A 72,089-nucleotide genomic window follows, 5' to 3' on the forward strand; every position below is an offset into this window, starting at 1 on the left:
GGCATGAATGGCTGGATTTGTGTTTGTGTGGAATATATGAATTGTTTTGTTTTACCTTGATAGACTAGGTAATATCATATTAGCCATGTCATGCTGCTGAAATTTTTATTGATTTGGTGGGGCAAGTGATTAGCTTACTACAGTGGGCGGGTTTACGTGGACCAGCCTATTAGAGGGGCATGATAAACCCCGCTATATTTTACCTTAGTATGAGAGGCACAGAGGGTATCTCCTAAGGTAGTTTAGAGTTCACTTCATGCCAAGCCACCACGTGAGGGTGAAACTCAGCCAACGCCAAGGAACAACTACGTTTTTAAACATAAAAGCATGTTTTATGTGTATATGTTAATTTAACAGCCTTGACGGACTCGGTTGGATGCCCGATGCAAGGTGTCACCCAGTACAAGTTTTGGAACGAGCCAAGTTTTAAGAGTCATAAGCCTTACTGATTATTTTTGTTGAAATGTAATTGTTTTATATGGTTGAAATGACTTTTAATGTTATAAATCATATTATGAAGAGATGTTTTAATTGTCTCCATTTACTCGGCTTTAGATGTTATAGATGAACTTTGCTTACTCACTGGGTTTATAAAAAATCACCCCCTTCTTCACCTATTTTAGGTTCAGAGCAGTTTGTAGACAGTCGATTTTGTCGAGGGTTTGCTTTTAGATTTGCACCCTTAGAAATCGTAGGTCTACAATCCTTTTTATTTTTGTTATTTTGGGGGTCACATGTCATTATAAAATATTTTTGTATACCTTGGCGCTGTGTGCTATTATGTATATGAATTTATTTTGTTATTACGCGACAGTAACTGTTTACGTTGAATTTTATAAATATTGTTTTATATGAAATGGAATATTTTATCCAATATTTTTATTTAGTTCTATTAGATAAAAATTCACTTTAAATGGATGATTTAGATACCTAAATTTATTTTTAGATATGAAATGTATATTTTTCATTTATAAATTATATTTTTAGCAGCTTTCAAAATTTTCGAGTAAAAATAACCAAAATACCCCTGTGCGGTAGAAATTACTTTTTGATTTTCTTTGATTTGAAAATAGTCTATATTCCTTTAAAACATGATATTTAGTAACTGTTGCTCATAGGGGAGGCGAAAAACTGATGCTAGAGCCTTGCAAAGTTTCGGTTGACATCGCAGCAGTTGTCACGGGCTCAAAGAGAGTACCAGGTCATGACAATTCGATTGGTATCGGAGCCATTGATTTTAAAGTTATTTTAAAAGTTACAATGTTAGCTTGACCCCAAGTTAAGTTAGATTGAGGTGAATGCATGCATCTGCATATAGAACCTGAAGTTGTCTAAACTCGTTTTATTTCTTCTTATAGATCATTATGTCTCTTCGACGTGGAACCCCACCTTTCGCTAGATCAGCTGGGAGGGGAAGAGGTCGTTCTCGACATCATCAGCCAGATCCTGTAGAGGGTGAATCGGCTGCATTTACTTTTTGGGCAACACTTGCCACTGAGCAGACTGAGACTCCTCCACCTCCTCCACCACCTATTAGTATTCCTGGTATTCCTGCCCTGTCTCTTGAGGTAGTGCAGGCATTGACAACTTTTTTCACTACAATTACTGGCCAGGCTCAAGCTGGTTAAGCTCCTCCTGCTGTTCCTCCAGCCGCACCTCTAGTGCCACCACCACCACCTCTTGTTCCACCACAAGTACCTAATGTATCCATTTATAAGAAACTTAAAGAGGCTAGACAGCTCGGTTGCATTTCTTTTAAGGGTGATTTGGACATAACCGCAGCTAAGGACTGGATCATTCAGGTTTCTGAGAGACTTAATGATATGAGACTAGATGATGATATGAAACTGATGGTGGCTACTAGATTGCTTGAAAAGAGGGCCTGTACTTGGTGGAACTCAATGAAATCTTGTTCTACAGTTCCTTTGACCTGGTCAGATTTTCTGTGAAAGTTTGACAGCCAGTATTATACTTATTTTCATAACAAGGAAAAGAAAAGGGAATTCTTGAGTCTAAAACAGGGGAGTTTGACAGTAGAGCAGTATGAAGCTCGTTTTAACGAGTTAATGTCTTATGTGCCCGAACTGGTGAAGACTGAGCAGGATCAAGCTAATTACTTTGAGAAAGGGCTTCGAAATGAAATAAGAGATCGTATGACAGTGACAGGTAGAGAGCCATATAAAGAGGTTGTGCAAATGGCTCTGCGAGATGAGAAACTTGCAACTGAGAACAAGAGAATTCGGGCCGAGTTTGCTAAAAGGAGGAATCCGAATATATCTTCTAGCCAACCCTCGAAAAAGGGCAAAGATTCATCTGCTTCAAGGAGTGTTACCACTGCTTCAGTAGCATCTACCAAACCCCTATCTCAACAGCCACAACAGAAGTTTTCTAGATTCAGTAGATCAGCAGTGAGTGCTCTTGGGAAGAGTTTTGAGAGTTTTGACAAATGCCAGAACTATGGAAGATCTCATGTTGGGCCGTGTAGGGAGCCCGTGAGGTTTTTTTAGTGTGGTCAACAAGGCCATATGAGGAGTGCTTGCCCGTAGTTAGGACGAGCTATTGTAGCTGCTTCATCTCCTTAGGCTCACATAAATATTCAGAGAAGAAATTATTCTGGGTCACAACCGAGACAGGGTGTAGCGATGCGGTCGGGTGTGGGAAGTAATACCCCGGTACATCCACCCTCTAGACCGCAGACTCATACCTTGAAGAGAGTTTTTGCTATGACAGAGGAAGAGGCACGAGTCCTACCTAGTGCAGTGACAAGTACCATGTTTGTATTTGACAGAGATGCTTATGTCTTCATTGATTCTACTTTGGATAGATCTTATGCCAGCACGACATTCGCATCCTTTTTCTGATTGAAACCTATCACCTTTAGAGGAGGAAATTGTAGTTCATACCTCTCTAGGAAAGCAGTTGGTTAGAAACAACTGATATAGAGACTGTGGAATAAGGGTTGGTGAGGAAGAATTCAGGGCTAACTTAATTCCCCTAGAAATTCAAGATTTTGATTTGATATTGGGTATGGATTGGTTGACTACACATCGGGTGAATGAGAATTGTTTCAAGAAGGAAGTTGTACTTTAGAATTCTGAAGGAGTAGAAGTTGTATTTGCAAGGGAACGTCGAGTATTACCATCTTGTGTAATCTTGGCTATCAAAGCTTTGAAACTAGTGCAGAAAGGGTATTTGGCTTATTTAGCACATGTGATTGATACCTTAAAGAGGGAACCTAAGTTAGAGGATGTCCTAATAGTAAATGAGTTCTCTGATGTGTTTTCGGGTGAATTACCAGGATTACCTCCTGATCGAGAGCTTGAGTTCTCTATAGATCTACTTTCGAGTACCACACCTATTTCCATTCCTTCGTATCGGATGGATCTGATGAAATTAAAGGAGTTGAAAGTCCAGCTGCAAGAATTGGTAGATAAGGGTTTTATTCACCCTAGTACTTCTCCTTGGGGTGCGCTAGTCCTATTTGTAAAGAAGAATGATGGCACTCTTTGGCTGTGCATTGACTACCGTCAGTTGAACCGAGTGACCATCAAGAATAAATATCCTCTACCACAGATTAATGATATTTTTGATCAGCTACAGGGTGCTACGGTGTTTTTGAAGATTGATATGAGGTTTGGGTATCATCAATTGAAAATCAAGGAACAGGATGTACCCAAGACTGCTTTCAGAACTCGTTATGGGCATTACGAGTTTCTGGTTTTGTCTTTTGGTCTGACTGATGCCCCGACAGTTTTTGTGGACCTCATGAACAGGGTGTTCCACTCTTACTTGGATAAGTTCGTGATAGTGTTTATAGATGACATCGTGGTGTATTCGAAGGATGATGATGAACATGTTGTCCATTTGCGCATTGTACTGCAAACCTTGCGCCAGAGACAACTCTATACCAAGTTTTTCAAATGTGAGTTTTGGTTGAAGGAAGTGGTTTTCTTGGGACATGTTGTGTCTGGAGCTGAAATTTATGTCGATCCCAAGAAGATTGAGGCAATCTTATAGTGGGAGCAACCAAAAACGGTGACAAAAATTCAAAGTTTCCTTGGTTTAGCCGATTATTGTAGGAGGTTCGTTCAAGGGTTCTCATTGATAGCTACTCCTCTGACTCGTCTGACTTGTAAAGGAATCAAGTTTGAGTGGGATGATGTCTGCGAGAGTCAGTTTCAGGAGCTAAAGAACCAGTTGACCTCCGCTCTAGTTTTGACACTTCTTGTTAGTGGGAAAGAATTTGTGGTATACAGTGATGCCTCTAAATTGGGATTAGGGTGCGTGTTAATGCAGGATGAGAAAGTAGTAGCTTATACTTCTTGGCAATTAAAGAAACATGAGATGAATTACCCTGCCCATGATTTGAAGTTGGCAATAGTAGTCTTTGCATTGAAGATTTGGAGGCATTACTTATACGGTGAGCGTCGTCGGATCTTTACCGACCATAAAAACTTGAAATACTTGCTCACCCAAAAAGAACTCAACCTAAGACAGAGACGCTAGTTAGAGTTGATTAAGGATTACGACTTAGTGATTGATTATCATCCTGGGAAGGCAAACGTTGTAGCAGATGCCTTGAGTTGTAAATCCTCATCTTCATTAGCATCACTTCGAAATTCTTATCTTCCAATGCTACTTGAGATGAAATCTCTAGGGATCCAGTATAGTAATGGCGAGGATGGAACCCTACTTGCTAGTTTTGTTGTGAGACCCTCACTGTTGAATTAAATCAGAGAATTGCAGAAGTCTGATGATGAGTTGAAGCGAAAAGTTCAAAAGTTACGAGATAGAGAAACTAGTGAGGTTAGACTTAGTGATGATGGTATTTTAATGCTTGGGAATCGAGTTTGTGTCCCTAAGGATGATCAATTGAGACGGGCTATTTTGGAGGTAACTCATTCTTCCGCCTATACTTTACATCCTGAAAGTACAAAAATTTATAGGACTATCAAGGAAAGTTATTGGTGACCGGGTATGAAATGAGACATAGCAGAGTCTGTGACGAAATGTCTCACATGCTAGCAAATCAAGGCAGAACATCAGAAACCATCGGGTACTCTTCAACCCCTACCTATCCCTGAATGGAAGTGGGAGCACGTGACTATGGACTTTGTATTGGGTTTACCGCGGACGCAAAGTGGGAAAGATGCTATTTGGGTGATTGTGGATCGATTGAATAAGTCCGCCCATTTCTTGGCTATCCATAGCACGTATTCCATTGAGAAACTGGCTAAGCTTTATATAGATGAGATAATGAGATTACATGGAGTCCCAGTTTTGATCATGTCAAATCGAGACCCCCGTTTCACTTCTCGATTTTGGCTAAAATCCCAAGAAGCTCTTGAAACTAATTTGAAATTTTACACTACCTTTCATCCACAAACAAATGGTCAATCTGAAAGGACCATTCAGACTTTGGAGGATATGCTACGGGCTTATGTCATTGACTTTACTGGGAGTTAGGACAAACACTTGCCATTGGTGGAGTTCGCGTATAACAACAGTTTTTAGTCTAGTATTGGGATGGCACCATACGAGGCTCTATATGGGAGAAAGTGTCGAACTCCACTCTGCTAGAATGAAATGGGTGAGAGGAAATTGTTTAATGTAGAGCTTATTGATCTGACTAATGAAAAGATCAAGGTTATTTGAGAATGATTAAAGATAGCTCAAGATAGGTAAAAAAGTTACTTTGATAGACGGAGAAAAGACTTGGAATTTGAAGTTGATGATAGAGTTTTTCTTAAGGTTTTTCTTTGGAAAGGTAATGATTTGAATACTTTGAGGTATTAAGTCTTATTTGATTATACTATTGTAGTAAATTATGGTATCTTGTTGGATAATAAAAAGTGTGATTCGGTTTGCAAAGCGGGGACCACTCAATTCAAGATATATTGGACCTTTTCGTGTCATTGAAAGGATTGGACCAGTGGCATATAGACTAGAATTACCCCCAGAGTTAGATCGGATTCACAATGTCTTCCACATATAAATGTTGAAAAAGTATGTACCTGATCCCTCCCTTATCCTCATGACACCTCCGATTGAGTTGCAGGAAGATTTGAAGTTCGAGGTACAGCCTGTATGTATTCTAGATCGAAAGGATCGAGTGTTGAGGAATAAGAGGATCCCAATGGTTAAGGTGTTGTGGAAGAATGCTCGGATGGAGGAGATGACGTGGGAAGTTGAGCACTAGATAAGAAGCTAATATCCCCATATTTTCTCCGAGTCCGATAAGTGAAATTTTGAGGTCAAAAATTTTATTTTAAGGGGGGTAGTGCTGTCAAGCCTAACTTTATAATATACTTGCCATGTCATTCATGTACTTGATAGCATGTCAGCATACTTAGATGCCTCAAAAAATCGTTAAAAGTCGGTATTATACTTAGTGGTACAATTAAGTCGATTAAAGCCTCGAGCTAGTCCAAATAGAGATTTTGGGATGTATTTGAGAGTTATTGAACCTTAGAATGTCTTAAAATGGTGATTTGGAGTTCGAGGATTAATTTGGTATCCAATTGGGAATTTTCACAACTTAGGGGCAAAATGGTCATTTTGCCACTCGAGGGCAAAAAATTGGAATGTTGGACTAGATTTTTGACCAAATTTGACTAGTTGGAACATAATTTGAATTTGAGGAGTGAAAAATTTCAATTACGAGCATAAGGGCAAAACGGTCATTTCACGTGTCCACAAGAACATAATTGAAATTTTTGAAATTTTACACCATCATGACACTTGTCAAGCCCATGAATTTCACCTATTATCATTTCATATTTTGGATAATTATGGGATTATATGTGGTGGAAAAGAAAAGCCTTATTAGTTAAATTCTAAATGTGAACCAATTATATGTTGCCATGTGTCAAGTTTTTATTATTTTATAATTTCCTTTATAAACTCAACATAAACTCTCACATTCACTCTCTCATTGTCGTCAAGCCAAAGAACAAAGGGGGAAAGAATAGAAAAACCCTAAGGAGGAAAAATTCAAGAGAAATTCATTGGATTTTCGAAAAACGAAGTAATCGGAGCTAAAATTTCACGATTTAGCTTAAGATCTACCTTACCCATGCTTTCCTTTTCATTTTATATGGTTGAAACTCAAGTTTTCATGATGGAAGCATGCTGGCCGAATCAAGGGCGAAAGGTTTTGATGATGGTTTTTGATATATTTCAGGCTATCTAGGTGTTTTTAGTGTTTTGTGATATTCAGTATGAAGAACAAGCAAGAAAATAGCATGTTCTTCATCAAACCCTAATTGGCCGAATTCTATAGGGAATATTTTGAATATGAATTTTGTCATATTTCATGTTATCTAGCTTGTATTTGATGATTCGTGATGTCGGATATCAAAAACGGTTATCGAAATGTATAATTCTTTTAGTAAACGACTTGAACGATAATGAGAAAATTATAGTAAATGGACTTAGAATTGATTTCTAATCAGGTATACGAACTTATTGGAGTACCGAAAGTGCAATGAATCTATTTGGAGTTGAATTGGATGTTTTGGCTAATTAAACAATGTATAGTGCGAGTTAGGTCGAATACCATTTCAGTCCAACAACAATTGAAACTACATAGAACACCATCTTTAAGTGATTATTCGAACACTTCTCATTCAATTTCATACATTTATAAAGAGCCTGAAATAGTTTTATAACAGTTTGGCACAAATATATTGAATTACTTGTCATGTATTATGCATAGGTGGTGAGCCCTCTGGTAAAGGTAAGGATATCGTACCCGAGGACCAGGAGTAGAAGTACTCCTATTATAGTGAGTAAACAGACGATCATCTTAACTATCTAAAGTAGTTTATACTCGTTTTTATGATTTTAAAGAATAATAAATTTAAATTGTAAACTATTATGTTTTATAACTAAAGTGTTGGTTAAATGAAATGAGATTCATAATTTGGTTTGAAATTGAATCCTTGTTTTGGAAATTGAGTAAGCGGAGACTATATACTTGTATTATATATATGTTTTGACATATGGTTTGAATTGATGGCTTATGACAATGTGATGGCATGAATGGCTGGATTTGTGTTTGTGTGGAATATATGAATTGTTTTGTTTTACCTTGACAGGCTGGGTAATATCATATTAGCCATGTCATGCTGCTGAAATTTTTATTTATTTGGTGTGGTAAGTGATTAGCTTACTGCAGTGGGTGGGTTTTTGTGGACCAACCTAATAGAGGGGCACGGTAAACCTCGTTATATTTTACCTTAGTATGAGAGGTGCGGAGGGTATCTCCTAAGGTAGTTTAGAGTTCACTTCACGCCAAACCACCAAGTGAGGGTGAAACTCAGCCAACGCCAAGGAACTACTACGTTTTTAAATGTAAAAACATGTTTTATGTGTATATGTTAATTTAACAGCCTTGGCAGACTCGGTTGGATGCCCAGCGTAAGGTGTCACCGAGTACGAGTTTTGGCTCGAGCCAAGTTTTAAGAGAGTCATAAGCCTTACTGATTATTTTTGATGAAATGTAATTGTTTTATATGGTTGAAATAAGCTTTAATGTTATGAATCATATTATGAAGAGATGTTTTAATTGTCTGTATTTACTCGGCTTTAGATGTTATAGATGAACTTTGCTTACTCACTGGGTTTATAAAAACTCACCCCCTTCTTTTCACCCATTTCAGGTTCAAAGCAGTCTGTAGACAGTCGATTTTGTCGAGGGTTTATTTTTGGATTTGCCTCCTTAGAAATCGTAGGTCTACAGTTTTTTTTATTTTTGTTATTTTGGGGGTCACATGTCATTGTAAAATATTTTTGTATACCCTGGCGCTATGTGGTATTATGTATATGAATTTATTTTGTTATTACGCTGTAGTAATTGTTTACGTAGAATTTTATAAATATTGTTTTATATGAAAATGAAATATTTTATCCAATATTTTTATTTAGTTCTATTAGATAAAAATTTACTTTAAATGGATGATTTAGATACCGAAATTTTTTTTTATATATGAAATGTATATTTTTCATTTATATATTATATTTTTAGCAGGTTTCGAAATTTTTGGATAAAAATGACCAAAATACCCCTATGCGGTAGAAATTACTTTTTGATTGTCTTTGATTTGAAAATAGTCTATACTCCTTTAAAACATGATATTTAGTAACTGTTGCTCACAAGGGAGGTGAAAAACTAATGTTAGAGTCTTGCGAGGTTTCGGTTGACATTCTGTGTAAGGTATGTCTATCGGAACATCACGGTGGTTGTCAAGGGCTTGAAGAGAGTACTGGGTCGTGATAGTTATTGACTTGGGCTTACCAAGAAAAGATAAGCTCTAGGCCTAAATTCATCCAAATTATATATCACTTTCCAAATTAGGCTTCATAAGGATTTGTGAGATTGGCACTAAATTAAGGCAAAGCTACTCAAGAAAAATGCACCTAATTATCTAGTAAAGGGGTTTTAAATTGATTCAAGTATTCCATCCGCTTAAGGGGTTTTGTGTTGTGAAGTGTGATCGATCTTGTAATGGCTTCCCATTATTAGTTTTTGGGACTAAAAAATTTTGAAAAGCATTCAAAATAGAATTATTGGAGGTCCTTTTCATAAATTTTGAGAAGGTAAACACAAAGTCAAAGTTTAAGTTTGTGCGAAATAAATTTTTTTTTCATAAGTTTTATGTGATCATATTTTCTCAACATGCTCCATTCTAGATTGAACAACTAAAAGATTAGTGTCATACAAAATATTAGCAAGCATGAGGAATATTAACAAAACTAAACAAGATTATTGTGTAAATTTAAGAAATTTACGATGTGAGATCAAGGGTATCAATACAGATAAAATGGGTGAAGTTACTCAATAAAATCATTTATATCACATTAAAACTAAACATTCAAGTCCATAAATTCATAGAGTTCAATAAAAAGGTTAATACTATGTACAGAACTGACTAAAAATAATATCTCTATGAAAAGTTTTGTTCGAATGGTAAAAATTTTTTCATAATAACTTAATAAATTATTTAAATGTCTTAGACAGTCACCAGGAGCCTTTCAACAAAAAAGAAGAAAAAAAAACCAAACTCATGGCTTAGACAGTCATCAAGAGCTTCAGAAATAAAAAAAAAAAACTGTACCCTATACAACAGAAAACCTATAAAAAATGCGCCTCACTTGCTCAAAAAACCCCCCAAGAACTTATCAACAAAAAATCATAAAGGTATGCTTGGTTCGCAAGAATAGAATAACAGATAAATAATTATTATATAGTTTGGTTCATTGGAATCAAATAGAACGAGAATTGCTATTATAAATTATTCTAATGTTTGGTTGGTAGGAATAATTTTAAAAATAATTAAGAAATAAATAATAAATGATAAAAATAACATTTTATTATAATAATTAATTTTTTAATTAAAATATTTATTACTTTAATAATTTATAAATAAATATTAATAAATTATTATTTAAATGTTAATATGATTATTTTTTAATTTACAAAATATTAATAATTTATAATTAAAATATTAATTTAATTTTTAAGTTTAAAATATTAACTTTTTATAATTTATAATTAAGACTTAAACCTTTTTATTTTAAATTCATTTTCATTTTTCTTTTTCTTTTAACTTTAAATTCCTTTTAATTTAGTGAGGGAAGGGCAATTGGGTAGAGAGAGAAAGAAATGTCCAAAAATGAATAAATTGTTGTAAAATATAACTTTGAAAGTGTTGTGAAATATAACTTTGAAAGAGAATATTAGAGAGAAGCAGTAAGAATGTAAAAAGATCTTCTATTTCATTTCTTATTCTAGTGTGTCAACCATCAACTATAATGCCTTTATTTATAGGTTCATGTTGTTGAATTTTCTACTCACGCAAGTGTACGTATCGTAAAAATAATATAGAGATGAGTAGAGTGTTGATCCCACAGAGAATTGTTTAATTCTTACTGTTAACTACTAAAATTTTAACACCCTAATTTTACCCAAACAATTAAAATAAAAAAAAATTAAAACTAATAAACTAAAACTAAAACTAATAAACTAAAACTAAAATTAAATAGTAAATAAAACTCACTTAACTACCAAACCTAAGATTATAATATCCCTCAATATTTCATCTGATTATTGTCTCTCTCTCTTAACTTAGTTTAATGGATTAAGTTGCTAACCTAGAATCTTAAATTATTTACAAGTCTCTATCAAGTTTTTTATAAAAATACATATCCCAATTAATTTACTATATGTCAAGCCCAACCTTAAATTATCTACCATGTTACACATGAGACTGATAGAGTGATTGTATATTTGAACAGCCTTAGAAGAATATTTAAAAGCCGGTATTGTGCTTAGAAGTACAAGTCGATTAAGCCTCGAACTAGTTCAAATAGAAATTTTAAGGCTAAATTAAAAGTTTCACAATCCAGTGATGACTCAAAATGGTAATTCGGAGTTCGAGGATCAATTTGGAGTCAAAACGGAATTTTCACTATCTAGGGGCAAAATGGTCATTTGCCACCTGAGGACAAAATGAGAATTTGTAAAAAAGACTTTTTTGGCCCCATTTGACTTATTGGAGTATGATTTGAGTATTGGAGTATGATTTGAGGTTTAGAAGTGAAAATTTTTTATTTTCGGTATAATTTAAAGTATAAGGGTGAAATGGTAATTTTACCACCTCGGGGGCAAATCGGTAAATTTTCACCCCCGACACTTGTCAAGACCAAGGGATTTTATTCATCATGGAAATGGATAAACATGAGAAATGTGTGGTGGAGAATTAAAGAATTAAAAGTCAAATATTTAAAATTTGAACTAATAAGGAAATGCCATGTGTCATGCTTTTATTATTTTATTGTTTCTTTATAAAAAGGCATAAAAATCAGCCCACTTCTTTCATATGGCCGGCCAAACCAAGAGCAAAGAAGAACAAAGGGAGAAAAGAAAAACAAAAACCCTAGGTGGAGAAATTCAAAGGAAATTTGGTGAAAATTCAAGGAAACAAGTGACAAAAGGTAAAATTTCTTGATTTTGACTTGTGATCTACCTTTCCCATGCATTTCTCCTCATTTTTCATGGTTAAATTACATGTTTTCATGATGAATTCATGGCTGGTTAGAACGGGTATGGAGAGAGAATGATGTTAGATTGATTTGATTCTAAGTTATGTTAGTGTTTTTAGTTAGTTAAGCATGTTTAGAAACAAAACAACAAGAAAAGAATTCATTTTCCCCATGAACCTTCAATGGTCGAACCCTATGTGAAGTGTAGAAGTAATGAATTGATTTTGTGATCAAGTGAATTGGTTGAAAAATTGATGAAATGATGATTTATGGTGAGAAAATGGAATGGGAAAATTTTTAGTGATAGTGCACCACAATGTCCGAAATTTTCAAGAAGGATTGTGAGGGTTGTTAGGCTAAATTTTAGATTATTGAAATTGTATTTAGTGACTTGAAATATTAAAAATGAAATGGGGCAATTTGGAGCCAAAACGGACAGAATTATCATTTAATCGGGTAATAGGCCGAATTAGGTCAACACTGCATTTAAGCGGTAGTCGGATAAGTTGCATATCATATCATGCATATACACCGAGCCTGAATTTATTTTATAATGGTCAAGCATTAATGTGGTGAATTATGTATTGTACATTGTGGATAGGTGGTGAGCAAATTACACTGGTAAAACTACAGAGATTGTGCTTGAAGACTGGGAACTTCCTTCCATACAAAGCCTCGTATGGTGCCATCCCAATACTATATTGAAAACTGTTATTATACGCGAACTCTACCAATGGCAAGTGTTTGTCCCAACTCCCAATAAAGTCAATGACACAAGCTCTTAACATATCCTGTAAAGTCTGAATAATTCTCTCAGATTGACCATCTATTTACGAATGAAAGGCAGTACTAAATCTTAATTTAGTTTCGAGAGCTTCCTGAAATTTTGGCCAAAATCAAGAAGTAAACTGAGGGTCTCGATCTGACACAATAGAAACTGGAACTCCGTGTAATCTCACAATCTCATCTATATAAAGTTTTGTCAGTTTCTCAATAGAATACGTGCTATGGATAGCCAAAAAAGGGGTGGACTTAGTCAATCTATCCACAATCACCCAAATAGCATCCTTCCCACTTTGTATCCGCGGCAAACCTAATACAAAGTTCATAGTCACGTGTTCCCACTTCTATTTAGGAATCGGTAAAGGCTGAAGAGTACCTGACGATTTTTAATGCTCCGCCTTGATTTGTTGGCATGTGAGACATTTTGCTACAAACTCTGCTATGTCTTGTTTCATACCCGGCCACCAATAACTTTCCTTAATAGTCCGATACATTTTGGTGCTTCTGGGATGTAAAGCATAGGCGGAAGAATGAACTTCTTCTAAAATCGCTTGTCTCAATTGGTTATCCTTAGGGATGCAAACTTGGTCTCTAAACATCAAAGTACCATCATCACTGAGTCTAAACTCACTAGTTTCTCCATCTTGCAGCTTTTGAACTTCCTGTCTCAACTCATCATCAGATTTCTATAATTCTCTAATTTGATCCAACAATGAAGGTCTCACAACAAAACTAGCAAGTAAGGTTCTATCCTCACCATTATTCAACTCTCACGCGGTGGTCCACGTGAAGTGCACTCAAATCTTTACCTCTAGAGATACCCTTCCCATGGCTTTTCGATCGAGGTAAGGTATATCTAATTATGTGCCCCGTTTCTTAGGCTAGTCCATAGAACCTCCACTCCAGGGATTATGGATTATTTTATCTACCACCTGATTTATAAAATCTTTTTCTACATGACATGGTAATTTATCGCAACCTAACCTCTCAAAGCTGAATACACAGTACAAATAATTCTAACACCATAAATCAGTTTAGCCATTCATGCTCATTTATTATCATAAGCCATTCAATTTAAAATCATAAATTTACAACACAAGTAAGTAGTCTCCAATTACTCTATTTTCAAAACTAGAATTCAATTTTTCAGAAAATTTATAAAATTATTTTATAAAATCACAATTTCTCCTAAAACATAGCAATTTACCATTTAAACTCATTTTCCATAAAATCACACAATTGTATAAAACTACTCTAGATAATTAAGATGATAATAAGTTTACTCACAGTTCTAGGAGTCGATGTACTCCTAGAAACTTCATCTCAAGTAACATCGGAAAATAAGAACTCCAAAGTGTTGCTAACGACGATGAGAATTTACGACTTAAGGCATCCGCTACAACATTTGCCTTTCTAGGGTGATAATCAATCGCCAAGTCATAATCCTTAATCAACTCTAACCATCGTCTTTGTCTCAAGTTAAGCTCTTTCTGGGTGAGCAAATATTTTAAACTTTTATGATCAGTAAAAATCCGACAACACTCACCATATAAATAATGTCTCCAAATCTTCAATGCGAAGACTACTGCTGCTAACTCCAAGTCATGAGTAGGGTAATTCATCTCATGCTTCTTCAACTGCCGGGAAGCATAAGCTATTACTTTCTCATCCTGCATCAATACACACCCTAATCCCAACTTAGATGCATCATTGTACACCACAAATTCTTTTCCATTAACAGGAAGTGTTAAAATAGGAGCGGAGGTTAACCGATTCTTTAGCTCCTGAAATCGATTCTCACAAACATCATCCCACTCAAACTTAATTCCTTTACGAGTTAAACGAATCAGAGGAGCTGCTATCAATGAAAATCCCTGAACAAATCTCCGATAATAACCGGCTAAGCCAAGGAAACTACGAATCTCAATTACCGTTCTCGGTTGCTCCCATTGTAAGATTGCCTTAATCTTCTTGGGATCGACATAAATTCCAGCTCCAAACACAACATGTCCCAAGAAAACCACTTCCTTCAACCAGAACTCACATTTAGAGAACTTAGCATAGAGTTGCCTCTCACGCAAAGTTTGCAACACAATGGGCAAGTGGATAGCATGTTCATCATCATTCTTCAAATAAACCAGGATGTCATCTATTAATACTATCACGAACTTATCTAAGTATGGATGGAACACTTTGTTCATAAGATCCATAAAAACTGTCGGGGCATTAGTCAAACCAAACGGCATCACCAAAAACTCATAATGCCCATAACACGTCTTGAAAGCAGTCTTGGGTACATCCTGCTCCTTAATCTTCAATTGATAACACCCAGACCTCAAATCAATCGTAGAGAACACAATAGCGCCTCGTAATTGATCAAAAAGATCATCAATCCAAGATAAAGGATATTTATTTTTGATGGTCACTCAGTTAAGCTGACGATAATCGATATACAATCGAAGAGTGCCATCCTTCTTCTTTACAAATAGAACTAGTGCTCCCCAAGGAGAAATGATAGGGCGAATGAAACCCTTATCCACCTAATCTTGCAATTAGACTTTCAGTTCCTTCAACTCTGTTGGAGCCGTTCTATATGGAGGGATAGAAATAGGTGCAGTAACCCGGAAGTAAGTCAATAGGGAACTCAAGCTCTCGATCAAGAGGTAGTCTCGATAACTCATCAAGAAATACATCAGGAAACTCACTTACTATTGGGACATCCTCTAACTTAGGTTCCCCCTTTGAAGTATCAATCACTTGAGCCAAATAAGTCGAATACCCTTTCTGCACTAATTTTAAAGCTTTGATGGCCGAGATTACACAGGACGATAATACTCGACGTTCCCCTACAAATACAATCTCTACTCCTTCCGAATTTCGAAGAACAACTTCTTTTCAGAAACAATCTACGTTCGCTCGATGTGCAGTTAACCAGTCCATACCCAATATTAGATCAAAATCCAAGATCTCTAGAGGAATTAAGTCACCCCTAAATTCTTCCTCACCTACCCTTACCTCATAGTCTCTATAACAAGTATTTCTAATCAACTGTTCTCCTAGAGGGGTATGCACTACAATTTCTCCCTCTAATGGTGATAGGTTTCTATAAGCAATTGATGCAAATGTCATACTCACATAAGATCTATCTGAGTCAGAATCTATCAAAACATAAGCATCTTTATCAAATAAAGACATAGTACCTATCATTGCTCCAGGTCGGACTCGTGCCTCATCTTCCGTCACTACGAAAACTCTTGTCGAAGTACGAGTTTGTGCTCTCGAAGGTGGATGTGCCGGGGTATTACTCTCCACACCGGACTGTATGGCTACTCCCTATCTTGGTGGTAACCCAGAAGAATCTCTCCTCTGTATATCAGTGCGAGCTGGTGGAGATGATGCAGCTACAGTGGCTCATCATAATCGTGGGCAATTACTCCTAATATGACCCGGCTGACCACAATGAAAACATAGTGTAGGCCCCTTACACAGCCCAACATGATAATTCTCACAATTTTTGCATCTGTCAGAACCTCCGGAACTCTTCCCAAAACCAGTCATAGCAGATCTGCTAAACCTCGAAGGTTTCTATTGTGATGGTGGAAATGGAGGTCGAGGAGATGTCACTGAAACAGAAGTAGTGCTCCTTGAAGTCGCTGAGTCCTTGCCTCTCTTTGGTGGTTGACTAGAAGATACACAAGGATTTCTTCTTTTTGCAAACTCGGTCCAAATCCTCATATTCTCAGTCGCGAGCTTCTCAGCCCATAAAGCCATCTGTACCACCTCCTTATGTGGCTCCCTACCAGTCACTGTCATCCGTTCTTTAATCTCATTATGGAGCCCTTCCTTGAAATAACTGGCCTGATCTTGCTCAGATTTCACCAGATTCGGCACATATAATATCAACTCATTAAAACAAGTCTTGTACTCCTCTACAGTTAGATTTCCTTGTTTCAATTGTTTCAAGCTCAGAAATTCTCTTTTCTTTTCTTTCTGATGAAAGTAAGTGAAATATTGACCATCAAATTTTCTAAGGAAGTCAGACATGTCTGAGGAGTAGTGGAACGGGACTTCACTGAATTTCACCAAGTACGAGCCCTCTTCTCTAATAATCTCGTAGCCACCATTAGCTTCATTTTGTCGTCTAATCTCATATCAAAGAGAGTCTTTGAAACTTGATTAATCTAGTCCTTTGCCACAATGGCATCCAACTCACCCGTGAAAGACACACAACCCAATTGCCTAGTTTCCTTCAGCTTCTTGGAAAATGGATACATCTTGTATAGGCAGAACTGAAGGAGTAGCTGGAGGCACTATAGGTGGAACCTGACCAATTTGAGCTTGACCAGCCATTTCGGTAAAGAAAGCTGCCAATGCTTGTGCTACCTCAGTAGGCATGGCGGGAATACTAGTAGATGGCGGAGGATGTGGAGAATGTGCAGGAGTCCTAGCTTGCTCAACAGTAGGTGCTGCCCGAATGGTGGATGCAATCAATTCCTCCTTTACTGCATCTAGCTGACGACATTGGGAACAACCTCTTTCCCTCCCAACCGATCTAGTGAGAGGTGGGAGTCCACGTCGAGGAGGCATTATAATCTATAAAAGAATGTGAGCAAGTTTAGGCAACCTTAGGCTCTATATGCAAATGCATGCATTTTATTCGACCTAACCTAACTTCATCTAGGGCCACACTGATATTGTAAATTTTTAAAATCACTTTAAAACCAAAAGCTTTGATCTTTAAAACCAAAAGCTCTTATACCAATCGAATTGTCACGACCCGGTATTCTCCTCGAGCCCATGACAATCGTCGCGGTATCCCGATAGACATTCATTACCTTGAATGTCGATTAAGACCCCGCAAGGCTTAATATCAGTATCTCATTTCCCTCGTGAGTAACCGTTGTCGAAAATCATGTTCTAAAAGATTTTTAAGTTGTTTCCAACTCAAAACAAATAAAATAATAATTTTCGTCTCATAGGGGTATTTTAGTCATTTTCCCCCAATAAGTTCAAAACTGGCTAAAATGTAATATACAAGTACAAAACACATAATTCATAATCAAAAATGAGTTTTAAAGTCTAAAATCTTCATTTAAAACAAAATTATGGTTATTTGAATATAATATGAAAATAAAGGAAATATTAAGTAAAATATTTTATTTTCTCATGAAATAATATTTTTAGAGTTATACGTAAATAAATAATTTTTTTGAAGCGTAAAAGCTAAATAAATTTATACATACTGTAATACAGTAAGCCAAAATATTTAATTTAATTTACAATAACAAGATGGCCCCCAAATAAACAAAAGTAAATAGGACTGTGAACCTACAGTTTTGAAAATGCAGATCCAACGGTAGTCCTCGATGAGATCAGCTATCTACAATCTATACTGAACCTGAAATGGATGGAAAGGAGGGTGGTGAGATTATAAAATCTCAATGAGTAAACAGACATCATCATAAACATCTAGAGTTGAGTACATGGAGACAATAAAGTAAATCATCGTAAACTGGGTCACAGCATTAGAGTACTTTTCATTCAAAATATGTGAAGAGGCTTATGAATATCATAAAAACTAGGCTTGTGCCATAAATCCATTCTTCGGGACACCTTGGCCGAGGCATCCTACCGAGATCGCCAAGGCTATTAAAAATTCACATTTCGCATAAAACACATTTTTTTTTGTTTAAAAGTATAGTCGTTCCTTGACGTTGGCTGAGTTCTCCCTCACGTGGTGGTTTAGCGTGAAGTGAACCCTAAACTTTACCCCAGGAGATACCCTACGCGCCTCTCTGATCGAGGTAAGAATATAATGGGGTTTACTGTGGCCCTCTAAAAGGCTAGTCCACAGAAACCCCCTACTGCAGTGATTAATTAATATATAATCTACTATATAATAAAATTTTGACAACATGACAGGGCTAATGAAATACTACCCAGCCTGCAAGGGTAAAATAAAACAATTCATACGATTCATAAAACACAGCCCAGCCAGTCATGCCAACACAATAACAATATAACATAAGCCATCAATTTAAACAATCAAATTGCCACAATTAACAGTCTCCGTGTATTCTATTTTTCAAAATCATTATTAATTTCAAAAGAATTTATAAATTAATTTCATTATAACACCTTTATTCATAAAACATGAAAATTTACCTTTTCAAATCCATTTTTCCATAGAATTCATGAAATCATCTAAACAGCACCCTAGATAATTAAAATGACAGTAAGTTTACTCACAATGTCTAAAGTGCAGATTTCAAAATACTCAGACTACTAGTCCTCGGGTGCAATGCCCTTGCCTTTATCGGAGGACTCACCACCTTGACATAGTACAAAATCGAGAAACTTACTACATTGGTACAAAATTGAAATTAAACTAATTTAAACTACTAATGCATGATATGGAATGCAAAAATGCGCTAGTAACTATCTAAATTCGGTATCGGCCTAATTCGTCTTATCACTCGATTAAATTACTAATGCGTCCAATTTAATCCAAAATTACTCTATTTCTTTTCTAATACCTCAATTCACCAAACATTATTCAAATAACATCAATTTCAGCATCAAAACCCTCCCATTACTTCATGGAAAAATTTGGCCATTACAGTGCACTAACATCGTGATTTTTCCTGCTTAATTTTCTCACCATTATTCATCATTTTCTAAGCCATTTCTCTTGAAATTATAACAATCCATCACCCACACACATCAAGGAAGATTCAGCCAATGAAGATTCATGGGGAAAATGGATTATTTTCTTGTTGTTTTGCTTCTAAATATGCTAAACTAACTAAAAACACTAACATAACTTAAAATCAAATCAATCCAACATCTTTCTCTCTCCATGCCCATTTTCACTAGCCATGAATTCATCATGAAAACATGTAATTTAACCATGAAAAATAAGGAGAAATGCTTAAGGAAAATAGATTTCAAGTTTAAATTGAAAAATCCTACCTTTTTCACTTGTTTTCCTTGATTTTCCACACTTTTTCTCTTGAAATCCTCCACCTAGGTTTTGTTCTTGTTTTTCCTTTCTTTCCTTTTGTCTTGGCCGAATATGGAGAAGAAGAATGGGATAAATATGGGCTGAGTTTAATAGAAAATAATAAAATATCCTTACTTGACGCATGGCATGTTTCCATTGGTCCATTTTTAAAACTTTTAAAATTTTAAACCTTTTATCTCCACCACATGATTAGTCAAAGGTCAAAATGAGGATAAAGGAAGACCATGTGCCGGACAAGTGTCCTGGTGGTGAAAAATTACTGTTTTGCCCCTGGAGTGGCAAAATTACCATTTTGCCCCTACGCTCCAAAAATACCGAAATTACAACTTTTTCACTTATCAACCTCAAATTATACTCCAATGAGTCAAATGTGATCAATTTTGATCAAAAACTTCTTCCAATATTCTAATTATATCCTTAGGTGGCAAAATTACCATTTTACCCCTAGATAGTGAAAATTTCGATTTGACTCCAAATTAATCCTCGAACTTCGAATCACCATTTTAAGTCATTCCTTAACTGTAAAATTTTCAATTTCATCCTAAAATCTCTATTGGATCTAGTTCGAGCTTTAAATCAATTTTGCTGTTCCTTTAGGTACAATACCAACTTTTGTAAATTTTTCGGAACTCTCCTAGCATGCAAACATGCTATCCATTACATGTATGTCATGACAAGTATTTTATAAGGTCGGGCTTTACAAACATTCACTGTCACCTTTCATCATTTTCTTTGCGCCCTTTTATCCTCCTACTATGAACTGGTAAGTTTTTTTTGTCATTGATCTCGAATTCGTTGTTAAAAAATTTTTCATGGATAGTGTTCTTAATTTCTCATGCAAGTACAGGTATCATTAACAAGTAATATAGTAATAAAGTAGAGTATCATTCTCATAGAGAATTGTTTTAATTCCTAATTGCTAACTACTAAAATTATAACACCTTAATTTTATCCAAACAACTAAAAATTAAATTGAAAAGGAAAAATAATTTTAAAAAACTAATGACTAAAACTAATTTAAATTAACTAGCAAAATTATTTTATTAAATCTAATTGACTTTAGACCAAGATTATGATGTCCCTCAATACTTCATCTGATTATTGCGTCTCTTTTTTAACTTAGCTTAATGGATTAAGTTGCTAACCTAGAGTCCTAAATTATTTACAAGTCTCTGTCTAGTTTCTCATAAAAATGTCTCTTCCAATTAATTTACTATATATTTATGCAAATTAAATTAAAGGCAAATTTATTAAGTTTAGGCTCTAATCCTAGCTACGTATGTCGACCTTATATGCAAATCAAATCACCTAATCAAATAAAAGCATTTGATCATACGATATTCTATTTAAGGTCTACCTAAATCTCCTTCGTCAAGGTTTAACTTTAGTTTTCAACTCAATCTAATTGGTGATCAGGCAACTAGAAGCATGAAGAACAGAATAAAGTAAACAACTTAAATCTATCAAACATAAGCAAAAGAGAGATAATAAATCAGACTACATATTGAGTTCAATCATAATCTTAGATAAATAATTTAGTTCCCCATCAAGTCACATTATCATCGAATTAAGTTTGAACATTCAAATCAAACTAAGAAAAATACGAGAATAACAAAAAGATAAAACTCAAGAAATGTAATCTTGATCTTCTAAATCTTTTTGACTCCTTCAACTTTTTCTCAGCTTCAATGACTTTGTGGCTTGATTCTTAGTTGTCAATTTGGTGTTTCATTCTCTCCCTAAAAGTCCTCTGAAATGTTGTTTATATAGTGCTTTGAAGTTGGGCCAAGTTGGGTGAAGAAAACACTCAATTCAAATTAGGATTTCCTCATCAGACTATGTGAGCCACAATTTACCTCCTCTAATGCCACGGCCTTTACCATTTAAATAGCAGAAATCGTAATTGCTCTAGGATTGCTACAGTACTTCAACTTCAACATGATGTTTGACCATCTTTTAGGCCGAACTGGGTGAAGTGGTAAACATAAAAGTTGTATCTTTTTCTCTTATCTTTCCAATGGTTAAAGAATCATCTCATTTAGAGTTTTATAGAGAGAGTTATGGGTAAAATCCCAGAACATATGCAGTGAAAGTATGCACCACAAAATTGCTCTCCTTCTTTTATTAATAGTTTTCCTTCATTAAACACCTACAAGAAAACAACTAATTCAATAACAACCTATCTTAATCACATAAACACCAAATTAAGTATAAAATTAACTAAGATTAGATTGACTCTAAAATGGCCCATACTTTGAAATAGTGATAAATAAAGTTGGTCGGATGCGAATTGAGCCATAATAAGGAACTCTGGGAACCAAAGAGACAAGATAAAATTTTTAGAATAAAATAATATTTTATTAATAAAATAATATTAAAATATTAATATTTAACCGGATGTCGAAATCAATAATGAAGAAGGATCATATGGTTGATCCAAGTAAGGGAAAAGATGTCAAGCCTGACTCTATAAAATACCTGTCATGACATACATGTGATGGACAGCATGTTTGCAAGCTAAGAGAGTCCCAAAAAATTCACAAAAGTCGGTATTGTACCTAGAGTTACAAAAAGGTTGATTTAAGCCTCGAATTAGATCAAATAGAGAATTTAAGATGAAATTAAGAATATTAAAGTCTCAGAATGGTTTAATATGGTGATTTGGAGTTCGATGATCAATTTGGAGTCAAACCAGAATTTTCACTATCTAATGGCAAAATGGTCATTTGCCACTTGGGGACAAAATGAGAATTTTTAGAAAAGATTTTTTTTGACCCCATTTGACTTATTGGAGTATGATTTGAGGTTAAGAAGTGAAAAAAAATTCATTCTAGGTATTTTCAGAGCATAGGGGTAAAATGGTAATTTTGCCACCCTAGGGGCAAAACAGTAATTTTCCACCACCAGGACATTTGTACAGCACATGGTCTTCCCTTATCCTCATTTTGACCATTGACTAATTGTGTGGTGGAGATAAAAAGGATTAAAATTTTTAAAGTTTTAAAAATAGACCAATGGAAACATGCCACGTGTCAAGTAAGAATATTTTATTATTTTCCATTAAAATCAGCCCATATTTATCCCATTTTCTCTTCATGTGGCCGGCCATGGTAAGACAAAGAGAGGAAGGAAAAACAAGAAACCTAGGTGGGAAAATTAAAGGAAAATTGGTGGATTTCAAAGAATCAAGCAATCAAAGGTAAAATTTCTTGATTTTGACTTGTGATCTACCTTTCCCATTCATTTCTCCTTATTTTCCATGGTTAAATCTCATGTTTTCATGGTGAATTCATGGCTGCCCAAATGGGTATGGAGAGAGAATGAAGTTAGATTGATTTGATTTTAAGTTATGTTAGTGTTTTTAGTTAGTTTAGCATATTTAGAAACAAAACAACAAGAAAAGAATTCATTTTCCCCTATTACCATTATTGGCCAAATTTTCTAGGGAGGATATTGTAGTTGAAATTGATGATATTTCATAATATTTGGGTGATATTTGATGTTTGGTGAGGCTAGAAATTAAATGGAAAATTTTGGTGTGAAAATCTGAATTTTTACCTAATGTGTAGACATGTGTGATTATTGACCCGGGACTGATAAATTGAATCTCATTCACAATTACTGAGGTAATTTAGGTATAATTGGAGTGTAGAAAGTGAGAAGAATTGATTCGGAGTTAAATTGGAGATTTTAGCCGACTATACCGAGTATAGTGTGACTTAGGTCGAATATCACATTTAAGTGATTAATCAGACATTTTGCATCTCATCGCATGCATTCATTTAGATTTAGAGAGCCTGAAATAGTTTATGATAAATTGACACAATTTATTGAAATTCGTGTCACGTATGATGTATAGGTGGTGAGCCCTCTAACAAGGGTAGAGAGATTATGCCCGAAGATCGAGAATAAGAGTATATCGAACTCCTAGTACTGTTAGTAACCTTACCATCATTTTTATTATCTAAAGTGTGTTTTTAATTGGTTTTGGTGAAATTTTATGAAAATGAGTTTAAATGGTAAATCTTGAGTTTTACAAATAAAATGTGTCTACATGAAAAGATTTTATAAATTGTTTTAAAATTGAATGATGATTTTGAAAAATAGAGTAATTGGAGACCATTTGTTATGAATTAAATTTATGATTTGAATCGAATGGCTTATGATAGTATTTGCATGAATGGCTAAATTTGTGTTTGTGTTGAAATATATGAAATGTGTATTTAGCCTTAAAAGGTTGTGAATTACAATAATTGCCATATCATGTTTTTGAACTTTATTGTATGGTGGATTATATATATTAATGAATCATTGCAGTAGGGGGTTTCTGTGGACTAGCCTTTTAGAGGGGCAAGGTAAACCCCATTATATTCTTACCTCGAACGGAGAGGCACGTAGGGTATCTCCTGGGGTAAAGCTTAGGGTTCACTTCATGCCAAACCACCACATGAAGGGGAACTCAGCCAACGTCAAGGAACGACTGTGTTTTTCTCAAACTAAAAATATGTTTTAAGTGTATACGAAATTTTAACAGCCTTGGCGGGCTCGAGTGTACGCCTCTGATCAAGGTGTCATCGAGTACTATTTGATGGCATGAGCCAATTGTTTATGGAAGTCATAAGCCTTAATGAGAAATTAAATGAAATACAACCGTTTGCATGGGTTGGGATGAATTTTCAAATTGTGAAATACGTGTTGTGATGGGATATTTTAATTGTCTGTTTTAAATGATGTTTGCTTACTCACTGGGATTTTATAATCTCACCACCCTCCTTTCCACCCATTTCAGGCTCAGAGTAGGCTGTAGATAGCTGATTCCATCAAGGGCTTTTATTGGATTAGCGTCCTCCATACAGTAGGTTCACAGTTTCTTTAATTCTAGTTGTCGTGGGCCCACTTGATATTGTAAATTTAATAGTTTATTACGTTACAATATGAATGAATTTATTTTGTTTTTACATTACAAAAAGTATTTACACAACTCCAAAATTTCTGTTTATAAGAAAGTAAAATATTTTATTGAATATTTTGTTTTATCTTCTTATTAGATTCAAGTAATTATAATTTCATTTTAAATAAAGATTTTAGATACCTAAACTTATTTTTAATTGTAAATTATGCGATTGGTACTTGTTTACTACATTTTTAATTGGTTTCGAAATTTTTAGTGAAAAATGACCAAAATGCCCCTGTGAGACAAAAATTTTTATTTTATCAGTTTAAAGTTGGAAATAGCTTAAAATCCTTTAGAACATAAAAGTTGGCAACGGTTACTCGTCAGGGGAAATGAGAAATTGATATTAAACCTTGTGGGGTTCAGTTGGCATTCCAAAAGATGAGTGCCCATCAGGGCACAGCGGCAGTTGTCACGGGCTCGAGGGGAGTTCCAGGTCATGACAATTACATTGGTATCAGAGCTTTTGGTTTTAAAGATCAGAACTTTTGGGTTTAAAGTTGGTTTAAAACTGTTTTAAAGTTGTTTTAAAATTTATAGTGTCAGTGTGGCCCCAAGTCCAGTTAAGTTAAGTTGAGTTAGGTTAGATTGAATAGAACGCATACATCTATATATAGAAACCTATCTACTCTTGCGATGCGTAAAGAATTAAGTAATTACTACTTGGTCATGTATAGATTGTGAGGTGCACGGGTGACATACACACTATGTCTAGAAGAGGCAGTAGACCCGATACCCTTCATAATGCTAGCGAGGGATCTCTAGATTCTACGGCTAGAAGCAAATGGCGCCCTGATCCAAGTGATTCAGAAGGTGGTCCATCTCGATTTCCTGATAATAGAATTCCTAAGAACTTATCAGAATGGGTTCATAATAAGGGGAGCTTCAAGAGTAGTGAGAATTTTGAAAGTGAAAGTAGCTCCAATACATCGAAAACTGAACAAGATTTCCTTTCTGAATAACCTAGAGAGCACCATAGAGAATGGACGAGGGAACAAATTGCAAAGGGATATATTCGTTCTAGGAAGAGCGTGATAGTTGTCTGACACTTTCCACCAGGCTGTGGGAGAAATTTAAGGGGACAACTAGAAAAGAATGAGGAGAAAGAAACAGTTACAAGTAAACCTCTTAGAAAGGTGTCAAGTGTACAACATTTTCCTCTCGAATGTGGAAGAGATGCTGCACTGGTGAGTGCTGAGGAATTTTAGAGAAGACAACAAGCCTGGATTGAAGAGCAAAGGAGGAGATCTCAAGAGGAGGAGAACCCGGAAGAAGATCTTAAGAAGGACTCGGAGTAGATCTTCTGATAAGATCAGATTAAGATAATGATCCCAATGACATGTAAAATTTCTATAGGATTTTGCACTACCTTAACTCTAAGTAGATGTAGTGTAAAGGAGATAATAATTATCTGTACAAAGAAGTAAAAATAGTCTGGCTTTAAGAGTGTATGACTAGAATGTAATATAAAGTAGCTATTTAAATGACGGGATGGATATGAAATTTTCTTTATGACAGAGATAAATTGGTAATATAATTATTGAGGAAGGGTATAAGAGGAAGCAATAAGGTTATAAGTGACATTCGAAAAGGATAACGTGATTAAGTTGATGATTGCAATTTAAGTATGAAGAGGATTACTTAGTAATGTTATGACACTATGAGGTAATAATTAGGCATAAATATAACCCAATGAAGTTAAATTATGGAATATGGGGAATATAAAATTTTGATTTAGTAAGGATTGCGAGAATAAAGTGAGGAGGAAGCTGAGTTGTTTTCGTAGTTAATTATTTCGAAAGTCAATAAGATTAATGGAGTACAAGACAAGGAGGATAATTAGATAGATATGACAATAAATTTGAGAAAAGTTGTAGATAGTAAGCAACTTATGTGTGGAGTGGTATATGTATCATGAATTTATTACATCGAATGGAAAGGATGTTTTGAGGTAGAATTTTATGAATGATGATGAAAGTCAAAAGATGACATGAGTTAAAAGTATTAACTTGGCTTAGTGCGTATGACAAGAAAATAGAAGGTACCTATACTTATGGAACTCATGATATATGTTTAGAAAGGAAACCCACTAGTTGAGAATGATTGATGTGGTGACTTTGAATGTAGACAAATAGTTTTGATGAAGAAAATTTCTAATAGTTACAGTACTTCAACATTGACTTTTCAACGTTGTAATGCTTCGAATACCTCACGCCTATAATGCATGAGTAAGATGGGAGTGACACGATAATGAGCTTACAAATTAAATTTTGGTTAGTGGTCATTACGTTTTGTTATCTAGGAGTCTTAAATATTCTGGAGAATGTCTACCTAATGAATTGAAAAGCTTCTTTATTGCCTTGTATATGGGCATATAATTAAAAAAATTTTTGAAAGATTCTTGAGATGACTATATTGAGATGAGATACTAAATGATAAAAGTGTGAATGAAGAATTACGAGACTAGTATAGAAAACCAGCTTATATAGAGTATCATTACAAGAATTTACTAATCTTGTTTTGACCTTGTTGAAAGGAAAGGATTAGTGACAACACAAGTAAATTACTGGGTATGATAGAAACTTTTGGAGATAAGTTGCAGCATGCGTAGTTGAGCATGCATGTAGATATTTTGGTGAGCAAGTGCATGTGTCACGACCCGGAACCTCCCTCAGGCCCATGACAATCGCCGCGACGTCCCGATTGACACTCATTATCCGGAATGCCAACCGGAACCCCGCAAGGTTTACATATCAGTTTCTTTCCTTTCTTGTGAGCAATCATTGTTAGATATCGAGTCTTTAGAGAATATATACTATTTTAGATCAAAAACAATCAAAATAAAATTTTCGCCACATAGGGGTATTTTGGTCATTTTTTCTCAAAAATTTCAAAATTGGCTAAAACGTAATATACAAGTACAAAATACATAATTCATATTCAAAATGAGTTCAAAAGTCTAAACTCTTCATTTAAAACGAAATTACGATTATTTGAATAAAATAAGAAAATAAAAGAAATATTAAGGGAAATATTCTATTTTCTTATAAAACAATATTTATAAAGTTATACGTGAATAATTTTTTTAGCGTAAAAGCTAAATAAATTTATACATACTGAAATACAGTAAGCCAAAATATTTAATTTAATTTACAATAACCAGAGGGCCCCCGAATAAACAAAAGTAAAGAGGACTGTGAACCTACGGTTTGGAAAATGCAGATCCAATAGTAGTCCTCGATGAGATCAGCTATCTACAGTCTATACTGAACCTGAAATGGGTGGAAAGGAGTTGGGTGAGATTTTGCAATCCCAATGAGTAAACAGACATTATCATAAATATCTAAAGGCGAGTAAAATGGAGGCAAGTTTAAACAACAAATTTCAACTCATTTCATAATGTTTTCAATTTATTTCTTAAACCACAAAGTATTTGTAATTTACCAAAACAATTGTTAAGGCTTATGGCTTTTATTAAAACAAGGCTCAAGCCAAAACTAATCCTCGGGGATACCTTGGCCGAGGTATCTAACCGAGTCCGCCAAGGGTGTTAAAATATTCACACGTGAAACACATTTTTATTTTTAAAACAAGCCGTCCCTTGGCGTTGGCCGAGTTACACATTCACGTGGGGGTTCGACGTGAAGTGAGCTCTAATACTACCCCAGGAGTTACCCTCCTCGCCTCTACAACCGGAGTAACTATATAACTGGGTTTACCGTGCCCCTCTAATAGGCAGTCCACGGAAACCCGTCACTGCAGTGACTAACCCACCAATTTTAATAAAATTTCGACAGTATAACGTGGCTTTTATTTATTTATCCAGCCTGCATAGTAAAACAACTTACATAAATTTCCCAATGCATTCACAAAATATAGCCACATATACTCATTTCTCATAAGCCATTCCTAGGAAAATATATATTTTTCAAGTCAATTTGTAGCCTCCAATTACTCAATTTCATAATCAATACAATATATTTTTATTTGTCACATTTATTCCTAAAACATCAAAAATCCCGTTTTAATCTCGTTCTCATTTCATAAAATACATAAAGGGCATTTAAAATAAACTCTAGATAATTTACAATAATAATAAGTTTACTCACCGTTTGTACAAACTAAAAGCTTTCTAAGCGCCCCGATCACTACTCGTCGGGTACGACTTCTTTGCCTTTTCCGGAAGGCTCTCCTCCTAGACACATTACAAAAATTTACACAATTCATCACATTGATGCTAAATCACTATATAATTAACTTAAATCCTATACTAATGCATGGTATGAAATGCAATAGCCTAAAACGGCTTAAATGCGGTATTAACCTATTTTTGGCACTTTGCCCGATAAATTGCTAACGCGCTCCATTTTAGCTCTAAATCATCCCATTCTCTCTCCAACATTTCTAACCATCAAATATCAGCCAATAACCTTCTAAAAACAACAAAAATCAGCTCACTCCCTTCCTTGGAAAATTCGGCCAAAAATGGGACATTAACTCGGTAAATTTTCTACTTTGTTTTTCTATCACGTTTAATCGTTTTTCATCATTTTCTCTTCATTTCCCTTAGAATAAAATCAATTCATCATCATTGTACAGCATTGAGCATCCAGCCAAGAGTGGGTATTGTGAAAATTTAATGATTTCTTGCCCAATTTAATTTCTAAACACATTTAACTAACTAAAACTATCAATTTAACTAAAAATCAAAACCTAAAAATTTCAATTTCTCTCTCCTAGAATTTCGTCCAGCCCTTGATATCACTTTTTGATCTCTCTCCTCAAGCATGCTAAATGGAAATAAAGGCATAGGAAAGGTAGAAATCAAGCTAAAATCGAAAAATCTTACCGTTAGACGCGTAAACGGTCGAAAACCGCGAATTTCTCTTTGAATTTTCTTGTTTCTCTTTGGTTTTTCTTTTCTTCTTCCTTTCCTCTCTATTTCCTCTGTTTTTCTTCCTTATGGCCGGCCAGCACTCAAAATTTGGGTTTAAATGGCTGACTTTTCATTAAAATAATATTATTTCATTAAAAAAATGCCATGTGTCACTTTCCCATTGGCCCATTTTTAAAATTTCATCCATTTGTTTCCAAATTTTCACCATACACTTGTCTCATATATTCATAGCTTAGATAAAATTCTCAGACTCATCCAAAGTCTCGGTGGAGTAATTTTTGCAATTTACACTTTTGCCCCCGTAAAAGTCAAAAATTACATTTTTGCCCCAAAAATTGAAAAATTGCCCATAGACATATTTTTCATCCCTTATACTCATACCATTCTCCAATTTGTCAAATTTGATCAAAATTCTCTCAAAATCTCAAATTTTGTCCATGGGTGGCAAAATTACGATTTTGCCCCTACACTCCAAAAATCACCAGAATTAAACTTTTTCACTTCCTATCATTAAATTATACTCCAAATAGTTAATCTTGGTCAAAAATTTCACTCCATGATCAAATTATTATCTTAGGTGGCAAAATGACGATTTTGCCCTTGAATATCAAAATTTCTAATTTTACCCCAAATGAACCCTCGAACTCCGAACAATCATTTTTAGTCATTCCTGAACTATAAAATATTAAATTTCATCCTACAATTCCTATTTGAACTAGTTCGAGGTTAAATCAACTCAAGTGTACCGTTAGGTACGATATCGGGTTTCGTCTTTTCTTATGTGCTTTCCTAGCATAATAACATGCTACTCAGTGCATGTATGTCATGACATGTATTTATAGGGTTGGGTTTTACAGCATGCCTTTATGGAAATGATATACTTGGAGTATGAAAGAGCAACTAAGTGATTAGGTGTTTCAAGAATATTTAAATACCTTTGAGGAAGAATTATAAATTATACGAGATGAGTATAAGATGTGTGATTTTGAAACTTGTTGAGGAGTCAAATGGCTAAGTCACGAGTTAAGTAATCATCTGTTGTGAGACATAAGTTTAAGATAGATATTCCCAAGGAAATACTCAAGTGAAGCTTTGCTCTGGATCTCGTTAAAGCAAGCACTAAGTTATGTGATTATAAAAAGGAAGCTGTAAGCTGAGAGTGATATTAGTATTAATATTGAAAAATACTTGAGGAGAATCTAGTTTTAAGTTTTACAATTTCAAGTACAATTTATAAATTGGTTAAGGAAGAATGATGTTATGTTCATATGAAAGAGTGGAACAAAGGATGATAGAAGTTAACCTTGAAAATGAAGTCAGATAATGAAATTTTCCTAATACATTATGGAAATTGGAATTCGAAAATGCTTGAGGCATACATGATTCAAATGAGTTTGAGTCTTAAGTGACAAATCAATATCGTAATGCAAGAAAGATACAAGGTAATGTAGAGGTATGAAGGATAATCAAAGAAAAAGGATGACTCTTAGGAATTGTGGTATTGCATGAGATGCAATGATCAAGTTAAGATAAATCTTTGAGGCATCAATAGGATTATAAAGCATACATGCATAATAGATTATAATTCAATGGAGATGACATTGTGATGCAATGATATATAGTACAAGGAAATTTAAGCATATGGTTGGAAAGGATATGAATGATATGAAGTTGTACGCAAGTATAATAAGAAGGTTGACATGCACTATAAGAATTATTATATTGAATCTAAGATTGGGATGCGGATGAATAAAGGGGAATGTAGTCCAAGGCATGTGAACACATGGATCCCTATACATAATGAGAGATGTTGACATTTCAAAATGCATGTACATATGTATATATGAAATTGATAATTTGACTAACTAAGGTGAAGAATTGTTCTCAGTAATTGGGAGATTTTGAAATAATGCCAGAGGAGATCGGTAAGCTAAAGTGTTATCAGGCATGCAATGAATGATTAGAGTTATGAGTGACTTTGAAGGTAAGCCTTGAATTGTTTAAGTTCTTAATGGAACTCTATTAAAGGAAGTGTATGGAAAAGCATAAGATGAATGAATCAAGGTTAAAAATTTTGGCATGGAGCAAGTTAATAAAATGATGATTAGGTATATATAAGTAAGTATAATAGGTGATCAAAATCGGTATAATTGAGATGAAGTTATGGTTCAAATTTAATAAGGGTGATAAAGGTATGCTTGGTGACTCGATATAAGAAATCATGATTGTGAAAGGTACTGCTGATCTAGCTTCAAAGGATAATAATTACCATAAATAAAGCATTTAATTGAATTGAAGGTGAACGAGGTAAATAAATTGAATGTCCCTATAGAAGGAAAAAAAAAAAGAGGAATAGGATCATAGAAGGAGATTGATAACGCAACATCGACGTGAATTCGAGGACGAATTCTATTTAAGTGGTGGAGATTGAAATGCCCCATACTTTGATATGGTGATAAATAAAGTTGGTTGAATGAGAATTGAGGCATAATAAGGAACTCTAGGAATCAAAGAGACAAGATAAAATTTTTATAATAAAATATTATTTTATTAATAAAATAATATTAAAATATTAATATTTAATCGGATGTCGAAATCAGTCATGAAGAAGGATCATATGGTTGATCCAAGGGAAAAGATGTCAAGCCTGACTCTATAAAATACTTGTCATAACATACATGTGATGGATAGCATGTTTGCTTGCTAGGAGAGTCTTGAAAAATTCACAAAAGTCAATATTGTACCTAGAGGTACAACAAAGTTGATTTAAGCCTCGAACTAGATCAAATAGAGAATTTAATATGAAATTAAGAATATTAAAGTCCCAGAATGGTTTAATATGGTGATTTGGAGTTCGAGGATCAATTTGGAGTCAAACCGAAATTTTCACTATCTAATGGCAAAATGGTCATTTGCCACTTGGGGACAAAATGAAAATTTTTAGACAAGATTTTTTTTAGCCCCATTTGACTTATTGGAGTATGATTTGAGGTTAAGAAGTGAAAAAAATTCATTCTTGGTATTTTTCGGAGCATAGGGGTAAAAGGATAATTTTACCACCCTAAGGGCAAAACAGTAATTTTCCACCACCAGGACATTTGTCCAGCACATGGTCTTCCCTTATCCTCATTTTGACCATTGACTAATTGTGTGGTGGAGATAAAAAGGATTAAAATTTTTAAAGTTTTAAAAATGGACCAATGGAAACATGCCATGTGTCAAGTAAGAATATTTTATTATTTTCCATTAAAATCAGCCCAAATTTATCCCATTTTCTCTTCATGTGGCCGGCCATGGTAAGACAAAGAGAGGAAAGGAGAAACAAGAAACCTAGGTGGGAAAATTAAAGGAATATTAGTGGATTTCAAGGAATCAAGCAATCAAAGGTAAAATTTCTTGATTTTGACTTGTGTGATCTACCTTTCCCATGCATTTCTCCTTATTTTTCATGGTTAAATCTCATGTTTTCATGGTGAATTCATGGCTGCCCAAATGGGTATGGAGAGAGAATGAAGTTAGATTGATTTGATTTTAAGTTATGTTAGTGTTTTTAGTTAGTTTAGCATATTTAGAAACAAAACAACAAGAATAGAATTCATTTTCCCCCATTACCATTATTGGCCGAATTTTCTAGGGAGGATATTGTAGTTTAAATTGATGATATTTCATAATATTTAGGTGATATTTGATGTTTGGTATGGCTAGAAATTAAATGGAAAATTTTGGTGTGAAACTCTAAATTTTTACCTAATGTGTAGACGTGTGATTATTGACCCGGAACTGATAAATTGAATCTCATTCACAGTCATTGAGGTAATTTAGGTATAATTGGAGTGTAGAAAGTGAGAAGAATTGATTCGGAGTTCAATTGGAGAATTTAGCCGATTAGATCAAGTATAGTGTGACTTAGGTTGAATATCACATTTAAGTGATTAATCAGACATTTTGCATCCCATCGCATGCATTCATTTAGATTTAGAGAGCCTGAAATAGTTTATGATAAATTGACACAATTTATTGAAACTCGTGTCACGTATGATGTATAGGTGGTGAGCCCTCTAACAAGGGTAGAGAGATTGTGCCTGAAGACCGGGAATATGAGTATATCGAACTCCTAGTACTGTGAGTAACCTTACCATCATTTTTATTATCTAAAGTATGTTTTTAATCGGTTTTGGTGAAATTTTATGAAAATGAGTTTAAATGGTAAATCTTGAGTTTTACAAATAAAATGTGTCTACATGAAAAGATTTTATAAATTGTTTTAAAATTGAATGATGATCTTGAAAAATAGAGTAATTGGAGACCATTTGTTATGAATTAAATTTATGATTTGAATCGAATGGCTTATGACAGTATTTGCATGAATGGTTGAATTGATATTTGTGTTGAAATATATGAAATGTGTATTTAGCCTTGAAAGATTGTGAATTACAATAATTGCCATATCATGTTATTAAACTTTATTGTATGGTGGATTATATATATTAATTAATCACTGCAGTAGGGGTTTTCTGTGGACCAGCCTTTTAGAGGGGTACGATAAACCCCATTATATTCTTACCTCGAACGGAGAGGCGCGTAGGGTATCTCCTGGGGTAAAGCTTAGGGTTCACTTCATGCCAAACCACCACGTGAAGGGAAACTCAGCCAACGCCAGGAACGGTTGTGTTTTTCTCAAACTAAAAATATGTTTTAAGTGTATACAAAATTTTAACAGCCTTGGCGGGCTCGAGTGTACGCCTCTGATCAAGGTGTCATCGAGTACTATTTGATGGCATGAGCCAAATGTTTATGGAAGTCATAAGCCTTAATGAGAAATTAAATGAAATACAACCGTTTGCATAGGTTGGGATGAATTTTCAAATTGTGAAATACGTATTGTGATGGGATATTTTAATTATCTCTTTTTACTCGACTTTAGCTGATTTAAATGATGTTTGTTTACTCACTGGGATTTTGTAATCTCACCACCCTCCTTTCACCCATTTCAAGCTTAGGGTAGGTTGTAGATAGCTGATTCCATCAAGGGCTTCTATTGGATTAGCGTCTTCCACACAATAGGTTCACAATTTCTTTAATTCTAGTTATCATGGGCCCACTTGATATTGTAGATTTAATAGTTTATTGCGTTACAGTATGAATGAATTTTTTTTATTTTTACATTACAAAAAGTATTTATGCATAACTCCAAAATTTTTGTTTATAAGATAGTAAAATATTTTATTGAATATTTTATTTTATCTTCTTATTATATTCAAGTAATTATAATTTCATTTTAAATAAAGATTTTAGATGCCTAAACTTATTTTTAGTTGTAAATTATGCGATTGGTACTTGTTTACTACATTTTTAACTGGTTTCAAAATTTTTAGTGAAAAATGACCAAAATGCCCCTGTGAGACAAAAATTTTTATTTTATCAGTTTTAAGTTGGAAATAGCTCAAAATCCTTTAGAACATAAAATTTGGCAACGGTTACTCACCGAGGGAAATGAGAAACTGATATTAAGCCTTGCGGGGTTTCGGTTGGCATTCCAGGAGATAAGTGCCCATCGGGGCACCGCGACGGTTATCATGAGCTCGAGGGGACTTCTAGATCGTGACAGACTCACCTAAATTAACTACTATAGAATAATTAAATAAAACTTACTAATTTATATGCATTACTATAAGAACTAAGCTAAATTAATATTAAAATTAAACCCAAATAACTCTATATCATAGAGTTATCAGATAATGAAGAGGATTATGTGGTTTCGAGGATTTTGTATCTCCTAGAATTAGGGGTTCGGATATTCAAATGATGTCCTTTTAAGACTTTTAGGTCATTGTAAATAAAAGGTGGAAATTAAATCGCGCTTTATTATTTTGAAGGAAAATTCATTTTTTAATTATCATCTTTGTTTGGAATTTTAAATAATTCACTATCATCTTTCATCTTTTTCTTTAAGCCTTTTCATCCTCTTACTATTAAACTGGTAAGTTTTTTATTTCTTTTTTGCTAAGTTTTTTTATGTCATTGATCATGAATTAGTGGCTAAAAAAATTTTCATGGATAGTGAAAAGGATTAGGGGGTTTAGAGGATTTTGTATCCCTTATAATTAGGGCTATGTGCATGAGGTGTTTGGTTGTTTTTTTTTTTTTTTTTGTGCTGTCTAGTTTCTTGGTTATGTGCATGGATATTGAAGGTATATAAGTTATCTAGTTTTTTGTGTAAGTGTGCAATCATTGGATGAATTTTGTACAATGGATGTAAAAAAATTTCAAATTGTTACCATTGCCCATGATCACTTATAAAAAATTCTCAAGAAGGTTTTGATTTTAGTATTTTCTTTGCAAATGGCCAAAGTTATCTCTTTGGGGTTTGATTTTTGTATATGAAAATTTAATTGCTATAAAAGTTTTTTTTTGTCATTGATTACTAAGTAGTGATTTTAGTATTTTCTTTGAAAATGGCTAAAGTTATCTTTTTGGGGTTTGATTTATGTATATAAAAATTCAATTGTTATGTTTTGTTTGGTGAAGCTATTTTTCATCTCTAGTGATGCTATGTCTATGTTTTATGGGGATGGTCTGTTTTTGGAATGAACCATGGGTAAGGTTTATTTGTTGAAGGGGGGGTTGATATTAAGGAATCTTAGGTGTTTGCAAGGAATAAGACTAGGGAAAAATATGATTTAAGAGTTGTGAGGGTGGGTTGAGCGAAATGTCCTTGTGAATGTTTCTAAGGCTATGCCTACAATCCTTAGTAAGTGTTGGCTTTGGATTGTGTAGTCAAATTTTGGGATACTAGTTAGTGATTGACTAATGGCTGCAATGATTTATCATGGTTTGGGGTGCTTTATGCCTTGTAGATTTATGGCTATCTCTAACTGTGGAGGGATATGTGTTGTTAAGGTTAACGATTATAAGGCTTATAATATGGCCAAATTTTGATTGGTTGTATGTGTCAATGTCTTATATACAAGTGTTTGAGGGGATCTTGTTTTTGGTTTGGTAAATGAATTTTTTTGGTGACACCGGGTTCTGGTTTGTAATAGGGGTGATAGTGAGTGTCACGACCCAGAACCTCCCTCAAAGGCCCATGACAATCGCCGTGACGTCCCGATTGACACTCATTATCCTGAATGCCAACCGAAATCCCGCAAGGCTTACATATCAGTTTCTTTCCTTTCCTGTGAGCAATCATTGTTAAATATCGAGTTTTTAGAGAATATACACTATTTTAGATCAAAAACAATCAAAATAAAATTTTCTCCACACAGGGGTATTTTGGTCATTTTTTTCTCAAAAATTTTGAAACTGGCTAAAACGTAATATACAAGTACAAAACGCATAATTCATATTCAAAATGAGTTTAAAAGTCTAAAATCTTCATTTAAAATGAAATTACGGTTATTTCAATATAATAAGAAAATAAAAGAAATATTAAGGAAAATATTCTATTTTCTTATTAAACAATATTTATAGAGTTATACTGAATAATTTTTGTAGCGTAAAAGCTAAATAAATTTATATATATTGAAATACAGTAAGCCAAAATATTTAATTTAATTTACAATAACAAGAGGGCCCCCGAATAAACAAAAGTAAAGAGGACTGTGAACCTACGATTTGAAAAATGCAGATCCAATGGTAGTCCTCGATGAGATCAGCTATCTACAGTCTATACTGAACCTGAAATGGGTGAAAAGGAGTTGGGTGAGATTTTGCAATCCCAATGACTAAACAGACATTATCATAAATATCTAAAGGCGAGTAAAATGGAGGCAAGTTTAAACAACAAATTTCAACCCATTTCATAATGTTTTCAATTTATTTCTTAAACCATAAAATATTTGTAATTTACCAAAACAATTGTTAAGGCTTATGTCTTTTATTAAAACAAGGCTCAAGCCAAAACTAATTCTCGGGGATACCTTGGCCGAGGCATCTAACCGAGTTCGCCAAGGGTGTTAAAATATTCACACGTGAAACACATTTTTATTTTTAAAACAAGTCGTCCCTCTGCGTTGGCCGAGTTACACATTCACGTGGGGGTTCGATGTGAAGTGAGCTCTAATACTACCCCGGGAGTTACCCTCCTCGCCTCTACAACCGGAGTAACTATATAACTGGGTTTACCGTGCCCCTCTAATAGGCAGTCCACGGAAACCCGTCACTATAGTGACTAACCCACCAATTTTAATAAAATTTCGACAGTATAACGTGGCTTTTATTTATTTATCCAGCCTGCATAGTAAAACAACTTACATAAATTTCTCAATGCATTCACAAAATATAGCCACATATACTCATTTCTCATAAGCCATTCCTAGGAAAATATATATTTTTCAAGTCAATTTGTAGCCTCCAATTACTCAATTTCATAATCAATACAATATATTTTTATTTGTCACATTTATTCCTAAAACATCAAAAATCTCGTTTTAATCTCGTTCTCATTTCATAAAATACATAAAGGGCATTTAAAATAAACTCTAGATAATTTACAATAATAATAAGTTTACTCACCGTTTGTACAAACTAAAAGCTTTCTAAGCACCCCGATCACTACTCGTCGGGTACGACTTCTTTGCCTTTTCCGGAAGGCTCTCCTCCTAGACACATTACAAAAATTTACACAATTCATCACATTGATGCTAAATCACTATATAATTAACTTAAATCCTATACTAATGCATGGTATGAAATGCAATAGCCTAAAACGGCTTAAACGCGATATTAACCTATTTTTGGCACTTTGCCCGATAAATTGCTAACGCGCTCCATTTTAGCTCTAAATCATCCCATTCTCTCTCCAACATTTCTAACCATTAAATATCAGCCAATAACCTTCTAAAAACAACAAAATCAGCTCACTCCCTTCCTTGGAAAATTCGGCCAAAAATGGGACATTAACTCGGTTAATTTTCTATTTTGTTTTTCTATCACGTTTAATCGTTTTTCATCATTTTCTCTTCATTTTCCTTAGAATAAAATCAATTCATCATCATTGTACAGCATTGAGCATCCAGCCAAGAGTGGGTATTGTGAAAATTTAATGCTTTCTTGCCCAATTTAATTTCTAAACACATTTAACTAACTAAAACTATCAATTTAACTAAAAATCAAAACCTAAAAATTTCAATTTCTCTCCCCTAGAATTTCGTCCAGCCCTTGATATCACTTTTTGATCTCTCTCCTCAAGCATGCTAAATGGAAATAAAGGCATAAGAAAGGTAGAAATCAAGCTAAAATCGAAAAATCTTACCGTTAGATGCGTAAACGGTCGAAAACCGCGAATTTCCCTTTGAATTTTCTTGTTTCTCTTTGGTTTTTCTTTTTTTCTTCCTTTCCTCTCTATTTCCTCTCTTGTTCTTCCTTATGGCCGGCCAGCACTCAAAATTTGGGTTTAAATGGGCTGACTTTTCATTAAAATAATATTATTTCATTAAAAAATGCCACATGTCACTTTCCCATTGGCCCATTTTTAAAATTTCATCCATTTGTTTCCAAATTTTCACCATACACTTGTCTCATATATTCATAGCTTAGATAAAATTCTCAGACTCATCCAAAGTCTCGGTGGAGTAATTTTTTTGAAATTTACACTTTTGCCCTCGTAAAAGTCAAAAATTACATTTTTGCCCCAAAAATTGAAAAATTGCCCATAGACATATTTTTCATCCCTTATACTCATACCATTCTCCAATTTGTCAAATTTGATCTAAATTCTCTCAAAATCTCAAATTTGATCTGTGGGTGGCAACATTACGATTTTGCCCCAACACTCCAAAAATCACCAGAATTAAATTTTTTCACTTCCTATCATTAAATTATACTCCAAATAGTTAATCTTGATCAAAAATTTTACTCCATGATCAAATTATTATCTTAGGTGGCAAAATGACGATTTTACCCTTGAATATCAAAATTTCTAATTTTACCTCAAATGAACCCTCGAACTCCGAACAATCATTTTTAGTCATTCCTGGACTATAAAATATTAAATTTCATCCTACAATTCCTATTTGAACTAGTTCGAGGTTAAATCAATTTAAGTGTACCGTTAGGTACAATATCAGGTTTCGTCTATTCTTAGGTGCTTTTCTAGCGTAATAACATGCTACTCAATGCATGTATGTCATGACATGTATTTATAGGGTCGGGTTTTACAGTGAGGTATTGCAATATATTAAAGTTAGTAATGAGCTCATCTAAAAGGGAGAAATTTTGCTCATTTCATCTACTATAATATATGAATAAAATTTATTGGCTTATAAAAAAGAGTAATGGTTAAAAAAATTTTCAAATTGTTATCATTGCCCATGATCGCTTATAAAAAATTCTCAAGAAGGTTTTGATTTCAGTATTTTCTTTGCATATGGTCAAAGTTGGTAAGACATCCTTCTATATCCAGACGTTTAATAAATGTGTCACAACTTATATTCGGAGTCATGACCTATGCAAAGGTATCGATGGGAGTTACCTTCTTTACCCATGCGTTTAATAAATGTGTCACGACCCAAGTCCAGAGTCATGACTGACGTAAGGGTGTCGATGGGAGTTACCCTCTTTACCCATGCAAGCTTAATGATTAACAATTAAACCAACAACCATATGTGCCATATGGGAACCATCACCATGGAATCATATGCAAATAGATATAAACATGATTATATTATATATCAAAACATAAAATCAATCTACAAGCTTATATGCTCATAACTGCAAAAGCAATATAAAATATAATCTAGTGTCTATGCCACCTTGTGGTGGACACATCACATAAGCCATGTCACCACCCGAAACTCCCATCGAGCCCGTGACAACCGCCGCGACGTCCCGATAGACATTCATTACCCGAAATGTTAATCGAAACCTCGCAAGGCTTAACATCAGTTTTTCTCGCTTCTCCCGTGAGTATTAGTTACTAAAATCATGTTTGGAGAGATTATAAACTATTTCCAATTCAAACAATAGAAAAATAAAATTTTCCTCACAGGGGCATTTTGGTAATTTTTCTTCAAAAATCTCGAAATCCGCTAAAAACGTAGTAATCGAGTACAAAACACATAATTCATCATCAAAATGAGTTTTAAAGTCTAAAATCTTCATTTAAGATGAAATTGCGATTATTTGGATATAATAAGAATATAAAAGAAATATTAAGTAAAATAATCTATTTTCTTATAAAACAATATTTATAGAGTTATACGTAAATAATTTTTGTAGCGTAAAAGCTAAATAAATTCATACATACTGTAATACAGTAAGTCAGAGTATGTAATTTAATTTACAATAACAAGAGGGCCCCCCGAATAAATAAAAGTAAAGAGACTATGAACCTACAGTTTGAAAAATGCAGATCTAACGGTAGTCTTTGATGAGATCAGCTATCTACAGTCTATACTGAACCTGAAATGGATGGAAAGGAGGGTGGTGAGATTATAAAATCCCAATGAGTAAACAGACATTATCATAAACATCTAGAGTTGAGTACATGGAGACAATAAAGTAAATCATCGTAAATTGGGTCACAGTATTAGAACACATTTCATTCAATATATGTAAAGAGGCTTATGAATCTCATAAAAACTAGGCTTGTGCCATAAATCCATTCTTAGGGACATCTTGGCCGAGGCATCCTACCGAGACCGCCAAGGCTGTTAAAAATTCACATTTCGCAAAAAGCATATATTTTTTTTGAAACATAGCCATTCCTTGGCGTTGGCTGAGTTTCCCCTCACGTGGTGATTTGGAGTGAAGTGAACCCTAAGCTTTACCCCAGGAGATACCCTACATGCCTTTCCGTTCTAGGTAAGAATATAATGGGGTTTACTATGCCCCTCTAAAAGGCTGGTCCACAGAAACCCCCTACTGCAATGATTAATTAATATATAATCCACCATATAATAAAATTTTGACGGCATGACAGGGCTAATGAAATACTACCCAACTTGCAAAGGTAAAATGAAACAATTCATACAATTCATAAAACACAGCCCAGCCAGTCATGCTAACACAATAACAATATAACATAAGCCATCAATTTAAACAATCAAATTGCCACAATTAACAGTCTCCATGTACTCTATTTTTCAAAATCATTATTAATTTCAAAACAATTATAAATTAATTTCATTGGAACACCTTTATTCATAAAATATGAAAATTTACCTTTTTAAATCCATTTTTCCATAGAATTCATGAAATCATCTAAAAACCACCCTAGATAATTAAAATGACAGTAAGTTTACTCACAATGTCTAGAATGCAGACTTTCGAAGTACTCTGTCTACTGGTCCTCAGATGCAATTTTCTTGCCTTTATCGGAGGATTCACCATCTTGACACAGTACAAAATCGAGAAATTCAGCACATTGATACTAAATTGAAATTAAACTAATTTAAACTACTAATGCATGATATGGAATGCAAAAATGTCCGAATAGCCGTTTAAATACGGTATTCGACCTAATTTGCACTATTCTCTGTGTAATTGGCTAAAACCTCCAATTTAACTCCAAATCGATTTCTTTCACTTTCTACACTCCAATTATACTTAAAATACCTCAATGACTGTGAATATAATTCAATTTATCAGTCCGAACCATAAATCGCACATGTCTATACATTAGGTAAAAATTCAGATTTTCATGCCAAAATTTTCCATTAAATTTCTAGCCTCACCAATCATTAAATACCACCAAAATATCATGAAATATCATCAATTTCAGCCTCAATATCCTCCCTAGAAAATTCGGCCTCTTTTGGGTTTGTGAAGAACAAAGTGATTTCTTGCTAGATTTTAATACTTTCCATTACTAAACAACCAAAAACACTTAATTAACTTGAAATCTAGCAAAATCAATGCTCAAAACCTCTCGTCTCAAATTTGGCCAGCATGGGTTCATCATGAAAGCTTGAGTTCTAAGCATGCAAAATGAAAAAGAAAGCATGGGTAGTATAAATCACAAGATAAAATCACAAAATTTTACCTTTATTAGCTTAATTCCTTGAAATCTCACACTTTTTCTTCAATTTTCCCACCTAGGTTTTGTTCTTTCTTTGTTCTTCTTCACTTCATGCTTTGGCCAGCCATAATGAAGAAAATAAGCTGATTTTTGCTGATTTTAAAGCTAAAAAAAATAAATGGATATTAACTTGACACATGTCACCATCCCATTGGTCCATTTTTAATTTCTTAACTATTAAGCTTTCTCTCTCCACCACTTAAATTTCTTCAATTATCCATGATAATATTGGATAAAATCCATGTGCTGGACAAGTGTCGAGTGTGTAAAATTACAATTTTGCCCCTGGGGTGGTAAAATTACCATTTTACCCTTATGCTCCGAAAATACCGAGATTATAATTTTTTTCACTTATCAACCTCAAATTATACTCCAATGAGTCAAATGTGATCAATCTTGATGAAAAAATTCTTTAAATATTCCAATTTTATCCTCAGGTGGCAAAATTACCATTTTACCCCTATATAGTGAAAATTTCGATTTGACTCCAAATTAATCCTTGAACTCTGAATTACCATTTTGAGTCATCCTTGGACTGTGAAGCTTTTAATTTCACCTTAAAATTCCTATTTGATCTAGTTCGAGGCTTAAATCAACTTTGTTGTATCTCTTAGTACAATACCTACTTTTGTAAATTTTTTGGGACTCTCCTAGCATGCAAACATGCTATCCATCACATGTATGTCATGACAAGTATTTTATAAGGTCAGGCTTTACAAGCCATGTCATGGCAATATCCATGAATCTTAAATTATTACATGACATAAACAAAGTTAAATTCATATTCGTCCAAAACATAAAGACCAGACCAAACGAACGAAGTATGACTCAAATGAAAGGACAACACCTATTGGATGCCATGACAATCATCTATCAGACCAACCGTAGAAGACAGTTCCTCCCAAATGGATAGCGAGCCAAGCAAATCTAATGATCTGAAATAAAATAGTGAGGGGAAAATAATGTGTAAGTCATAAAGACTTTGTGAGTAGATACGGGGAAGGGGAATAAGCGATAGAGAAGGGTATTTAACAAGTACACTTTGAGAAATATGCAATGAAACATTATGATCCATGTTTGCAAACCCTACCTTTTCAAGAGAATATATAAACTAAGTCTTGCTTCCTAAGCATCTTCACTTAACAGTCTCGATTAACCCAAGTGGGTTAAATAATTACTTCGTGATCTAACTCGACATCTTTTAAATGGCTTATATACTGACCAAACCCATAGTTTTTTAGTCCATTATCTTTCAAACAACATCAAGAAACATATGTCCATACTTACTCTAAGATCGATATCTTTCAAACTATACAAAGATGGTATAAAGTCCTTTTAAATAAACATAGTTTGTAAAATGGTTCATAAACTTTTAAAAGAATATTTAAAATTTGATATACAACTTAAGAAGTTTGCTAAGACATCAATTCAAGAGTGTTTGAAACATAAATCAAGGTTCTCAAGGATTTACGTTTGAAAACAAACTCATTTCCATTTTAGAAAAACCTTTGAAAACATTAGTTAAAAAAAAAGCATGATCTGTCGATAGATAACCTCATCTATCGATAGATTTCTCCAATCTATTAATAGATAAGAGGCAGAACATGATTCTAGAGGTTCTATGTTTTTTCTGTCAATACATAGGTGCCATGTACCAATAGATATGCTACAAAGAGCAAAAATTCAGCCTAGAACTCATTACTAGGACCTCAACCAAGACCATTAATCAACATTTACATAGAAGATAAACAATATCTGTGATACAATTCATCAATTCAATCATTAATAATCACAGATTAAATCCAACACATTAGACATTAACTCAATCAAACTATGGAGCTCTAGCCAAAGACAACTAAATCACCTAGGTTACGTTTGGTATGTTGTTGGGAATGTGATTGTTGGGAATGCAATTACTGGGAAGATAACTTTGTAGCATTTGGTTTAACATGGGAAAGTGATGATTGTAAGAAATGTGATTGCTGAAAAGATTATATTGTAGTGCTTGGTTTGAAAGCACTTTATTGAGAATGTAGTGCATATTACAAAATTACCTTTATGTGCAAAAATATAAAGTTGAATAAATTTATATTTTTTAATGAAAATTTTAATTTTTCAACTTTATCCATTAAAATAATAACTAATAAAATGTCAAAAAATAATTTTTAATATTAATTATTTAAATATTAAAATATATAAAATTATTAAATATTTATTTTTACCTTAAACTTATAAAAATTAAAAATACAAAGCATTATCTAAAGAAAAATCTATCAATAGATCACATTGTCTATCAATAGATCACATTGTCTATCAATAGATTATACAATCTATTGATAGATAGATACTTGTTACCAAAAATTTGAATGTAATCTATTGATAGATGTTCTTATCCATTGATAGATGTACTATTTTAAATGTGCTTCGATTTCTCAAACACCTTTCCCTCTCACATCCTTTCAATTCCTTAGTAAATTTCTTTGATTTTAAACCATTTAAAGTGTTCCTTTCTCAATTTTTGACATCAAAAACACATATTTTTCTCAAAATACTTTCAATTTTCTCAAAAATTTGAATGAGGGTTTCATAAAAATCAAAGTCTCATTCTCTCCAATTTTTAATTTGGGGGTGAAATTTGACCTAAATGTGCTGGTGACGAGCTACCCTAGCTACGGGTGGTAAGAAGAAAGAAGAGAAGGCAGTGAGAAGAAGGAGCAAAAGGCAACAAGGAAAAAGCAGAAGAAGGTAGGAAAGAAGAAAAAGAAGAAAACAGGAAAGAGAACAGAAAGGTCAGGAGGTTAAGTTGGGGAATAACTTTTTTTATTTTCCCTTGGTTGAGGGAAAGTAACTTTCCCTTCCTTTAGCTCAATGTAATGAGTAGCTTTTACAAGCACATTCCTCTCCACTTCCTCTAAACCAAACGGTGTAAAATGATTAGACTCATTTAAATTGTAAGGAATGTGTTTACTTCCTTTGAACCAAACGCCCCCTAGTGTCATCACACTAATTAGAATAGTCAACCATTCATAAAAGAGACAGAACTACATTAGCTACCAAAATCCAGTGAGTCTCAGGAATTTACCTCTACAAGCTTAAGCTACCACTTATTATGCACAATGGTTTATGTCTATTGTCACTAGCAATAGGTCCTTATCCTGTTAGGCTCTAACTACCAAAATACAACAATTCAATAATCAAGATATATATTTAATCATAAGGTGAAAGCCATCACTTACATAATCATAAAGGTTGAGACATAACCAAAACTAGAGTCAATGAACCATACTAAATATCTTAGATAAATGGACCATAAATGCCATGGCCTCGTCAAGGAGAATTTAATTCTCACATATGTATTTAAACCATAGGTCATACATCAATCATATACAAATGAGATGTTTGAGATGTTAAAACTTTGAAAGGCTTGTTCCTCATTTTCAAACTACTACATAGTAGACTATTTATACTTGTCTATAGTTTTCATCAAAATATACTTTGTTTATAGTTTACAGCAAAAAGGTAATAAAAATTCATTTGTATGCAAAGTTGTAAAAAGAGCATGCTTGATTATATCAAAATAATTAAAAACACCACATCCACCTACCTCAAAGAACATGCCTTGCTCTTTAGCAACTTTCATTGAACACTTGGTGCTCCGAACATCTCAAACTTCCTTCATAGCACCTAACATAAAGTTTTTCATCATTAATACTTGATTTTCTAACTAAATCTTAAGCTAATGATCATCTAATCCTTCCTTAAGTAATTTCCAGCAACTAATCTAACTCTAACTAAAGGATTTAAATCTTTTACTAACTAAAGTTAGAGCAACTTCACCTTGGTGAGCTTGAGAATTCCAAAACCATATAAAGACCTAGGTTTTAAGAACAAAAATAATTTTTTTAAGCTTTCGTAAGTTTTTCGAAATTAAACCTTGAATCTAAAGGTTTAAAATAGAAGATTTACCTTCCAAAATAGTTTGGAAATCAAAGTCCAAGCTTGAAAATGTCTTTTAGTACTTGGAATCCATTGTTTTGATTAGAGATGAGATTTGAGAGAAAATAGCAAAAGGATGGTTGGGTTTTGAGAGAAAAACCTCATTTCTACTAAGTAGGGAAGGGTCTAAAGGTTTTAGGACTTTTAAATGAAACTAAAAAGATCAAAATGCCCTAATTTTTTTTCTAATTTGGGCATGATCTATTGATAGATCGAGCTTATCTATCAATAAATGTGGCCATCAATCAATCAATAGGAACATCTATTGATAAATGTTCTTAGGAACTCTTTTTGGGTTTGATCTATCGATACATGAAACACTCCAGAACATTGGTTTCAAGTCCATGATCATTCTTTTTGACTCCAATAAGACACTATGTCTCATATAAACACATTTGGTTACTAAAACATGATATTTTAGCTTAAATTAACTTAGAATTTATGTTCAAAAACATTAAAACAATGGCTTACCAAGTTAGGTTTGTCACAGCCCAAAACTCGGGCCATGACTGGCGTATACGCCTAATAGGCATAGCCCACTAGGCCCAAGCAAGCCTTTCTATGCAAACCCATCAGTAGTCCATCTATCACTTCTTTTTCTTTAAGATCTAAGACTCGTGATTTCTAATAACAATCTCTTCAAATTTAAATCGTGAAAATCAAGTACATACAAAGTTCACAACAAATCTCACAATTTACATTAAACCATCACATATAAACATATAACTGACCCTTGACAACTAGCGGAGCGACTCTGGGTGTGGGTGCTATCATTGAGAGTCGTAGTGAACCTACCAAAAGATGAATAGAAAGGAGCACCTTGACCTAAGATTTAACTACCTTCGATCTTGAAAACTAAAACATGAAGTTGAAAAGAATGAGTATAAACTCAGTCAGTGAACATAGGAAGGGAACAAGAAAACGATATGGAAGATTCTTTTAGATAACACGATGCACTTGTATTGAAACCATGCAATTTAAATATCATAAACAAAACTCAATGCCATGCCGTTTTTTAACTCATTTTGAAAACATTTAAGAGTATCAACTTTCAATATACAATTCAATCACATTACATTTTCTAAAAATCTCTACTCTACAGGACAGGTGCACATGCGCCTAAAAATTCATGTATACATTATGTACATATAAATATATAGAAAATTTAAACATACACCAAGGTCATTCCCACACTAGTCACCATGGCTCTGCACATGCACCCGCCAACCTCAACTCAGCTCATGTGCACTCCCACACCGCACATGGCATATGTCATCATCATGTGCTATTCCACACCGCACATGGCATATATCATCAGCGTGTGCTCTCCCACACCGCACACTATCGGCACCGTCATGTGCATTCCCACACCGCACACGCACAGTTATAATTATCATTCAACATTACATTTCAATGCATGGCACACATAACAATATGTAACAAGAATCTTTCCATAACAATACATCACATGCCACAAATCAATTAGCAATTCAACATAATATTTCAAAAACGTAATTTATCACATTATACGTTTAAAAACATAGAAGTATCACTTGTGAAAAGCTTGTTCCCATGCATAAATTTTAAAAGAGTCAACCAAGGATATTCTAGCATTTCATTCAACATATATACATTTTCTTCAAAACCTTTTAAATACAAGTTCACTCACCTTACGATAGCGGGATACTACATCACTATTAGTTCGGAGGCGTATCTAGCTATTTCTACTTACCGGTTGCTCGTTATTTCCTCCAGCATGCCACCATGTGCTCTCCCACACTGCACATGGCATATCATGTGCTCTCCCACACCGCACACTACTGGCGTCATCATGTGCACTCCCACACCGCACACGCACTGTTATAATTATCATTCAACATTACATTTCAATGCATGGCACACATAACAACATGTAACAAGAATCTTTTCATAACAATACATCACATGCCGCAAATCAATTGGCAATTCAACATAATATTTCAAATACGTAATTCATCACATTATACGTTTAAAAACATAGAAGTATCACTTGTGAAAAGTTTGTTCCATGCATAAATTTTAAAAGAGTCAACCAAGGATATTCTAGCATTTCATTCAACACATATGCATTTGTTCAGAACCTTTTAAATACAAGTTCACTCACTTTACGATAGCGGGACACTACATCGCTATTAGTTTGGAGGCGTATCCAACTATTTCTACTTGCCGGTTGCTCGTTATTTCCTCAAGCATGCGACCACAGTGCACTATCTTTACTTTTGCACTTCCTAACAATAATCCAAATTCAAGACCTTTAGGTTATGTTTTGTTGGCGAAATAGATAGGAATGGAATAGAATTGTTATTATGTGGGAATAGAATGAGGTAGGAATAGAATAGAATAATTATTACTTAATTTGGTATGACAAAGAGAATAGGACAAGAATAATTATTATGACTTATTGTAGTGTTTAGTTGGTAACAATAATTTTGGAATAAGAAATGAATAGAAAATAAAAAGATAAAAACACCCTTTATTATTTATATGCCTATTTATTTTTATTAGATTTTTAAATATTAATAATTTAAAATTTAATTAAAATATTAATAATTAATAATTGAAATACTAATATTTTATTTAATTTAAATATTATTATGATTAATTTTTATTTTATTTTTTAAAATATTAATAATTGATAATTTAAATATTAATATTTTATTTATAATTTAGTTATTCATATTTTAAAATATTAATATTTTATTTAATTTAAATATTATTGTGATCAATTATTTTATTTTATTTTTAAAAATTAATAATTGATTATTTATTTAAAATATTAATATTTTATTTATAATTTAATCATTGAGATTTTATTTAATTTAAATATTATTATGATAAATTTTATTTTATTTTATTTTTAAAATATTAATAATTGGTAATTTATTTAAAATATTAATAATTGATGATTTAATTATTAATATTTTTTATAAAATTTAAATGATATTATGCTTATTTATTTTTAATTTATTTTGTTTTTAAATAGGAATAATTTATAATTTATTTTATTAATAATTGATAATTTAAATATTAATATTTACTTGTAAATTAATATTGATATTTTAAAATATTAATATTTTATTAAAAGTTGGAATCAAGGGAGAGGAGGAGAGAAAGAGAAAAATAATATTTTATACAAATAAGTTGTAATTTTTCAAACTTGTAAGGGGTATTTTTGTCTTTATGATTTTTTGAGTTTATTCCTCAACCATGGAATAGCTAATACCATGGGGGAGGGTGGTATTAGCTATTCCTTAGTTTTGGAGGATTTTGGAGAATAGCCATTCCATAGGAATGGCTATTCCTTGGTCTATTTCTCAACCAAATAAAGAAACCAAAATTCCTTGGGAATAAAGGGGGAATGGCTAGTGTAGATCATTTCTACTTCTCTTTTTCATTCAATCATGAATCTTTATTCAACTAACTTATATCTTGACACATTTTTACCAAAGTTGCCTTTATCATTTGTGAAATACCCCATACTTTGATATGGTGATAAATAAAGTTGATCGAATGCAAATTGAGGTCAATTAAAATGTTTAAAAGTGATAAAAGATGAAAGGAGTAGTTTAGGATAAAATATTTCGCAAGTGAGAAAATAACAATAAAAGAATAATAATTTTATCGGAGGAGAATTTGTGAGATAAAAGGCGATTCGGAAGTCAAGTGAGGCATAATAAGGTATTTTGGGTACTAAGGAGACAAGATAAAATTTTTAGAATAAAATAATATTAAAATATTAATATTTAGTCGGATATCGAAATCAGTCATGAAGAAGGATCATTTGGTTGATCCAAGTGGGGGAGAAGATGACAAGCCCGACTCTATAAAAATATTTTTCATGACATACATATGATGGATAGCATGTTTGCATGCTAAGAGAGTCTCGAAAAATTTACAAAAAAAAGTCGGTATTGTACCTAGAGGTACAACAAAGTTGATTTAAGCAGTGAACTAGATCAAATAGAGAATTCACGATGAAATTAAGAATTTTAAAGTCCCAAAATGGTTTAATATGGTGATTCAGAGTTCGAGGATCAATTTGGAGTCAAACTGGAATTTTCGCTATCTAGGGGTAAAATGGTCATTTGCCACCTGGGGACAAAATGGGAATTTTAAAAAAGATTTCTTTGGCCCCATTTGACTTATTGGAGTAAGATTTGAGGTTTAGAAGTGAAAAATTTTAATTTCGGTATAATTTGGAGTAAAAGGGTAAAATGGTAATTTTGCCACCCCAAGGGCAAAATTATAATTTTCCACCACCAGGACATTTTTTCAGCACATGGTCTTCCTTTATCCTCATTTTGACCATTGACTAATTGTGTGGTGGAGATAAAAAGGATTAAAATTTTAAAATTTTAAAAATGGACCAATAAGAAAATGCCATGTGTCATACTTTTATTATTTTATTGTTTCTTTATAAAAAGGCATAAAATCAGCCCATTTTCTTCATATGGCCGGCCAAGCAAGGAAGAGAGAGAAAGAGAGGAAGAACAAAGGGAAAAACAAGAAAGCCTAGGTGAAAATTCAAAGAAAAAGTGAAGAAATCAAGGAAACAAGCTAGGTAAGTTAGAATTTCTTTAGTTCTCCTTGATACCTAGCTTACCCATGATTTTGTTATTGATTTCCATGGTTAAATATTGAGTTATTATGATGAATTCAATTCTGAAAAATGGGTTAGGAGAGAGAAAATTGTTAGATTAATTTGATTTTAAGTTATGTTAGTGTCTTAAGTTAGTTTAGCATATTTAGAAACAAAACAACAAGAAAAGAATTTATTTTCTCCCACAACCCTTAATGGCCGAATTTACCATGTGTTGAGTGAGGATGAATTTGATTTTCATTCTAGGAGAATTGGTTAAGAAATGATGAATTATGAGCCTAGAAAAATAATGAGAATTTTCAGAGCAAAAATACGAATTTTTACCCACTAGGGGTATTTTCGTAATTTACTATCGAGACTGATAAATTGAATCTCATTCACAGTCATTAAGGTAATTTAGGTATAATTGGAGTGTAGAAAGTGAGAAGAATTGATTTGGAGTTAAATTGGAGATAATAGGCCGAATTAGATCAGCACCACATTTAAACAGTAGTTTGATAAGTTGTATATCATATCATGCATATATACCGAGCCTGAATTGATTTTATAATGGTCAAGCATTGATGTGATGAATTATGTATTGTACATTGTGGATAGGTGGTGAGCAAAGTACACTGGTAAAAGTACAAAAATTGTGCTTGGAGATTGGGATTAGGAGTACATCGACTCCTAGAACAGTGAGTAAACTTATTATTGTCTTAATTATCTAGAGTAGTTTTATACAATTGTGTGATTTTATGGAAAATGGGTTTTAAATGGTAAATTGCTATGTTTTAAGAGAAATTGTGATTTTATAAAATGATTTTATAAATTTTCTAGAAAATCGAATACTAGTTTTGAAAATAGAGTAATTGGAGACTGCTTACTTGTGTTGCAAATTTATGGTTTTGAATTTAATGGCTTATGACAATAAATGAGCATGAATGGCTAAACTAATTTTGGTGTTAGAATTATTTATACTGTGTATTCAGCCTTGAGAGGCTAGGTTGCGATAAATTGCCATGTCATGCTAGAATGAATTTTATTGATTGGTGGATTATATATTAATTATTCACTGCAGAGGGGGTTTCGTGGACCAGCCTATTAGAGGGGCACGGTAAACTCCATTATATTCTTACCTCGAACGGAGAGGTGCGTAGGGTATCTCCTGGGGTAAAGCTTAGGGTTCACTTCACGCCAAACCACCACGTGAAGGGGAACTCAGCCAACGCCAAGGAACGGCTATATTTTTCTCAAACTAAAAAATATATTTTAAGTGTATACAAAAATTTTAACAGCCTTGGCGGACTCGGTTGGATACCCTGCGTAAGGTATCACTGAGTATGAGTTTTGACACGAGCCAAAGTTTTAAGAAATTCATAAGCCAATTTGATTACTCGATTTATATGGATTGATTTTATTTGGTTGAAATGAGTTGAAAGGTAATGAAATTACAGTATGATGACTTATTTTAATTGTCTCCATTTACTCAACTTTAGATAGTTTAGATGGTATCTGTTTACTCACTTAGATTTTATAATCTCACCACCCTCATTTCCTCACATTTCAAGCTCGAGGAATTCCATAGTTAGCTAACTTTGACAAGGACTTTCATTTGGACTCGAATCGGTAAAAGCTGTATGTTTCCAGCTTCCGATGCATTTTGGTTAGAGGTGGACCCACGTGTCACTGCAAAAGAAATTTTATGCTTTGGTTATTTGCTTTATAGTATATATGAATATAATTAACTTTTACGCTATAAGAATTATGTACTGATAGTTTTATAAAAATTATTTTACAAGAAAATAGTTTATTTTATTGAATATTTTTATTATATTCAAATGGTCAAATTTTCACTTCAAATGAATGTTTTAGATACTTAATTTGTTTTTAAATCATTAAATATATATTTTCGGCTTACCTAGTACACTTTTAGCAAGTTTTGAGATTTTAAAAAAAAAATGACAAAAATGCCCCTATGAGCAAGAAAACAAAATGTTATGTTTTGATTTGGAAAGGATTTGTAATCCCTTGAATTTTGATATTTGATAACTATTGCTCACCGGGGAAGTGCGAAAGCTAATACGAGAGCCTTGCGAGGTTTTGATCGGCATTCGGGGTGAAGAATGTTTGTAGAGGCCTTGCGACGGTTGTCACGGGCCAGATGGGGAGTTCCGAGTCGTGACACTTTTCTTAGTAATTCTTTAGATTATAAATACCGGCAACTTATTTATGACTCTAGCACATATATTAATATTTTCTAAAGATATTTATCAAGTTCAACCATCATTTCCACACCAATAACCTAGCATATGGCAGCAACTATAAATTTACTTCCATCAAGCATTTTCTAAGTCCATACGCACCACAATTTACTTTTACATGCTGCCACAAGCACAAACAATCAATACATATCTCATTTTTCCTTTCTACTTGTGATTTAGAGATTAGAACGCTTACCCACCACTTAATCTAGCTCAAAATCACCACGCATTCCAAGATTCTTCCACATGTATGCCTCGGGTTCCTTGGATCTTTATTGATCCTTGCTACCACAAACAAAACCTCACATCATAATTGGTTCAAACTACATGTTTTCAAACAAAACATCAATTTCTACCTTCCTTACCTTGAAATCCACAAGGCAAACCACCAAAATCTTTTCAAACCTCAACAATGGTGTGTGTGGGTGGGGAGGAAAACCTCTCAATTTTCTCTTTTCTCTTCCAAAGTTGAGCCTCCTCCGAGCTTTTCTCTTCCTTTTTTCTTTCTTTCTTTCCTTTCTTCTTTCTTCCTTTCTCTCTCCTGGGGTTTAGTTGGGATGAAAAATGAGGTTGAGAGTTGTGGGTTGGGTAAATAAAGGGGTAAGAGAATAGAGAAGTAAGAAAAGAAGAGAAAAGAGAAGAAAAAAACTTGATTTTTATGGTGAAGAAAGGAAAATGGAGTGGGAGGAAGAAGATGGAGAAGAAAATGCCTTTTGGAAAAGATAAGGATCATCCATGGGTAAGGAAGACAGAGTCAAAGCTTCCTTTGGAAGCTTGGACCAAGCTCATGGAAAAATTACCGTTTTGCCTTCCAAGTTTCCCCTTTTTTTAATTTAGTCCTCTCAACAATCTTTTAATTCCAATTTCCTTCTATTTTCTTCCTTGACATGTGTGTAAACAAAATATAAAGTTTTGTGAAACCTCGACCTCCCTAGACACGTAACTAAAAGTAAACGCAATAACACGGACTAGGGGTAATTTCATCATTTTCTTTAGTGAGCTTCTAGAAGTGGGTTTTCTAATATTATTAAGGCCTAAGTAGGCCTAAGGAATACAAGAATGGTGTATAAATAATAAAATAAATGAAGAAAATATAAATAATGATATTTCCACAATAGAGGTAAAATGGTCATTTTGGACCTCGAGTCTAAATTTTTTTAAGTTTTCATGAACTCGAGTGCTCCTAATCTATTATGGACTTTTCTTAGTGTCAAAAGAGTAAAAGATTGCACCAAGGAAAGGAGAAAGACAAAATCACCTTGTTAAGGGCATTTTTGTAATTTATGTGAGACCTGGATTAACTTTAGATATAAATATCTCATTTTTCTAGCACCTTCTCCTCACTTCCAGCAGTTTCTTGTTCTTCTTTCCATTTCTCCTCCCCATTTCACATTTTTCCATCTTCCATGGAAGCTTACCTTGAAACCTCCATGATTTTCTCATGGTAACCCAAAACCTTATGTTTTTATATACCTTTTCATAGGATTTTTCATGCCCTTTCGCTTCTACACCTCAAGAACTCTCAAAAGTCTTTCCTCAATACTTTCTCTCACTAGTTGGACATTTTAGAGAGAGAGAGAGAGAAAGACTTTCCATAATAGTTTGACAAACTCTTGGAAAGGAATTCAACTACAAAACCACCAAAATGAGTAATGAGTTAAGTTTGATTTTTAGGTTGTTGATGATGGTCAATAATTAAATTATAGACTATTTTATTTCTGAAGGTTATTTATTTATTTTTAGTGTGACTAGAGTAGTGTGAAAAAATAGCTAATCAAATGGTAATTGGAAGCTAGTTAGGAATAACTAGAAAACTTGATTTAGAAAAATGGCTTTTGGAATAATATTCATGTCAATTGAGTTTGTGTGATGCTATTGTGTATGATAGGTTCCAACGAGGCCCAACACCTCCACCCGGAGCATTAGTTGAAGTTGGAGTCGATCCACAAGCATTAACAAAGACATGTGAGTGAACTTGCATTAAATTGTTTTGGGATAAATGCATATGTATTTGGTTGAATCGCTTTAAATATTTTACTGAACTTTTCTCAAAATATGCATGGGAACAAGCCCTTGATGAAACGTTGTATGTTGTTAATGTGTAATATGATAGATCCTTGTGCTCCTATATTATGTTGATATATATATATATATATGTTGTGTATTGATAGTTAATATTGTGTGATAATTACAACCGCGCATATGCAGTGTGGGAGTGCACATGCCGACGATGACGGGGTGCGAGAGTGTGAATGATGATATTGCCTGTGCACAATGTGGGGGAGCACACGATGGCATTAGCTGTGCATGATGTGGGGGTGCCCACGATGACTCCAACTATGTGCGGTGTGGGAGTGCACATGAGCTGAGTGAGGCAGTGGTGGCATACGTGTATATATATATTTACTATATAGAGAGGTTTAGAATTAATATGTGATTGCATTGACTGTTGAAACTTGATTATTGTCAAATGTGTTTAATCTAATTTTCATTACAACAGGATTGGATTTTTATAGCAGTGGAAATTTGTCTAATTTCATCTGCCCAGAAATTTCGCTGTAGCGAAAATGCCTTCTCGCTGCAGCGAGAAACTCTCGAGTGGATGGCCTTAACCCTTGCTCTGGATTTCATTGCAGCGAAAATGCATTCTCACTGCAACGAGAAACTCTCGGGTGGTTGGGTAAAATGCCTGCTCGTATTTTTGCTGCAGCAAGAATGCCTTTTCGCTGCAGTGAGATTCGCTCTGCTATGCTTGCCATGCTTGAACTTCCTAAATGTTTTAAAATGAGTTGAAAAATAGCACGACATCGAGTTTTGTTCATAATATACAAAATTGCATTGTTTTTAAACAAATGCATCATGTTTTTGAAAAACTTTCTGTATCGATTGCTTGTTCCCTTCTTATGTTCACTCATTGGGTTTATACTCACTCTTTTCAACTTCATGTTTTTAGATTTAGAGGTTATTGGGACCTAGACTGAGGCATCTATTTACACTCACCTTTTGGTAGGTACTATGGTATTCAGTAGCTATACCTTCACCCAAGGTCACTCCGTTGGAAGTCGAGAGTCTCTTTTTGCTTGTGTATACGTACATGTGATGTAAATCATTAAGATACATGTTGCAAACAATATATGTTTATTTTGATTATCGTTGCCACTATGAGTTGGCAATGGGTGACATTATTTTGGATAATATAAATTTAAGTAGTTGGTTGTCATATTATTATTGTTGAAATAATCATAGTTGAGAATTACGAAATATGATATTTAAAATGATGGATGTAGTGATGACCAAGATCACATAAAAAGGCTTGCTTGGGCTGGGTGAGCTATGTCCATTAGGTTCATGCGTCAGTCATGGCCTGGGAATTGGGCTGTGACAAGTTTGCACTTAAATGCGGTATCACCATAATATTTAAATATATATTTACCCATACTAACTTTATTTAATAAAGACATTTGGACCCCATTAACGTCGTTTTTCTCTGAAGTTCCCTCATTCTTCTTCTCCCTTACTTAGATTAACCATATACTCCTCCTTCATGACTAATTTTGACATCAAATAAAATGTTAATATTTTAATATTATTTTATTCCAAGATTTTTAACTTATCTCCTTGGAACCCAGAATGTCTTATTATGTCTCGATTCACTTTCGAATCACTTTTTATCTCACTAATTCATCCTTAATAAAAATATTATTATTTAATTATTATTTTCTCACATGCGAAATATTTTACTCTAGAATATTCCTTTCACTTGCCACTGCTCTTTGACACTTAAGTCCACGTCAATTAGCCTTTCATCTTATCGATACGATTATGTTGACTACTATACAGGGGTACGACGTATCACAAGGTTACAAATTTAACCCTTATTTAAAAAGTGGGGTTTCACAAAATGTGAACCAGACAAAAGATAGTATCCATTTTTAAGACTTATGGGTTTGATGATTTTTTAAATTTAGTCTTTACAGGGAGGATCTCAATGTGATCAACTTTATGCTGGAAAAATACGATGAGTGATGGATCATTTCTCATAAACAAGAAAAAGTTTTGCATCACTCTTAAAGATACTGCATATATAATCGATTTACCTATTAATGGTAGAGCAATCAGTGGCTTAGACATTACTTCTCTAGCCATATGTGAACAATACCTAAGAATGGTTCTTCCTTTTGATGCTAAGTTAAAAGGCCTTACAAGGATGGACATTTTTAAAGAGAACTTTATGAGAGTCCCAGATGAAATTGAAGCTGGCGATAATAGGCTTGCATATAATGTGCGAGCTACCTATTATATATCTTTGGGATGATTCTGTTTTTGAGAAACTTATATTATGTGTCTATCCATTACCTCAAGTTGTTGGAATCAATTGAGGAAATATGCGATTACTCATGGGGTACGACAATATTGGCAACACTCCATAGTGAGTTGCGTAAATGGAAAACAAAACCTACTCTTGATTTTTTTTTTTTTATAATTGGAGGAGGGGGAATTCAAACCCTACTCTTTAGGTAGAGGGATCATACACTAACCAATGAGCCAAATGCTAGGGTGTAAAAAAAACCTACCCTTGATTATTTGGCTTTACATTTTTATTTCAGATAATTAATGTTTGATATATTATTTAGAATTTGTTTCAAAAAATTTCAAATTAATTATATTTTTACATTTTTGTAAGTGTTTGTTACAGACCCACAACTAAGAGTTATTATGAGTTTGGAAGTGTTGAATGCCCTCCATCTGAGTTTTCAGTTTTCAAGAGTTGATTGTTGTTATTTAATTAATAAGCCAAGCAACAATAATTTTAAAAAATTTAAACGTAATCAAGGGCAGCTGTTGATGCATGGGAATGATGTAGTGCAAGAAAGGGTAATTTATTTATTTATGCATTCATGCATTGAAAGTACTTTTTTTTTGTAAGGAAAAGAATTTCATACCACTAAATAGAGTTATGTACAAATCAAAAAAATAAGGGGTACAAACCACCTCACTAATAACTCACAATTAACACTAAGACACAAAAACAAAAACTAGGACAACAAGCCACACCTTAGCTATCAAATAAGCACATTGAAAGTGTTTTTGCAATCTTGTGTCATGTTTTATTTATAGTGTATGATTTGGTTTGTTTCATTTTGATGTTGTGTGTGTGTGTGTTTGTGTGTGTGTGTGCTTTTTTTTTTTTAAGTATAAAGAGCTGCACAGCTGAATTAAGCATAATAATAACAGGTTAAAACCATTCATTTTGATGTTATGAGTTACCTTGAACTTCATAATGCCTAATTTATGTTATGGAAAAACTGTCTAAAAGGTGACGCTTGAGTTTGATTTCTAAGAATTTTATTTTTTTCGATTTGGTCTAGTTTGGGTGCTAGTGCGGAAGGATGTTTAGTTGTATAGGTTTGTCTGTGTGGTGTTTTTTGACACTTGCTATGTGGGTTTTTATAAGAATGATCGCTTGATCTGGTATTTTTTATTTTGATGTTGTGTGTTGCCTTCAACTTCATAATCCCTTATCTATTTTGTGGAAAGAACGTTTGGAAGGTGCTGATTGAGTTTATTTTTGGTAATTTTATTCTTTTTCAATCTGCTATGGTTTGGGTGTTGGTGCAAAATGATGTTTGGTTGCATAGGTTTGTGTATGTGGTGTTTTTTGACACCTGCCATGTAGGTTTTTACAAGAGTGATAGTTTTTGGTTAATAGGCTTATTTTTCATAAAGTCAGGGGTTGGTATAATACTCTATAGGAATGTGGTTTTTGTTTACCTTCTAGGATATATACTAGCATGTGAGGTGAAAGTTTACCGATGAAATTCTACATGGTGAGGATCCCTTTTTGTTGTTGTAAGTGATGGAGGAGAAAATTTCACTCCTTTATTGTTAATGAAACCTTGATGATGATTTTCAGGAAAAAAACTAAAATCAAATAGTACAAACTAGTTCAAATATGGTGTTTTACACTTTTTAGGGGTGTTGACAATTGATTATTATGGCTTGTATCTTCTAGTTGTGTCTGGGGCTTAATTTTGGTGTGAAATAAGAAAAGAATGACAATCTTTTCATGGATTCTAGAGGGATCAAGATTATTAATCAGGAGGATTTTTGTCAATTGGATTACTAGTTGGAATGTAGTGAGAAAACCTTAGTGATCCATGAGAAATGAGGTGTTATCGGGTTGATTTTTTTTTTGCATTTTTGGTGACTTTGCGATTGTTCTTTTAGCTTTTATCTTGTTTTTCTCTATTGGTTGTGTAAGTTTGATGTTGATTTTAGTATCGGTTTTGTGTTTAGCTGGTTTTTGAGATCTAATTATGTAAGGTGTTGTTACTTTTTGATCTTGTCTTATACCATCTCTTACAGAGATGTATAAGCTATAACGACTTGATTGTTAATATAAATTATTATTGATTGTGTAAAACCCGACCCTATAAACACATGTCATGACATACATGCACTGAGTAGCATGTTATTATGCTAGGAAAGCACCTAAGAATAGACGAAACCCGGTATCATACTTAACGGTACACTTGAGTTGATTTAACCTTGAACTAGTTCAAATAGAAATCGTAGGATGAAATTTAATATTTTATAGTCAAGGAATGACTAAAAATGATTGTTCAGAGTTCGAGGGTTCATTAGGGGTAAAATTGAAAATTTTGATGTTTAAGGGTAAAATCGTCATTTTGCCACCTAAGATAATAATTTGATAATGGAGTGAAATTTTTGATCAAGATTAACTATTTGGAGTATAATTTAATGATAGGAAGTGAAAAAGTTTAATTCTGGTGATTTTTGGAGTATAAGGGCAAAATCGTAATTTTGCCACCTGCGGACAAAATTTGAGATTTTGAGAGAATTTAGATCAAATTTGACAAATTGGAGAATGGTATAAGTATAAGGGATGAAAAATATGTCTATGGGCAATTTTTCAGTTTTTGGGGCAAAAATGCAATTTTTGACTTTTACGGGGGCAAAGGTGTAAATTTCAAAAATTACTCCACCGAGACTTTGGATAAGTCTGAGAATTTTATCTAAGCTATGGATATGTGGGACAAGTGTATGGTGAAAATTTGGAAACAAATGGATGAAATTTTAAAAATGGGGCAATGGGAAAGTAACACGTGGCATTTTTTTTAATGATATAATATTATTTTAATGAAAAGTCAGCCCATTTAAACCCCATTTTAAGTGCTGGCCGGCCATAAGGGAGAACAAGAGAGAAAATAGAGAGCAAAGGAAGAAAAAAAGAAAAACCAAAGAGAAACAAGAAAATTCAAAGGGAAATTCGCGTTTTTCGCCTGTTTACGAGTCTAACGGTAAGATTTTTCGACTTTAGCTTGATTTCTACCTTTCTTATGCCTTTGTTTCCATTTAGCATGCTTGAGGAGAGAGATCTAAAAGTGACATCAAGGAAAGAGGACTGTGAACCTACGGTTTGGAAAATACAGATCTAATGGTAGTCCTCGATGAGATCAGCTATCTACAGTCTATACTGAACCTGAAATGGGTGGAAAGGAGGGTGGTGAGATTATAAAATCCCAATGAGTAAACAGACATTATCATAAATATCTAAAAGTGAGTAAAATGGAGGCAAGTTTAAACAACAAATTTCAACCCATTTCATAATGTTTTCAATTTATTTCTTAAACCATAAAATATTTGTAATTTACCAAAACAATTGTTAAGGCTTATGTCTTTTATTAAAACAAGGCTCAAGCCAAAACTAATCCTCGGGGATACCTTGGCCGAGGCATCTAACCGAGTCCGCCAAGGGTGTTAAAATATTCACACGTGAAACACATTTTTATTTTTAAAAAACCAGCTGTTCCTTGGCGTTGGCCGAGTTACACATTCACGTGGGGGTTCGATGTGAAGTGAGCTCTAATACTACTCCAGGAGTTACCCTCCTCGCCTCTACAACCGGAGTAATTATATAACTGGGTTTACAGTGCCCCTCTAATAGGCAGTCCACGGAAACCCGTCACTGCAGTGACTAACCCACCAATTTTAATAAAATTTCGACAGTATAACGTGGCTTTTATTTATTTATCCAGTCTGCATAGTAAAATCAACTTACATAAATTTCCCAAATGCACTCACAAAATATAGCCACATATACTCATTTCTCATAAGCCATTCCTAGGAAAATATATATTCTTCAAGTCAATTTGCAGCCTCCAATTACTCAATTTCATAATCAATACAATATATTTTTATTTATCACATTTATTCCTAAAACATCAAAAATCTCGTTTTAATCTCGTTTTCATTTCATAAAATATATAAAGGGCATTTAAAAATAAACTCTAGATAATTTACACTAATAATAAGTTTACTCACCGTTTGTACAAACTAAAAGCTTTCTAAGTGCCCCGATCACTACTCGTCGGGTACGACTTCTTTGCCTTTTCTAGAAGGCTCTCCTCCTAGACACATTACAGAAATTTACACAATTCATCACATTGATGCTAAATCACTATATAATTAACTTAAATCCTATACTAATGCATGGTCTGAAATGCAATAGCCTAAAACGGCTTAAACGCGGTATTAACCTATTTTTGGCACTTTGCCTGATAAATTGCTAACGCGCTCCATTTTAGCTCTAAATCATCCCATTCTCTCTCCAACATTTCTAACCATTAAATATCAGCCAATAACCTTCTAAAAACAACAAAATCAGCTCACTCCCTTCCTTGGAAAATTCGGCCAAAAATGGGACATTAACTTGGTTAATTTTCTACTTTGTTTTTCTATCACGTTTAATCGTTTTTCATCATTTTCTCTTCATTTCCCTTAGAATAAAATCAATTCATCATCATTGTACAGCATTGAGCATCCAGCCAAGAGTGGGTATTGTGAAAATTTAATGATTTCTTGCCCAATTTAATTTCTAAACACATTTAACTAACTAAAACTATCAATTTAACTAAAAATCAAAACCTAAAAATTTCAATTTCTCTCCCCTAGAATTTCATCCAGCCCTTGATATCACTTTTTGATCTCTCTCCTCAAGCATGCTAAATGGAAATAAAGGCATAGGAAAGGTAGAAATCAAGCTAAAATCGAAAAATCTTACCGTTAGACGCGTAAACTGTCGAAAACTGCGAATTTCCCTTTCAATTTTCTTATTTCTCTTTGGTTTTTCTTTTTTTCTTCCTTTCCTCTCTATTTCCTCTCTTGTTCTTCCTTATGGCCGGCCAGCACTTAAAATTTGGGTTTAAATGGGCTGACTTTTCATTAAAATAATATTATATCATTAAAAAATTGCCACATGTCACTTTCCCATTGGCCCATTTTTAAAATTTCTTCCATTTGTTTCCAAATTTTCACCATACACTTGTCTCATATATTCATAGTTTAGATAAAATTCTCAGACTCATCCAAAGTCTCGGTGGAGTAATTTTTGAAATTTACACTTTTGCCCCCGTAAAAGTCAAAAATTACATTTTTGCCCCAAAAATTGAAAAATTGCCCATAGACATATTTTTCATCCCTTATACTCATACCATTCTCCAATTTGTCAAATTTGATCTAAATTCTCTCAAAATCTCAAATTTTGTCCGTGGGTGGCAACATTACGATTTTGCCCCTACACTCCAAAAATCACCAGAATTAAACTTTTTCACTTCCTATCATTAAATTATACTCCACATAGTTAATCTTGATAAAAAATTTCACTCCATGATCAAATTATTATCTTAGATGGCAAAATGACGATTTTTCCCTTGAATATCAAAATTTCTAATTTTACCCCAAATGAACCCTCGAACTCCGAACAATCATTTTTAGTCATTCCTGGACTATAAAATATTAAATTTCATCATACAATTCCTATTTGAACTAGTTCGAGGTTAAATCAATTTAAGTGTACCGTTAGGTACAATATCAGGTTTCGTCTATTCTTAGGTGCTTTTCTAGCGTAATAACATGCTACTCAATGCATGTATGTCATGACATGTATTTATAGGGTCGGATTTTACATATAAAGTTTTACCAACCTTAATAAAATCAAATAAATTGTTTCGAACTAATTTTAAGTCATAAATGCTTAAAAATCTGAATTCAAATCTTCTTTTCTTTTTTGTTTTCCTCTGCACTACATAAAAATCGTTTATGTTTTTTTTATTTTGTTTTTTGTAAACAAATATCTTTTAGCTTGTTTTTCTTTATTTTGTTTTCTTTTTGTACACAATTTGCACACCTCTTTTTCTTTTATTTTTTTAACCTTTGCATACGGTTTACACGGTTTTCAACATGTCTCCTATTTTCTTTTTTCATGAATTAATCAACACTTTTTTTCTCTCAAATCAAATAACTATACAAATTTGTTTATTTTTTTATATTATGTTTTCTCTTTGCACATGATTTGCATGATTTTCACAATTTTTAATATTTTTTATTTTTTTATGAATCGATCAAACAATTTTTTTCTCTTAAAACCAAATAACTATATTAATTTTTTTTTATTTTTTCTTTCTTTTATTTTGTTTTCCCTTTGCAAATGATTTGCACAGTTTTCATGATTTTTAATATTATTTCTATTGTTTTCGTGAATCAATCAAATACTTTTTTTATTTTGTTTTCCCTACACACACAATTTGCACGATTTTCACCATTTCTCCTATTCTTTTTTTCTGTGAATCAATAAAATAATTTTTTTTCTCTCCAAACCAAATAACTATGCTAAATTCTTTTTTCTTTCTATTTACAAAGGATTTGTACAAGTTTTATCATTTCTCTTACTCTCTTTTATGATGAATCAATTAAATAATTTTCTCTTTTTTTATTGTTTTTTATTTTGCATGCATTGCATATTTATTTTCTTATCCAATATATACTTGACAATTCATAGATTACAACGTCAATAACAACTTGACAATTTTTTAAAAACTACTTCCTTATGATTCATTATGTGCAGCAATGATTCATTAATTGAAGCATACAAACTAAAAAAAAACTCCTTAATTTATTTTCCAGTTCCACGTTTGGAATTTTGAAATTCTGAAGGTGATTATATTTGTTGTTGTTGTAGTGCTCTAACACATTCTTACATAATCGTAGAATATAGATCTAGAGCACCCATTAACAACCACTATGTTTTCAGCACTTTGAACAGTTTTTTTATACAGATTCATTTTCATCAACTACAAGTTCTTCTTCTTTATCATCCAAAAATCTTGTATCTTCAAAATCATATGTAGCTCTAAAAATTGATGATTTGGGTAACTTTCCAAGCCATTCAAATATGCAAGTCTACTTAAATACTTTCCACTTCTTGGGCTAAAACACCTTTCCAAATCAATATAACAAAGAAACTCTTTTCCTACAAGTTCATTGAACTTCTCAATGAACTTGACCCTCTCTTAACTGTTCTAAAATTATGTGCGTCGATAAGCCAGCAAATCAGAACTTTGACCAAATTATGTTAAAAAAACATATGAAGGCATGGAATCACTTCTTCAGACAATTTAAGAGTTTCTATATTACTAACATCTCATAATCCCAATGGAAAGCCAATCAGTATAGATATGATTTCTCTTGAGTCCTCAAGATCTTTTTCTATACTACTTGTCTTATTGGCCATAGGAAACAACTTGCCTTTCAATGTTTTATCATCCTTGCAAGATATTAAGATCACCTCTCCATCTCTCAAATTTCCAAAAGGGATATTATCATCTTAAAAGACTCACAATTCATGTATTACACACTTGAATATTTCTTGAAAACCGTCCTCAATCAATATCTTCCAAGATGTAATATCATGTTGTAAAAAGACTTAAACTCCACCAACTTATTATTCAACCAAGATGATAAATACATAAAATCACCTTCCACAACAATTAAATTTTTATCCATAACAACTTGAGAATCATCAAAACATTTTATCTTCACAATATAAGAAGAAGGAAAATTCCTCAAAGATATTAACCGTGTTCACAGCAACAATATAATCAACAATTAGAACCAAAATGTAGTCTTCCATTTTATAACGTGAATTTGTTGAAAAATTACAAGACATGTCACGACCCGGAACCTCCCTCAGGCCCATGACAATCGCCGTGACGTCCCGATTGACACTCGTTATCCGGAATGCCAACCGAAACCCCACAAGGCTTACATATTAGTTTCTTTCCTTTCCTGTGAGCAATCATTGTTAAATATCGAGTTTTTAGAGAATATATACTATTTTAGATCAAAAACAATCAAAATAAAATTTTCGCCACACAGGGGTATTTTGGTCATTTTTTTCTCAAAAATTTCGAAACTGGCTAAAACGTAATTTACAAGTACAAAACACATAATTCATTTTGAAAATGAGTTTAAAAGTCTGAAATCTTCATTTAAAACGAAATTACGGTTATTTGAATATAATAAGAAAATAAAAGAAATATTAAGGAAAATATTATATTTTCTTATAAAACAATATTTATAGAGTTATACGTGAATAATTTTTATAGCGTAAAAGCTAAATAAATTTATACATACTGAAATACAGTAAGCCAAAATATTTAATTTAATTTACAATAACAAGAGGGCCCCCGAATAAACAAAAGTAAAAAGGACTGTGAACCTACGATTTGGAAAATGCAGATCCAATGGTAGTCCTCGATGAGATCAGCTATCTACAGTCTATACTGAACCTGAAATGGGTGGAAAGGAGTTGGGTGAGATTTTGCAATCCCAATGAGTAAACAGACATTATCATAAATATCTAAAGGCGAGTAAAATGGAGGCAAGTTTAAACAACAAATTTCAACCCATTTCATAATGTTTTCAATTTATTTCTTAAACCATAAAATATTTGTAATTTACCAAAATAGTTGTTAAGGCTTATGTCTTTTATTAAAACAAGGCTCAAGCCAAAACTAATCCTCGGGGATACCTTGACCGAGGCATCTAATCGAGTCCGCCAAGGGTGTTAAAATATTCACACGTGAAACAAATTTTTATTTTTAAAACCAGCCGTCCCTTGGCGTTGGCCGAGTTACACATTCACGTGGGGGTTCGACGTGAAGTAAGCTCTAATACTACCCCGGGAGTTACCCTCCTCGCCTCTACAACCGGAGTAACTATATAACTGGGTTTACCGTGCCCCTTTAATAGGTAGTCCACGAAAACCCGTCACAGCAGTGACTAACCCACCAATTTTAATAAAATTTCGACAGTATAACGTGGCTTTTATTTATTTATCCAGCCTGCATAGTAAAACAACTTACATAAATTTCCCAATGCATTCACAAACTATAGCCACATATACTCATTTCTCATAAGCCATTCCTAGGAAAATATATATTTTTCAAGTCAATTTGTAGCCTCCAATTACTCAATTTCATAATCAATACAATATATTTTTATTTGTCACATTTATTCCTAAAACATCAAAAATCCCGTTTTAATCTCGTTCTCATTTCATAAAATACATAAAGGGCATTTAAAATAAACTCTAGATAATTTACAATAATAATAAGTTTACTCACCGTTTGTACAAACTAAAAGCTTTCTAAGCGCCCCGATCACTACTCTTCGGGTACGACTTCTTTGCCTTTTCCGGAAGGCTCTCCTCCTAGACACATTACAAAAATTTACACAATTCATCACATTGATGCTAAATCACTATATAATTAACTTAAATCCTATACTAATGCATGGTATGAAATGCAATAGCCTAAAACGGCTTAAACGCGGTATTAACCTATTTTTGGCACTTTGCCCGATAAATTGCTAACGCGCTCCATTTTAGCTCTAAATCATCCCATTCTCTCTCCAACATTTCTAACCATTAAACATCAGCCAATAACCTTCTAAAAACAACAAAATCAGCTCACTCCCTTCCTTGGAAAATTCGGCCAAAAATGGGACATTAACTCGGTTAATTTTCTACTTTGTTTTTCTATCACGTTTAATCGTTTTTCATCATTTTCTCTTCATTTCCCTTAGAATAAAATCAATTCATCATCATTGTACAGCATTGAGCATCCAGCCAAGAGTGGGTATTGTGAAAATTTAATGATTTCTTGCCCAATTTAATTTCTAAACACATTTAACTAACTAAAACTATCAATTTAACTAAAAATCAAAACCTAAAAATTTCAATTTCTCTCCCCTAGAATTTCATCCAGCCCTTGATATCACTTTTTGATCTCTCTCCTCAAGCATGCTAAATGGAAATAAAGGCATAGGAAAGGTAGAAATCAAGCTAAAATCGAAAAATCTTACCGTTAGACGCGTAAACTGTCGAAAGCTGCGAATTTCCCTTTCAATTTTCTTATTTCTCTTTGGTTTTTCTTTTTTTCTTCCTTTCCTCTCTATTTCCTCTCTTGTTCTTCCTTATGGCCGGCCAGCACTTAAAATTTGGGTTTAAATGGGCTGACTTTTCATTAAAATAATATTATATCATTAAAAAATGCCACATGTCACTTTCCCATTGGCCCATTTTTAAAATTTCTTCCATTTGTTTCCAAATTTTCACCATACACTTGTCTCATATATTCATAGTTTAGATAAAATTCTCAGACTCATCCAAAGTCTCGGTGGAGTAATTTTTGAAATTTACACTTTTGCCCCCGTAAAAGTCAAAAATTATATTTTTGCCCCAAAAATTGAAAAATTGCCCATAGACATATTTTTCATCCCTTATACTCATACCATTCTCCAATTTGTCAAATTTGATCTAAATTCTCTCAAAATCTCAAATTTTGTCCGTGGGTGGCAACATTACGATTTTGCCCCTACACTCCAAAAATCACCAGAATTAAACTTTTTCACTTCCTATCATTAAATTATACTCCACAGAGTTAATCTTGATCAAAAATTTCACTCCATGATCAAATTATTATCTTAGGTGGCAAAATGACGATTTTGCCATTGAATATCAAAATTTCTAATTTTACCCCAAATGAACTCTCGAACTCCGAACAATCATTTTTAGTCATTCCTGGACTATAAAATATTAAATTTCATCATACAATTCCTATTTGAACTAGTTCGAGGTTAAATCAATTTAAGTGTACCGTTAGGTACAATATCAGGTTTCGTCTATTCTTAGGTGCTTTTCTAGCGTAATAACATGCTACTCAATGCATGTATGTCATGACATGTATTTATAGGGTCAGATTTTACATATAAAGTTTTACCAACCTTAATAAAATCATATAAATTGTTTCGAACTAATTTTAAGTCATAAATGCTTAAAAATCTGAATTCAAATCTTCTTTTCTTTTTTGTTTTCCTCTGCACTACATAAAAATCGTTTATGTTTTTTTTATTTTGTTTTTTGTAAACAAATATCTTTTAGCTTGTTTTTCTTTATTTTGTTTTCTTTTTGTACACAATTTGCACACCTCTTTTTCTTTTATTTTTTTAACCTTTGCATACGGTTTACACGGTTTTCAACATGTCTCCTATTTTCTTTTTTCATGAATTAATCAACACTTTTTTTCTCTCAAATCAAATAACTATACAAATTTGTTTATTTTTTTATATTATGTTTTCTCTTTGCACATGATTTGCATGATTTTCACAATTTTTAATATTTTTTATTTTTTTATGAATCGATCAAACAATTTTTTTCTCTTAAAACCAAATAACTATATTAATTTTTTTTATTTTTTCTTTCTTTTATTTTGTTTTCCCTTTGCAAATGATTTGCACAGTTTTCATGATTTTTAATATTATTTCTATTGTTTTCGTGAATCAATCAAATACTTTTTTTATTTTGTTTTCCCTACACACACAATTTGCACGATTTTCACCATTTCTCCTATTCTTTTTTTCTGTGAATCAATAAAATAATTTTTTTTCTCTCCAAACCAAATAACTATGCTAAATTCTTTTTTCTTTCTATTTACAAAGGATTTGTACAATTTTTATCATTTCTCTTGCTCTCTTTTATGATGAATCAATTAAATAATTTTCTCTTTTTTTATTGTTTTCTATTTTGCATGCATTGCATATTTATTTTCTTATCCAATATATACTTGACAATTCATAGATTACAACGTCAATAACAACTTGACAATTTTTTAAAAACTACTTCCTTATGATTCATTATGTGCAGCAATGATTCATTAATTGAAGCATACAAACTAAAAAAAAACTCCTTAATTTATTTTCCAGTTCCACGTTTGGAATTTTGAAATTCTGAAGGTGATTATATTTGTTGTTGTTGTAGTGCTCTAACACATTCTTACATAATCGTAGAATATAGATCTAGAGCACCCATTAACAACCACTATGTTTTCAGCACTTTGAACAGTTTTTTTATACAGATTCATTTTCATCAACTACAAGTTCTTCTTCTTTATCATCCAAAAATCTTGTATCTTCAAAATCATATGTAGCTCTAAAAATTGATGATTTGGGTAACTTTCCAAGCCATTCAAATATGCAAGTCTACTTAAATACTTTCCACTTCTTGGGCTAAAACACCTTTCCAAATCAATATAACAAAGAAACTCTTTTCCTACAAGTTCATTGAACTTCTCAATGAACTTGACCCTCTCTTAACTGTTCTAAAATTATGTGCGTCGATAAGCCAGCAAATCAGAACTTTGACCAAATTATGTTAAAAAAACATATGAAGGCATGGAATCACTTCTTCAGACAATTTAAGAGTTTCTATATTACTAACATCTCATAATCCCAATGGAAAGCCAATCAGTATAGATATGATTTCTCTTGAGTCCTCAAGATCTTTTTCTATACTACTTGTCTTATTGGCCATAGGAAACAACTTGCCTTTCAATGTTTTATCATCCTTGCAAGATATTAAGATCACCTCTCCATCTCTCAAATTTCCAAAAGGGATATTATCATCTTAAAAGACTCACAATTCATGTATTACACACTTGAATATTTCTTGAAAACCGTCCTCAATCAATATCTTCCAAGATGTAATATCATGTTGTAAAAAGACTTAAACTCCACCAACTTATTATTCAACCAAGATGATAAATACATAAAATCACCTTCCACAACAATTAAATTTTTATCCATAACAACTTGAGAATCATCAAAACATTTTATCTTCACAATATAAGAAGAAGGAAAATTCCTCAAAGATATTAACCGTGTTCACAGCAACAATATAATCAACAATTAGAACCAAAATGTAGTCTTCCATTTTATAACGTGAATTTGTTGAAAAATTACAAGACATGTCACGACCCGGAACCTCCCTCAGGCCCATGACAATCGCCGTGACGTCCCGATTGACACTCGTTATCCGGAATGCCAACCGAAACCCCACAAGGCTTACATATTAGTTTCTTTCCTTTCCTGTGAGCAATCATTGTTAAATATCGAGTTTTTAGAGAATATATACTATTTTAGATCAAAAACAATCAAAATAAAATTTTCGCCACACAGGGGTATTTTGGTCATTTTTTTCTCAAAAATTTCGAAACTGGCTAAAACGTAATTTACAAGTACAAAACACATAATTCATTTTGAAAATGAGTTTAAAAGTCTGAAATCTTCATTTAAAACGAAATTACGGTTATTTGAATATAATAAGAAAATAAAAGAAATATTAAGGAAAATATTATATTTTCTTATAAAACAATATTTATAGAGTTATACGTGAATAATTTTTATAGCGTAAAAGCTAAATAAATTTATACATACTGAAATACAGTAAGCCAAAATATTTAATTTAATTTACAATAACAAGAGGGCCCCCGAATAAACAAAAGTAAAAAGGACTGTGAACCTACGATTTGGAAAATGCAGATCCAATGGTAGTCCTCGATGAGATCAGCTATCTACAGTCTATACTGAACCTGAAATGGGTGGAAAGGAGTTGGGTGAGATTTTGCAATCCCAATGAGTAAACAGACATTATCATAAATATCTAAAGGCGAGTAAAATGGAGGCAAGTTTAAACAACAAATTTCAACCCATTTCATAATGTTTTCAATTTATTTCTTAAACCATAAAATATTTGTAATTTACCAAAATAGTTGTTAAGGCTTATATCTTTTATTAAAACAAGGCTCAAGCCAAAACTAATCCTCGGGGATACCTTGGCCGAGGCATCTAACCGAGTCCGCCAAGGGTGTTAAAATATTCACACGTGAAACAAATTTTTATTTTTAAAATCAACCGTCCCTTGGCGTTGGCCGAGTTACACATTCACGTGGGGGTTCGACGTGAAGTAAGCTCTAATACTACCCCGGGAGTTACCCTCCTCGCCTCTACAACCGGAGTAACTATATAACTGGGTTTACCGTGCCCCTTTAATAGGTAGTCCACGAAAACCCGTCACTACAGTGACTAACCCACCAATTTTAATAAAATTTCGACAGTATAACGTGGCTTTTATTTATTTATCCAGCCTGCATAGTAAAACAACTTACATAAATTTCCCAATGCATTCACAAAATATAGCCACATATACTCATTTCTCATAAGCCATTCCTAGGAAAATATATATTTTTCAAGTCAATTTGTAGCCTCCAATTACTCAATTTCATAATCA

General features: G+C 33.3%; 1 long non-coding RNA gene across 1 annotated transcript; it reads right to left on the bottom strand.

The window, feature by feature from the left end:
- Positions 1-28,037: 28,037 nt before the first annotated feature.
- Positions 28,038-29,744, bottom strand: LOC148763539 (uncharacterized). Its single transcript, XR_016025186.1, has 3 exons — positions 29,656-29,744; positions 28,916-29,001; positions 28,038-28,078 (listed from the first exon to the last, which is right to left on the bottom strand). It is a non-coding gene; the product is annotated as an uncharacterized LOC148763539 (long non-coding RNA).
- Between the last annotated feature and the right edge of the window lie 42,345 nt (positions 29,745-72,089).

Source organism: Theobroma cacao, chromosome 3, assembly GCF_053813885.1.
Source record: "Theobroma cacao isolate CCN51 chromosome 3, ASM5381388v1, whole genome shotgun sequence".
Classification (NCBI taxonomy): Eukaryota; Viridiplantae; Streptophyta; class Magnoliopsida; order Malvales; family Malvaceae; genus Theobroma; species Theobroma cacao.